The 72,089-nt window shown below is 44.4% G+C and overlaps 1 protein-coding gene across 1 annotated transcript; it reads right to left on the minus strand.

Annotated features, from left to right (window-relative positions):
* Positions 1 to 1,417: 1,417 nt before the first annotated feature.
* KBTBD8 (kelch repeat and BTB domain containing 8) lies at positions 1,418 to 12,058 on the minus strand. The gene is made up of 4 exons (XM_050904681.1): positions 12,029 to 12,058; positions 9,399 to 9,609; positions 7,623 to 8,737; positions 1,418 to 5,039 (listed from the first exon to the last, which is right to left on the minus strand). The coding sequence occupies exons 1-4, from the start codon at positions 12,042 to 12,044 to the stop codon at positions 4,576 to 4,578; spliced, it is 1,806 nt and encodes a 601-aa protein (XP_050760638.1). The 5' UTR covers positions 12,045 to 12,058; the 3' UTR covers positions 1,418 to 4,575.
* Positions 12,059 to 72,089: the final 60,031 nt, after the last annotated feature.

A 72,089-nucleotide genomic window follows, 5' to 3' on the forward strand; every position in this document is an offset into this window, starting at 1 on the left:
CCTACCTCCTCTGTGCTGGCTTCATCACTTTTTCTGCTAGGTCTTCAAAAGAACACGTCCCTGGTTTTTAACAGGGCAGTTGCAGCTCTGGACAGGAACGCAGGAAGGCAAGCGGTGCCTTTGCTCTGCTGGCTAATTTCTCTGGAGAAGTCTTCCCAGCAATGGAAGGCTGCAAACAGAAAAGATATCAAGATTGTCCAGTACATGTTGTTGTAGGTTGGAAGAAAGGAGCTCAACTATATGAGGAACAATGCTGTGATCACACAAAATAAATCAGTGATTATACAAAGAGGCTGGGACCCTTGGGCACTGTAAACGGAGAGCTGCAGGCTGCCGTTCAGTCTGACTGGAGGGAGTGTACCATTCTGAACCGGTGACCAGGAGCGGGGATCTGTTAGCACAAACTCACCCAAGGTTAGGATCGTCACGCAGCAGTCTCCAGAAAGGTGGGTACCGCACTGCACAGCTCACGAGCCGTCTGCCACGTCAGCCTGCTGCACAGACGGCCTAGGCAGCCAACCCAGTCTGCCTTACTGATCACACATGGCAGAGTTCATCTGAGGATACACAACCACCACTAGCCCGGACTCCCGAATTGCTTCTGCTGCGACCAAATTGCCAGGTGAACAGTCTTCAAATCACACCCAGACAAGTTTACAGGCTGGGGGTGAGGGGCTGAGGGGCTGGGAGGGTAGAAACAATGCCTGCGAGCGCCTTCCCAAACATGCAAGCTTCATGTTGTTTTCCTAGGCTGCAATGACTTAGCATCACCGCAAAAGTCATTAGACAGTCTCTGAAAGGGAACAAAGGTTCTTGAATAAAAAAAAGTATGATTTACAAGCAGATGTGCTAAGCGCTATCACTACATCAGAAGCCACATATAATGCTGGGGTTTCGCTTGAACAGCTAGGGGAGGGGCGGCCTCTCGTTCTCAGCTCTGCAGCAGACTCCTTTGCAACCAACATCACTGTGCTCTCTCCGTCCCTTTTACCACCTGGGAAGTAACTTCACCACTAAGAGTAAGGATGCTAGGAAATTCAATACAAAGTGTTTCAGGGTTTTCCAATATACAGTATTATGGGACTGGAAAGCCCTACTTGACATTCCTGCTGGGATGTCAGCTCCAGCCAAAGGCGGGGAAGAAGGGAAGGGGAAAGACGATGTCACCTGTAAGCAAATGAGAAGTTAGACCTGAATAGCCACAAGGAACGAGACAAAAAAAGCAGCATAAAGCACCTTCCACCTCAAGCAACAGCATAGTGCTGCCTTAAAAAAGTGACATTACATACAGCTGAGACACACAAGTGCAGAAGTAGGAGAACAAGCATCAAAGAGATATCTCATTGGGTTAATTTTCAGTAACTTACTAAAATGCATGCAAGAGATTTATCACAAAACCAGTTGAACTCCATTGTATTTCAACAATAGGTTTATTTTAAGAAACATAACATGACATTAAGTAAAAATGCAAAATTGTGCAATTATGGCAAAATGTTTAAAAATCCACACATTTGCCCTCATAGGACTACAGTACTTCTTACTAACATACCTGAGCACTGAATGTTGGATGCCATTTCTAAACAGCCTTACGAACAGGGAGCTCTTCGACTTGTCGTAGAACATACACACACTGCATGTTTGGTGCACCAAAACTGCTTTTAGTTATTCTAAATTTTAGTGATGGTATCAAGTGGAAATTATAAAACGTTTCCTTCTAAAGTAATTAATAATTTTGGAAAAGAGATTTATACTCACGTAAGTCCTTACAATGCTAGAAATTCATTTAATAAAAGGAAACAAATGAATGCAGAAAAAAATGCAAAGTGGGGAAAACATACAGATTACTGTTTAAATATTATCAGTACCTTTGGTGCATTATTTTTCTTTTGTGCTGTGCAAGTTTATTTAAGCCTGACTCTAAAGCAAAACTTTACCGGGAATCTGACTTTCAGCAAAATGTAGAAGCATTTAAGAATTGGCAAAATGTCACAGCTACGTTACTGTCTCAACAAACTCCTCATGCATAAGATTTAGTATATTCTACTCCCACGGCAAGTTCCAGGATTTAGCTTTTAAACACATTACAGACTTGGATCACACCCTCAGTTTGAATGGTTAAACAGAATGGAGATCTTCGTACTTTAGTGCAGATAAACAAAATTAACAAACCTACTGCAGAATTAACCACAGCATATTGTACTTCTATACATCACATGACCAGTCAATTGCTAACTCAATTCTATTTCATAGTTTCAAGTAATATATTGAAATTTGTTCTACTAAATAAATATAGAAGATTGTCAAAAAGCAGCAAGAAGTCTTGTAAATATTCAACCAAGCTTAAAAAAAACCAAAAAACAAGAAAAAAGTTACATAACACTTTGCAAAAAAAAATGGTTTTACACACAAATGCAACACTGTTAGGGAGGGTGCTTCAGAAAGCTTGCAGCTAGAGGCCTACAACAGCGCAAAGAGAGCTAGCCAAGGACTAAGGATAATTTGAAAAATGAAATTAGTTGTACTTTAAAAAAAAACAACTCTTATTCTTGGCTATGGATATATATAAAACAGTATCCAGAAGAAAATTAAACAAACAACACACCTCAACACTGTTGGAAAACGCAGTCTTAGCAAAAATTGTCAACTTCAAAAAAAAAATTCAGGCGCTCGCATTTGAAAGAAGCGGTTTGGTGAATCTCTGGAAGATGAGGTATGTAATGCAAAGAGGCTTTTTTTTTTTTTCCTTTTCATTTCACAGTTTTTTGTTTTTGCCTTTTAAACATTTTGTGCAAGAATTAAGAAATAGAACCAGGCGAATATTTTCGTGTGTTAGATTCCATTTGGGAACAGTAAGACCACATAGTAAACAAACATTATCCAAATCCTCAGCCATGCCAGGGGGATAAACAATGAGCTAAATATTTGGCTTACTGAAATATCAGCTGTTAAGCCAGATAATGGTAAGCACTTACAGCCAGTGATGGCCACTGCCATTTCAAGTTAACTGGTTTACTTAGGTCAATTAGAGAAAATAGGGAAGAGTAAGATAACATACTCACAGCTCTGCAAAAATTAGAGCTGTAACAAGTTAAACCTGGCAAGTTACAGCTGATATGAGTTTTAGGATTCATCTTTTCCCTTTTAAATCCAGTTTTCACTACTGAAGTAGAGGCTGAACTTTGAACTTACTTACTTCTTAAAAATAAGCTAAATGTTAAATACATAGAGAAAAGTGTTGCAATATATCGGATCCCTATTCTATATTTGCATCTAAGATTCTTTAAGCCACAGACACTTATTGTCAATTTTGCTTTAATACACCGGATAATGAAGACAGCTCAGTAGTGCAAATTTTCACATTATAGATCAGAGTGAAATAGAAGGTATTTGAGGGCTTGATTGCTGGGCGAAAAGAAAAACAACTTGTAAAGTTAAGCCACACTTTTCCAAATTATGGGAGCACATGCCAACTCTGCACATAGTACTGTACTTCAGTGGAAACAGAATGAACACTCCACACAAAAAAAAAAAATCAATATTATTAAGGCCATATCCTGTCACCATTCTGTGCAAGAATACCACTGCAGTAAAAATGTTATGTTAAAAAAGACAACATGATGACAGGACAGGGCCTGAAGACAGACACACACTCCATGAAAAATAACAGGCTGTCTTAAACAGTAGCATAAGGCCAGCCCATTTCAGGCAAACAAGTATTAAAAACGTACTAGCACCATCAACTTTTGGGTTAAAGCCCTTTATGGGATGAAAAAAAGGTTTTAAGCAGTGTTTAAAAAAATGTTTTTTACAGCACTACATCTATGTGGCAGAAAATGGGTGTTGGGATTTCCCCCCCCCCATCACTAAGCTCAATTTTAACAAAAATCCACAGACGGTAAGTGGTACAGTAATCTGAACAGGCCTCTGTCCAGGGCAAAGGTACCCCACGTTCCAATTCTGACTTGAGTTCTTCTCCCAAATTGTAGTGCACAAACATCATCACAAACATCTTAACAGACTTCAAAAACAGTACAAAAAAAAAAAAAGATCATTACGAATCAGGATCTACCATTCCTCTATGTACTTTCAATCTAAAATTAAAAAAACCCCAAAACCTAGTGATATTGCCTCAAATTTTACCCGTATTTAAAAAAAAAAAAAGAGAAAAAAAGAAAAGTCACTTCAAAACATCTTGGACATCCTTAGCTATTAATGCTAGATTTTCTTTCACTGTAGTGCATAGTTATCCTGGCTCTTCCACTTAATTTGCTCTTACCACAAAAACACCCCTCTAGTATGACATGATTAAGTGTTTACCAGAAAAAAAATGCTGATAATTGCACTTTGTAACCTCTTTCTCATTTCCCAGGAAAATATCAGTAAATATGAAACTGAACCAGTAATTCCCTCCCCAGACTGCAACCTTTAAAGAGCACCCATCCCCATATACAAAAAACTGTCTGCTTCAGCTTACAATAAATACTGACAGAATTTCTTTGTTTTCTTTTAAGACATGTTTTCTCTAGCATCAGATTACCACTGAAATCACTAAGGCCTGTTACTGAAAAAAAAAATTTAAATAACTTTCTGAAGACACTGCGGATACAATTTAGCAACAACACATTCAAAATGCCGGCCTAAATCCCAGAGCCTATCTGGAGTCTCGTATACTTTTTGCCATTGGTCAGTAACCTCATCGTACTGGTAGAGTGAATTCTTCCTGCTGGTTCTGAAAACATGTTCTTCAACAGTGACTTGAGTAGCTCTGACAAACAGATGGAGTTTATTTTTGAGGAGTACGAGTTTTATGTATGGATTAATGGACTGATCACATGGAAAGTCTTTTTTTCGAGTCCACTTATTTTGTTCAATGTCATAGGCCTCTACGGTAAACATACGTTGATGGTTTCCACAGGTTCCAGCTATGTAGTAGATGGAGTCATTGTATACAGTTGCCAAGCCTTGGATTCTAGGCACAGTCATTGGGGTCAAAAATCCCCAGTAATCCTTCTGAGGATCATAGCAGAGAAAAAATTCCCCTGAAAAGAGAGAGGAAAAATAAAACATAACTTATGCTTCATTTCTAGAACAGCAATTCTGCAGCTACTAAGCTTTCAGGTATGCTCTTCCACAGACAGAAACGGTCTACCAATTTTTAAAAGCCTGGATCCCATAACAAAAAACCTAGCACCATCGTCTGTTTTCTTCCAAGTGCATTACAAAAATATTATTAGCATGAGTAAAAACTACTTTGAGTTTCTATTCCAGCTGAAAAAGAGGGAATTTGAAGCGTATCAGAAATACAATGTTTTACATATTTCCTAGCTATCCTTTACTACTTTTAAACCATGCTTAGTAATTTGGGACAAAACCTTTCAAGATTGCAGTCTTGAAGTGTCTGAAGTATTTGTTTCGTTCTTTAACATCTTCACAACGTGTCATCTACAGACTGTGGAGTCACAGAATTCAGTGCTTGAAAGTTGTCAGATCTGAGCACATAATTGTGTCTTGTACTACACACAGATTTTGAAGCTACTTTATCAGGTGGCTGGGTTACACATTTAGGTTGATTTGCTTAAAAGGATGCCAGGTGAATACTTGCATGAAGCTACTGATTCATCGTTAGTTACAATTAGATTATAAAACACCTCTTTTGTTGACTGCACAGAGTAGCATCTACAGACTGTAGACAATGGAAGTTCAGATGACTGAAAGCTCATGCTCTGCAAACTTGATGAAACAAACATGGATAAAGACCACCTTGTCTTTTGTAAAGCCTGGGGGAAGAAAGGCCTAACATTTGCCAAATATTAGCATAATTCAAATGATATATAATTTCACATGGCTATTTTAAGAATTTTAACCAAGCTGCTGTGTAACCGAGCACCTCAAGTATAACAAAGAATACAGAAATAATACAGCGAAATGGGTGGAACATAGCTTAAGAGATTAAGTCTTACAGATAATAGATTTTTTTTTTTGGTTATTCATTTTTGTTCCACAGTGTAATCTCCTATGACTGACACTTGCGTTCCGTTGGCATTTTAACACTCTCATCAATCCTTATTGACCATTTCAAACTTATGAGCTTTCTCTAGAAAAATTATTGAAAGTTAAACTTTTTTATACTACTTCAGTGCAACTCAATCAAGGTTTTATCTACCATACTCAAATAGAAAAGTTGCCTATTTCCCATAACACGACTCTTTATAATTTGCTGGTTAGCACAGTGAAGTAGCTTGCTTATTTATGCGAACATGGAGTTGTTGTTTAAACCACTGAAGCACAGAATAAGTGCAGCTAAAGTTTGTAAACAAGATGCACTCTTATTCTATAGGTTATAATAATATCCACTTTTTAGCGGTTCTAAGAAACATTTAAAGAATGAACAAATACTCTACCAAGTTAAACATTCTTCAGCATTCCTTTTTAACCATCTAAAGCAGATGTCTGACCCAACAGAAGAGACAGATTGAGAGAACTTGCTAGTGTAACAGAATTATTTAAAGCCACAACCAACAAGAGTCAAACCCAATACAGAAACAACGAAAGAAGAAGAAAACTCTCTGCAAATCATGTGGAAACCCACCAACCTTACCGAGTGGCAGGAATGCAAAAATCAAGAAATCAGGTTGACTTCTTCTGGTAAATAACAATGACCTTATGGTATTCTCTGTCCTGTTTCTTTCCCGTGGTCCAGCTTTGTATGGAGAGTGACCCAAAGAGGGAGCTGGTATGGATCTAAGACCCCAACTTCTGCAGGTGTTTACAGAGGTGGCCCTTAGCAAAACATAACCAAGACACCCCCTCCTCCTTTCTTTCCACTTCTTGGGACCCTTACTACAGCCTCATAGACCAGTCTCAGCACTTCTAAGTGTAGACTGCTATATGGCTCATGCATACATACAAATACATATTTTATATAAGATCTCCGTAAATAAAATAAAGGGAAGAATAAATTATTTGATCCATTCGCATAATGATCCTTTTTATTCATTTAAGAATCAATATCTAATACACCAATAAGTCTGACCATTTACCAGAAGAAATGATGTAAAGGCAGTACTATAATTACTGACCAAAGAAACAGAGCTAACTAGAGAGAGATAAATCATCTTTCTTAGTTACCAGGACTACTTCAAAAAGCAGGGTATGGCAGGAAACGAAGGCATACAGTGGTTAATTGACTTCTACAAGTCACCAAGAATACAGACACCACGAATTCCCACAGGCTTAGCTAAAAAAAAAAAAATGCAAAGTGCTTTTTCATAGGACAATATCTTTTCTTCAACATCAGTGCATTTCACCCAGATAAAGATTTCACAGTAAAATTTAATACTATACTGTTGACTTAGACCACCACCAAAACTGCCATTTCTGTAATAACTCAATACTACAACTTAGTGACACATTCCCAGGGCACGAGAACTCAAGCAGCAACCTCACTCTTCCTACTAGAGCCTACTGCTCTCCCTAGCTTTCCTCCCACCCCATTGTCCCAGGGCATTCTTTAAACGTTCAGGAAACTTGGGTTTGCTAAGATGCTTAAGAGAGCGCAGACAGTCAGATTGAACAATCCCCACTTCCAATAAAACACCATATAGTCAGTCAAACCACCTTACCCTGTAAAACATAGATGTTATCCTTATATTCCACAGCACTATGAAACTCCATTGCTACCGGCATTGGACAGACAGCTGTCCAACAGTTCTCTCGGCTGTCATAACACTCCACAGACTTGAGTGAGTTTCGCCCATCTCCTTCATAAACGCGACCACCTATTGCATACAGTTTACCACAGCAATGAACCAATTTGCAGCCTATTCTGGCTCGCAACAAAGGAGCTTTCGGAATCCACCTATTGCCAGAGTGATCATACATCCAAAAATCACTCTCTGCTCTGTGGTCAATGGAGACCTCGCTGCTGCTTGGTCTGTAACCACCCGCAATATAAATATCATTATCAGGAGATACAAGAATTCCAACCTCCCTCAAGTCATTTGGTGGCTTGCATAGTTTAAACACTCTCCCTGTGACCGAATCTAAACAAGGCACTGTTTGCTTCTTTCCTGAGTGTTTGTGGGCAGCATCAAAGCATATGATCATTTCAGAAGCGGTCATTCCAAGCCGTTGTGTATAGCCATTGGCACTATGTTGTCCCTTTTGTACACAGCTTTTGGCCATAGCCTGTGCAAACATGGGAGGGATTTTCTCTAAAAATGTCTCTTCCAACAGAGGCATACGGATGCATTTGGCAAATATTTCTGGAAGGTGCACTTCTCTCTTATTTTGTTCATGCTCAAACCACCTTATAATGCTGTCATAAACATGTTCTTCTTTGTCTACATTTAAGTCATCACTGTCGAGTATACTTATCAGTTGGTCTTTTCTCAACTGAAGAAATTCTTGCTCTTTGGTGACACTCAGGAACTTTTTACGAATGTAGTCTTGTGATCTGTCTTTGAGTTCCTGATGACCATAGTGATCAGCAAAGATAAACACCCCAATGGAGTTCTGTGGGTCCAAATGACTGATCATATATTTAGCACACTGGTCTTGTATGGAAGGGATCTGGAAGATACTAGCTGCAGTGAACAAAGCTTGAACGTTGGCCTCTGTCAGCATTACTCTGGAGGTATATGCATAGTTCAATACTAAATGCATTGACTCTGCTTCAACACCAACTATACGAACTTCTTTCTGGGTACTCTCTGTAAGGCCGCTAGTGAACATAGATCTACAAAAGAAAAATATTTAGCAGTTTATTTGTAATTACCTTCTAACTACAGGTATAAGAAATTAAATTATATTGTATAGCTAATCCCAATGCGTTTGCCCTTATATCTGCACAAATACATTTATCACTGATGTTACACTGTCCTGTTTGGGTACCTAAATTTAAGATCAGTTCTAGACTTACTGAAACAAAAGTGGCAAGCTGGAATTTCTTGCTTAATTATCTCACTAACCCCACATTAAAATTCACTCAGTTTACAAGCAAAGCTCTTGGCATATCCAAGTCTTTGCACTCAACTTTCAACATGTTATTTCATTTGCATATTCTAGCATGCTAGAATATATAACTTTAAAAGGAAACAAGTAGTTTAACTATGCTATTACTGTATCCAAGATACCCTCGATACTGGAGACATTTTTGTTTGTTTTGTTTGGTTTTTTAATATAATGAGACATTTTCTCCAATGAAATTCTCCTTTGATAAACAGACACTAATAATTCATTGATGTTAAGAGAACAATGATCTTTACTTACTAGGTGTACTACATTATCAATAGCTACATGGAATATTAGCATAAGTGTGATTTTTTTTTAATTTTCATTTAATGAAAATAAGTTATAATTCTGCTTTTGATCACCACTAGAACAATGGACTATTGTACCTGAAATAAGGACTGATTGCAGCAAGAACATTCCTATGACAGGAGAATGTTTTCCCATGATCCACTTCCACTACAATATCTGTCAGTTGTCCTTCATCATACATGGTTTTAAGCTGTTGAAGAATACTACAAGCATGGAAGGGGTCCATTCCACTGCTGACTGTGTTTGAAGAAGGAATTCCGTTCAGTGTTTGTGAAAACTTACTTGGTTCTACAAAGCAAAATTGAAACTGTTTAACAAAAAACAAACAAACAAAAAACCCCCACCCCCAAAAAACCCACACACGCCAAAAAAACCCATGCATGAACAAGAATTAGCACAAATTAATATTCCATACTTCCTCACTGTCACCGTCCATCAATAGCAACTCTAACATTTTCAAGGGTGAGCAAAGATATAAAGATACCTCAATTATTTTTTTTTCCTTTTCCCAACGTACATGTAGGTAAACGTTAACCTATAAAATTATATCCATTAATATTAAGAAAAAAAAATCATATAAATAGTTCACATTTATTACATATCACTGGGGAGGGAGGAAATTAAGTCAAGAATCACAATGCTTACTGACTTATAAAATGGGAAAAACAAAGAATACGGAAGAATAAAATAAGCCCACAACCTACATCACCATTACGCAACTCTATATGTACGTACTTAACTTTACACTGAAACAGGAACTGGCTACTAACTTACACAAGCGATGGTTAATAGCATAGACTCATGAAGAAACAGCCCTACAGTAAGTATGTTGGGCAATAAATTTAAATTCACATAAATTTGTATATACGGTTACATGTTTTTCTTTACAAATAAAATACAGTTACCATTTAAAATTACTCAGGTATAAAGGAGCTCGCATATCATTGTTGAAACATATGAAGTGGAGCATATGCTTCTAAGTAACAAGTGATATGCCTAATGAAGTAAGTCCCAAAGTGAAAATTGAGCAATATCTCAAGCACAAAAATCTGTTTCGTAATAGCAACAAAAATTTTACACAATAACAACAAAGGAGAGCTCAAAAGAAAAACATTAGGTGGCAAGAGCTGCAAATCAGGTAGAGCTGCTGACTGCAACAGAGAATGCTTCCAATAAATTTTGGGCAACACAAAGGGGCAAAGAGGATAGAGAACAACAATGTTCATGATGAATAGGAGATTTAAATTCTAACTCGTGGTGATATACAGCAGTTACAATTTCTCTTACTCAGAATTCAGACACAGCTTTGAGCACAGTCACAATTAAATCAGTAGGAATCTGCTGCTGGGCACACATTTCCCATGGCAGGCTTGGGGCCAAATATTGTCAGTATCTCTTCAAAGTACTGTTAGAAAAAGTCTTCAAAAAGTCTCCCCCCCCCCCCCCCCCCCCCCCAAATACAATAGTAAATACTTAAAGGTAAGATCTACAACAGGGAAGTTTACTTTATCACAGTAACTGAGCTCCAACATTGAAAACTAACCAATCATTAGGGAAGGGGAGAATTTGTACTTTTACTTGTTTAGAAACAATGTTAATCACTAGTGAGCAAATTCCAAGTAAATAATACTTCGCTAGATCAGTTCCAAGGCTTCCTACCTAGCAAAGCTTTGACGTGCAAGAAAACTTTCATGTAGCTACTATTGCAGAAGAGTTTCATTTACTTTCTAACAGTGAAAAAGATGCAAAATAGTTCTTCTCTGACCCTGCCAGTCACGCAGGCAATGAGCACATGTGATCAAGGCAGCTTCCAGTGCTGGAATAGATACTCATTCCTGTATTCCAGTTTTTCTATTTAATACTTGACACTATCAACCTTACAGCTTTCACCCCATAAAAACCTTCCCAGTCACTTTCATCATGTTCATTTTCTCCCTCCCGCCCCAACTGTTTCCTCTATTAATATTCCTGTCACTTGCACCTCAAAATTTTAACTCTGTTCCTCTCAGACACGACCCCAAAATTCTCTCCGCATTAATTTCTCAGACACCCCTCCCTTCTCCACTCCCCACATATCCACCTTCATAGAAGCCTTTCATCACGGACAACCCCACTCCTCCCTCTCATCTCAGCTCCCCTCACACAGACCACAGTGTGGGGACGTCCCTCACAGGAAACCCTCTTTCCATCCTAACAAAGCACAGTACTACTGCACACCTCCCCTCACGCGGTACTGCCCTCTCCCTATATACAGGCCCTCACTCAAGCGTCCTCTTACCTCACACCCCGACCCCATCCCCCACAGACACCTCCCAGGCACCCTCGTCTGCTCTCACCTTCCCCACCCGGAAGCGACACCCCACACTGCAGGCCCCTCATCCAAGCACGCCTGCCCCACCGGGCCTCCTCGGGCCCACCCACCCCTCGGAGTCACCCCTCCGAGTCACCCCTCGGCCCAGGGACCCCAAGCACCCCTCCCTCAGACGGTGCTCCCCACGGACACCTCCCATGGAGCACCCTCCTAGACACCCCTCAGCAGAGAGGCCCCAACACCCCTCCTCTATGTGCTCCCCCCCCCCCCCGAGACACCCCTCAACACACAGGCCCCAACACCCCTCAGCAGCGACCTCTCCCTGAGCGCCCCACCCCACAGGCCGCTCTCCCCCTTCAGCCCGTTCCCCCGCCCCGGTGGCCCAGCCGCACCGACCTCCTAACGCTGCCATTCTCGGGGCCCCGCTCCGGCAGCGGGAGAAGGGGGCGGCCCGAAAGGAAATGTCACCGGCGCTGCTTCCCCTGCGCCGCTTCCTCTCCGCGTCCCGCTTACTCCCGCGGAAGCCAACCCCGCTCCTCGCACCGACCAACCTGGAGCGCGCGGATTGGCCGCCGCCCCCGCCGCCTGCCGGGAAATGTAGTGCTGGCCCCTGGAGGCGCACCGCCCCTGGCGCGCGGGGCATGCTGGGAGCTGTAGTTCCTCCCGGGCGGGCTGCCTGGGAGTTGTAGTTTTCAGGAGGCAGCTGGGGGGGCGGGCCCTGCCCGTCGCGCAGCAACGAGGAGGCGGGCGCCTCAGGGCGGAGCGGCCATTTTGGGGCCCTCAGGCAGAGGCGTGGGGGCAGCCGTCAGGACTTTGCCCCAGGGTGCTCTGCTCTCCAGGGGCACCCAGCAGAAATGGCCTCTCCACATAAATAAATCCTCCCCAATTCCTGCTTTATCAGGCCTTGCGCTGCCTCTCTCCCGTCCATGCTGACCTGCACCTCCTGGGGCAAACCCTCCCGAAGGGGAGAGGAGGTGTCACCCCGAAGCTGTCTGCTCAACAGGTGAGGGAGAGAAGACAACATGGCTGCTGCTGGAAAACCAGCAGAAGAGAGGAAAAGAAAATGCCTGCTGCTATCCTAATGCTGCAAGGACGTGGTCAGGGACAAGGCAGTGTCTGGGTGCAAGACCCAGAGCTGTGCAAGGCTGAATTGACCTTTAATGAAAAACATATAATCGGCTACTTAGTCTGAAAGCTCATCACACTGGGAGTCTTTTTTATTTTTCCTGTGTTTGTACCCCCCAGCACACTGGCCAGCCAGATCAGCTGTGCCAATCCTACGTAGAGAGTGGCTGAATGACTCCGGCAGACAAGCAACCATTTTGTTGCCAATGACCTTTAATATCACAAAGCACGTTTCTCTCTCCACCCCAGAGATGAAGTGGCTGATAGTCACCGCTTTTCCAGTTTTCTGCAGCAACGAGCCACTGGTTTCATTCTTGGTAACTGAGTCATTATCAGACGTTTGCTGTGAAAGAGTTGGGCTTTTTTTTCTTCTTTGTGAAACGCAATTAATGAAAGAAGAATTAACAAATAACGGAAGCATTCTGAAGTCCAGTAGATTTTTCTGGTTTTAATCAAAGCAAATTTAATACAACTTTGCAGCTTTTAGGTGGGAAGTTTTGTTAAGAAAAAAATGCAAACAAAACCAATTTAAATAATATTTTTAAAATACATTTTCCTTTAACTCTCAGAAATAGCATAGCATGGGTACATTACCAACGCTCTAAAGCAGATTAATTTAAAGGCAAGAATAGTACCGCTCAGTGTCATCTGACTGCTGCTTAGGTGGTTTTGCTTTCACTTGCAAGGCGTAGCTTTTCCCTAGTTTAGCAATTATCAGTGGTGTCCAGGCTGCTGTCGATAATAATGCTACACAACACAGGAATGATAGAGACTCTGATGAAGGAGGTGTAAAAGAAAATAGAACTTCACGTCTGCAAATCGATTCTGCAGTTTTCCAATTTCCCCATTCAGCAACGGCACGGCCTGTGAAATTGTCCCTAGAAATATAAAACGAAGGGAAGGAGAATACCTCCGCTCTTACTTTTTAGCAAATGACATTGCCTGATACAGTTCATTTCTCCTTTGGTGTGGACGGGGCTGGATCAGTGTTCGAAATGCAGAAGTGAAATGGAGAATGTTTTTAAATATAGATACTGCATTGAACCAGTACTTTGGAGCACACGCTTTTCTTGAAATAGCTTACCTTTGTAAGGTTTTTGGTGAAGCAAATAAATTGCCATACAAACAGGTTTAAATATTCTTTAAGAAGCGTTGATACCAGCACTTTCTCTTAGTCTGAAATCTTTCAAGTGTAATTTGCCATCACCCACTCCCCTCTCTGGAAACCTTCATTAGCACTCAGAAGATTTAGCACAGGGTAGCACTCCCATGGAAGTCCAGAGACCTGGCTTTTTCACCCAGCCCTGCATATTATTTGCTGGATCTCACAGGTGCACAATGAGAAGCATGTTGCCTGTGAAAGTTACTCTGAAATCTGTGGCAGTTGCCTAACATATTAAAGCTAGGTATTGTAAATAGCATTTGCATGACGCACAAATAATACAACCAGTTCTTTCAGAAATTACAAGATGCTTAGTGAGTTCTAGCTCCCTTTCCTTCTGCTGCATCCTTTTCTTTCTCTCTTCTGTCGTTGTTTTGCCTGGGAAGTGATGCAGGCCCAGTATTTGAGCGTAGAAGTCAGAAAATTGGGTTGTTGGCTTGGTGCTGACACTAATTTACTGCATGCTGTTGATCAAATAATTTGATTTCATGGATTTTGGCTTCCCAGGAGACAATGGGGAGCTGTGAATAGATATATTGATGTAAATTCCTTTATCAATATTATAATAATTTGGGGGGGGGGTTGTTGGTTGGTTTTGGGTTTTTTTTTTTTAATTCTTCTGGTCAGCAATGCACTGAAACTGATGACACCATTTTAAGATTTTGCAAGAATCCAAAATGTCCTGGTTATTGAGGGACTGGGATGCTTTCACTTATGCTTTAATTTCACACCTAATTTATCATTCCTGCAGATACAGCTTGAAAACATACAGCTGAAAACGCTCAGTGGAAAAAGTAGTTTTTTCCCCATTTGATATTCCAAAGGTTCAAAAATAAAAATGAAGTAATATTGACTGAGAAGGAACACAGAGTCTATGTCTGTCTTTTATAAGTGATTAGAAACATTGCCCCCCTTATGAACTCAGAACTGGCACTGCTTGTTCTGGGATTCTTGCCTTCAGAATAAAGAATGTCTTTGTCATGAGCCCAAGCAAGAAAAGAGGGGAAAGAAAAAGTTTCAGGAGAAAATGAACAAAATATACACTTTTTCAGATATTTGGGAACTTAGAAGATACCAGAAAAAAAAAGTTTGAACAAACAATGAAGTTACTGAAAATGTTTCCCTTCTTCATTACACTTACAGAACAAGTTGATTAGCAAACTGTGGTTCATCTACCTTCAATATAGGGACCAAGAGAGCATCATCTCTTTGGCAGATTGTTGGTTTGGGTCATCTGGTAGGGAACTGCCCGAACCACCCCCGGTGCTCCTGCTACACAACAGATGATGCACAGCTCTTGCTACACAGTATTGGGTAAGACTTTTCATGTTTTCTCCTGCCAGCAAAATGAAGATAATAAATGCAACTGGACCAAAATTTAAAGAAAAATATGAATAGAGGTTTATTCAAGCAGCTTTAAAAGGGAACAATTTTTAATCCACATGAATATTTCTATTTTCATTTTGTATATCATGTTTAGTTTAAAATTGTAGGAAGAGGTCACTGCAGCCTCTTTTCCTTTTTTTCTTGGCTCTTCTCTGTATGTTTTTTTTTCACTGAAAAGTGGAGGGCATCATGAAAGGAAGGGCCAACCTACCCCCCCCATGCCATACAGTCCAAACAAAGGAAACTAAGGTTTGCAGAAGCTTGACAAGACTTTTTAGTTTTTCACAGCAACATTTTGAATGGTCACTTTATTCATGAATCTCAAGTTTAAAAAAAAAAAAGCATTAATTTCCAGCAAAATTGTTTAACTATAAAATTTAAATACAATACTAGTAAAAAATATTAATATTACTTGCTATGTCCCAAATATGTCTCAATTACTCATATTTACAATTCTTCAGTTGTTTGTACATGTTAATTGTACTGTGGAGCTGTGAGAAGTAATACAGCTGATACAACTGCACTCTGAAAAGCCCTCGTATTTTAATTGGAAAAATCTTGATATTCACTGTGGAACAATCTAACCTTGAAAAAAACAATCTTTTACCCGTTTGTCTTTAATGCATAAAACACTGCTCATTTTCTGCAATTCTGTCACCAAGGGGCACATTAATTTAGTTGCACAATAATTTAATATATCGATACATTGATTGAAGCGGAGCGGTTTTTGTTTAGCGGTTCCAAGAAATCACGCATTTCTTGCGGAATCTTTAAAAAGACAGTTCTTGCTGCAGTTTAAGTAGAGGGAATTGCGGATCATTAGGGAAAGTTGCCCTTCAAAGCTGATCGATCCTGCCATACCGAGCACAGTGGGCATTGCATCAGAATAGAGGGAAGACTGGCAGGAGGCAATTAATGGGGCAGATATTGGAGTGCCTTTTCTGATTACCCCATACTGTACAGTGGATTTGGCCTTGCTGAGACAGACTGGTAGAAACAAGAACCCTGATGAGATATGGCTCTGCTAATGTCAAGAAGTGCCACTTCCTAGCAGCAGGAGCAACTTTATTGAAACCATCTGTTGTTTTGGAAGACACATGTGCACACATACACACACGTACTTCCTCCTCCCAAAGTGTTTAACCTTTCTCTTAAGGCTGACTGAAGCCACACAGCTAATCACTCCTTAATCTCAGAATGACAGGCTCTACTGTTTTTAGCAAGTCCCAGCAGCTACTGAAAATCTGGGTGACTGGCATTGTTTAGGTGATGTGACAGTGATGTATTCTGGAGCAGTCACTTTAGAACAAAATACCCATTCATCCACCGTCAACATAAAGTTTCGCAAGAGCAGTCTGCGATTACTAGGAGCCTGACAGAGAAGGCTTGGGTACCTGCGTAGAGATGTGAAATCTGTACTCTGGTGGATCTGCTCTACGCAGGGCACAAAGAGGAGATTCAGTGAGTTTGTTCCTAGTGAAACCTCATTTTTCAGCAGGTATAACCCAACAGCAATCTCAAAGGAAATGGCCCTGTTTGGGTTACAGCAGACTCAGAGTATGAGCCCTATTCCAATTCGTCAGGTCTCTAATCGTGGTTTTATGATGATCCCTCCTAACACGCCAGGACCCTTAAGCTTCTTGTGGCTGTGTTAGAGGTGTGCATCAGAGCCCTGGTTGCCAACAGAAAATGTGGCACTACCAGAGCGTTCACTGAGACTGCATTAACTCTAGCCTCTTTGCAGGTAAAGTATTTCTGTCGGTATTTCATGCACATCTGTGCATGTTTAATTTCTTATTCCTAAAAGCCGTGTTTAAAAGCACCACTTAAAAAATAACCAGCTTCCCAGCTATTTGGAACAAACACTGCATATCAGTGTTTTATATATAGTCTCTGAAATCCCTCTTGCCAGCAAACATGACCCATATCCCCCAGGCTTCTTGGCCACCCTGTAAAACAAGCCACACACAAAGGGGAAATACACCCCATCCAGAGCAGGAAGAGGTGTTGTTTCTGACCTTGTCTCCAGAACCAGATTTCAGCAAGTAGTTAATCTCATCTCCAAACCCTTCTGGCTACCTCCTCTTTACTTCCAGAGGGCCCCGATCAAACAGGCCCTTGCAATGGTGGAAGAGGTAACAAAGAACAGTGACTTCTTGCTGCCCCTTGTCTCCTCCACCCATTTTTGCTTCTACCTACGTGTGTGTGTGTGATTAAAACTCTGCAGCTTGCATGGAAAAACCCATACAGACCTCCAAAGAAATAGGTCACTGATGGCCTGGCCAGCTCTAACAGTTAAAAGCTGCGACTTTAATGCACTAATGTAGATGTAAACTGGTCCAGCTGCTAGTCAGAATGTGATTCAACCACAGGAAAGATGCAGACACTTCCCAAAGAGCACAGATGGCTAGAGAAAGGGGAAAGCAAAAAATAAAGTGCCTCTTCTGCCTGGAACAAGCCAAGAAGGTTAAGAGCAAACTAGTTTTCCTTCTTAACCGGGGGAGCTGGCATAGCTGCAACCACATTTGTTTCTTTGTAGGGAGAGTACAGTAAACTTGAATCACTCAACACCATCCTATATCCCTGGACCGTTCTGAAGTCATCACTCCAAGCTACTCCATTTTTCAGTTCTTTCTCTCTTCAGTAACTTTTTTTGTGTTTTAAAAAACTTGAATATGGAAAAGACAATCCCAGGAGCTGCAACAGGAGGGAAAGTATCTCTCCCCTTCATACTTTCAGCCTGAAGAACACTGGAAGCTTAATACACTGGAATTATTTTCATAACTCAGAAGGCCTGTTGCTTAAAAAAAGTCTCTCAGACATCTAACTTTTAATGGCTATTTTTGAGTCAGTACTATCTCACAACAGGATGGGACAGTGTTACAGACCTGTTCACTGAATGCAGAAAGGTAACAACCATAAACAATCTTAACAGCCTTGAAAGATTAATGGATAGTGTGAATATTTTTATAAGTGCCCCTGTATTTGCTTTGTTGTATAGAGGAAAGCCCAATGTGTCAGCTTTCATGGGGAAATAAGTTTAATACATGGTATTAGGTTAGTAATGGGCTGTGATACAGATATCTCATTACCTGCCCTTATTTACTTGACCCACTCAAATTCAATTGCATAATTTATATTCTATGGATTCAATTTGGAATATTTGACTCTCTATGAAAACTTCAGTTTATATATTTCTGGGTACTGGCAATTTTTATTTTCTGTTTGTGGCTTTACATCCTTTTCTCCCTGTCGTCAACAGCTTTATTATTGAATGGCAGGACACTGAGCTGAGGTCCAGGGAGAATGCCTACTCTGTTATTGACCATAAAAGTGTATTTAATGGTTATGTATTAAAAAGAATGAAATGTTATTTCTTCTAAAATCTCTGTTCAACAGAATAAATCAGATAACTGGAAGTCAGACAATGGGTGGATTCCTAGAAATTATTTGCAAATACTGTGTTAGAATATACAAAAAGGAAAATGACTCATTCTGGAATCTAAAGCTGTAAGATGGATAACAGAGTTTCCCCCCATTTAACCCCCATCCTCCCCCAAATAAGGTCATATAGGTTTTGCTCACTAATTCTTTTGCCAAGTAAGACTATGTCTAACTGCAGTCACTCAGCTTTAATCTGGCCCAAGGGGATACTAGCAACAGTAAAGCTGCAATGATGCCAGCTGTAACAGACCAGCCACCCAATTTAGGCTCCAAAAGCTTCAATGATTAAGCTGCTCTTGGGTCCCAGGGCTAGTCAAATTGTAGCTAGCTGGACTGTCCCTGCACATCCTGCCATTGCGCCTCTGAAGCACAGGAACTCTTCCATACCGAATTCTTTTTAGCGTCTTCGTTTCTCCTCTAAAAGTCTGTCTTGATGATATATGGGAAATAATTGCCAGTTTAAGAGGCCATTTTGAGAACTGCCTTTTTGAAAATCCTGACACATGGTACAGCTTTAAAGCCTGGAACTGTGTTCCTTATACAAGAGGCCTTGAACTCTCTCTGGGCAGACCACTTTCATATTCTTTTGGATGGAACACTTTCATATCCTCTAAGCTCATGTATTTCATGGTAATAAGCTGTGGGATTTAACTGTGCTGAGAGAACATGCCTGCTCTTTAACCTAGTAGAATAAAGAAGAGCTTTCCAAGCAAAAATAGTTAAGATAAAATGGTTCATATGATACCTGGAGGTAGCAGGGCATTCACTTTTTTGCTATTGGGTGGAAGGGGAAGGATTTCCAAGATTTCAAATCTGACCATTTAAGAATTACACTGAATATCACTATCTCAACTACTGAACTTTCCTAGGCTTGTTTGATAAATAGATAACCTATAAATAGACATATAAAAAGAAGTAGAGGTTCTTATATAGATACCTGTATTACCCTGCCATAACATCCACTCATATTTAAGCTTAATTCTTTTGGTCTGTTACACAAATTTAAGAACAACTACCGAAGGCCACATTGGAGTTGAAAACCAAGATTCTTATTTGTCAGGCTCAGGATGGGACCACGTTGTGCTGAAATGCAGAAACTGCCAGCTCTTGTGCCCCCCAGCCCCTTGTTCTGCATTCAGCACTCATTTGAGCTTCACACAACCGTTTCTGTTTCAGCCATATGAGTTTTCACACTCAGCCCTCCTTAGGAGGAAAGTAAGAAACAAATGGGAAGTCAGTCTGGTGGAAGAGATTGTGACCAGTTTCAATTACTGGGGAAGCACATGGTAAAAGACACTTGCAGAATCCATCAATTGAGTAAAGAAGGGAACTGCAAGGTCTGCCAAGAGACTGCACAGCCGGTGAACCAAGACAACTGTCTGGCATATGGGGGAATGGGAAGCTCTACTTTTGAGGCCACATCTCAAAGGACTACACATACAGATTTTTTTAAGTAGCACTTTGGTGCTAGGTCAGATGATCAGCTGAAGAAGTCTAAGCCCCTTCATTGGGACTCTGTTGCCTTTTGTTTTAGGGATAGGTGGCATTACATTAATTACTTCTTTGGCTAGCATATGCCCACCAGTGCACAGAAGCTCCATACAGTAGCCTTTCCCTGCCTCATCCCAGGACAGGGCATTCAGCACATGCACAGCAAAAAGACCTAAAGGCCTGATTCACTATTTTTTTTCCACCCTTTGCATGCACTCACCGTAAACCAAACGGCTTCATGCCGAGCCACATGCCAGGCAAGTGTAGGACATACAGTTCCCATAGGAAATCTGAGACAGCCACACTGCAGATCAGGAAAGCACTCACCCTGGAGGATCCATCACTACTACATCTGCACTTTTTGTAAAGTCTGAATGTGCCTCCAAAACTAAACTTGCTGATTAGCCAGAAAGCAAGCCTACAAATGTGGCTGCAGGTACGGCTGGGCCAGGTAGGGACCTGCATGCCCAGCAGCTCCTTGTGTAATCTTCAGGCCATCTGTAGCAACTCCTCAGCAGGCTCACCAGTCCCTCCCAAGACCTGGCTTGGGAAGTGCTCCTCCACCTGCTGGGAAGTGGCCCATCGCTCCTGCTGCCCCAAACAAACTGGAAGGCAAAGCTTGTCAGCAACACAAGGAGCATGGGAATTGAAGGGCAGGGAAAATGAGTTAGGACATTCATTCCTTTTTCAGATTCGTCATGCTTGCTTGTCATAGGCATGAAGAACACTCAGAGCTCCATTCTTTTACTAATCATAGCAATAGTATAAATGCTAAAAGGGAAAGTAATTTTAATGCCACTTTCTTCTTGCAGAGACTGTTCTCATTTCTAGCATGCACTGTGCAGGCAAGATCTCAGTGTAGTCAGTCTTATTCACCATTCTTTTTACATTTCAAATGAGGGGAAATTAAAATTTTCCTCTATTTGCCAAAGAAAATAGCAAGTGAGCTTTGGGGACCTGGTAAGACAATTAAATACCATTTTTAGCAGCTAGCATATCCACTCATTTCAGCTAAAAGATTCAAATCTTTATAAATAAGGATTTTATAATTCAGATCCAATAAAGATTCATCTTTTTATCATAAAAAAATTTGAACTCAGATCTATCAGTCAATATAAATGTCCCTTTGAGGCAAAGGGAATGCTGGGAGAAAATTCCCTATGAGCCAGCCACTTCTGCACAGAACAGTGGAGATGAAACTTGGGGGCAGAACTTAGTTCTTTCAGTGACAGAAATATCAACAGCTGGGAAAGCAAAATCATGTATTTGTTGAGGTTGGCTCCTGTCTGCTCATGGTAATAGTTTTCTATAGCTTCCTGAATTTATATGCAGACTGGCATATCTGGCATATGCCAGATCCTGGCACTACAGCTTTCCTGTCAAGAGTAATGAACCCAAACATACACACATTAAACATAATATACATAATTTAAACATATATGTAATACGCTATATATTGTATATACTTTGCCTCAAATATATAGGCCTGGCATTTAGCTAAACAGAAGTTGACCTGGAATTAGATACAACACACATGCTTAAGTGTAGGGCATCTGTTTCTTTTAATATATTTAAAAACCTTACCTTTCAGACAGAGGCCAGGCTTAGCTCCCTGTCTCATTGTTCTCCTGTATCTAAAGCTGAAACGTGGGATTAGTTCCACTCTCTGAATTCAATGCATAGCTAAGCTTACCTGATGTGACTTGAGGACAGCTACTCAGCAGGGAGGTTTGAAACCTAATAGTGGAACAGGAACAGAGAAACTCCCCAGCGACCACAGTGCACCAGTGTGTGAAAGCTGGAGCTGTCATTTCAACCGCGTGTCAATGTGGGAGCTGTGGACTGGCTCTTGGCAACCACGCACAATAGCATGAGCTGCAGTTCCAGGAGAAGAGGCTTGAACAGTATCAATAAGGGAAGGAAGAGAAGCTCAGTGCCAGCATTTTGGAAAATTCGCTTGATTGGAAAGTTTGCATTGCCAAGTTTGGGATTTAACACAGCAGTCTCTTTCAAAATCCATTTGGTTTTCCAAGAGCATCTGGGTTTTGTTTCTTAAATGTTATGGCATAGAGAGGAAAAGAAAAGAAGTGGCAATGGCAAAAAGGAGATAAGCCAACTCTAAGTGCCAGAGGAAGCTGTGAATGTCACACCACAGTGCTCCACACTCAAAGAATTGTGGCCACGTACTGACTTCTGTCACCCCATCCCCTGCCAGACCGCACCTGGTATTGCAGAGGAAGATTCAGAGGGAAAGAAAGAGCATGGAAAATAAAGGGAAAACACGGAACAGTGGAGAGCAGAGACAGGGAATTTGTTTCCTACAGCAGTGATCTCACTCCAACCTCTCCTTCACCAAATATGTCCATAGAGCGCTCTGCACACATCAACATTTCTCTGTTAAATCTGTCAGCATGACAACCCAAACATCCTCCCCTTCAGTGATATGCTCTTGCCAACAGGACTTGGCTGCTGTTGCATGCCAGTGATTTTAGTTTACTCAGACACAAAGGACTGGTGTGGATCCACAGACAGCCAAAGGAGCTGTGTCACTGATTTAGTGACCTCTTGGTCAGAAGGAGCTCCCAGCCAAGGTGCCAGGCTTGTTTCAGTAAGCTGCCTCCTATTGTCATCCCATCAGCTAGTGGTGTTGCAAACCCCTTGTCTTACCTCTGTATACCTCCAGGAAAGAGGACAACAGGATGGATGCTTAATGGGATTGCTAATTCAACTTTTCACTTTTAATTTAAACAAAAAAACCCAAACACTACTGTGTATGACCCCAAGATAGAAGCAAAGAAAATACACCCCCAGCCCTGCATTTGTCAGGGTTGGCATTCCTTTCTCTCTTTGAGCCAGACCTTTGGCTTTTACCTCTATCCTGTTGATTTTGAGGCTAAGTATTTCTGAACTGCAGCTGTGCAACTCAGCATCACTTCAGAACCCTAACAGAGCTTTGCTGTTTTACACCAGTGGAGCATCCTTACTTGAAGACAAAGCTCAGGAGAACTCCAGCATGTAATGAATGCAGTCCAATTTCCAACCAACAATATTCATTTCAAGGCTAGGAGCTTTTGAACTCCCTGTGCTGCCACACATTACCTGCCAAACCTTCCCACACTTGTGGACTGGAACAATACCAGAAGAGTTGATTAGAGTTAGTCAGCAAATAACATAGGATGAAAACAAATTAGGTAGTAAAAGGACCCTTGAGAAATTAGGAAAAAAGCTCTATAGGCTTTCATTTTATTCATGATTTACTAGAAAGTTGTATAATATAGCAGGCCTAAAAGCTAGCTAAAATGCTTCTAAGGCCAAAATATCCAAATTTGAATAGTTAAGTTGCATACTGAAAGCCTGGGGAAGTGTTTAAAGTAAGCTAAAAAGAAAACTGACACTCTCCCTTCCTCCAGCCCAAACCTTTGATTAAAAAAGCAACAAAAATGCTAATCTTCTGTGGTTAAGCAGAAAGGCTTAAAAAGTGGCTGACAAACAACATGAATTATTCAGGGACAAGGTTACTGCTATTCTACACACCTTGCTCCGGAATGTGAGTGCAAAGCCACACAAGCACAATAATTTCTACGAGGGTTACAGTGATAAAATAGTTTCAAATAACATCCATTAATTGCATCAACATAATATAGCCTTTCTGGAGCTTTAAGGCTCCATAACATACTCTCTAAAAATGGAGGGCCTGATCCCAATCTAAATTGAACAGGTTTTATATATTATGCGACTCCAGTGGGACAAGTATTACTTTATGTTGAATAGGTATGGTCAGAAGCAGCCCCATTGCGTGCCCAGCAATCTGATATTGGGCAAGCACCCAGGAGGGTTGAAGACCAATAATCAGATGAACCATTTAGAGTTTCCATGCTCATAATCATCACCATGTTCCCTAAATCCAGAAGAAACCTTATCTCCTTGCAGGCTGAAGTCATGTATATATGTGCATTGACACATTTCTTTAGCAAGAAAAGGGAAGGAGGAACAAGCAGGCCTGTTTTAGAGCTGAGTCACCAGAGCAATTGCCCAGATCTCAGACCACAGAAGGGAACCTGTGCATTAAACTCACTATGTGTATTTGGGAGGAGAGAAGGCATCAGCAGCCTCCACAAGCCTACCCTTGACCCAGCACCAACCTATATAGCTTGGGGCCTTGCTGAGAAGCATTGGGATGCCTTCGCCTCCACTGTATCTTACTTTGCCACTCACCTGCAGGTCCCTGCTGCTGTTCCATAAACCCTTTGGCTTGCTGGGCAGTTTGCTGCCCTGCAGAGCTCATTGAGGAAACAAGCTGTGGCCTGCTTGGGGGAATCAGGATAAGGGACTCACTAATAAGATTTTCTAAGGTGGCTGCACATGACCCAGCATCTCTGAAGCACAAGGTAGAGAGCAGAGCAGCAAGTCCCTAAAAGTATCTCTGACCAAACACCTACAGAACTGAAAGTATCTCTGACCAAACACCTACAGAACCAGGGGCCACACAGAGCCATATCAGCCTGGCTCTGTGCTGCTGAAAGTCAGCACCCTCAGAAACAACCACAGAGATTTTAGTGCATATTAGTAGCTCTGCAGGGGACTGGCTTTTACCCCTCCACACATAAGACAGTCCTAGGGCTTACCTTAACTTTGTGATCCCCAGAGTGCTGCAATACTTGCAGTCCTGTTAAGGATCCCCTAGGGCCAGAAAGCCCCTTTATTGCCACTGATATCTACGCAGCTGTGATTATAATCTCAAGGAAGACAACCTGGTGCTGGTCTCACAAGGAAAATCACCTGATGCTGCAAGACATCAGGTTGATGAAGAAGCCAATGTGGTAGCAAACAGCAATGCTGTTAACTGCAAAGCTGTATGCGATGATTTGTTTTCTGTCAGTGGGTTTTGGGAGGGGATGGAAAGTAGAAAAACAGTCACAGAGAAGCTCAGTTACAAAAAACCAAAGGTAAAGCTTCCAATTAAACACATAGCAGTCAAGTTAAAATTATAGGTGACAATTACTGTAACTTGATTAGGCACAATAGCAAATTCACTTCCCTAAATCACTTTCACAACTCTCCTAGGAGGTCTGAAAGATGTAGTATATGAGGTTCATTTAATTTCTAATGTAGTAATTATCACTACTGAATAAAAAAAAAAATAGCGGTGACAGACCCAGGAAATAAATTTAGCACTTGAGGTTTTAATAAAATTTTTATGTGCAACCCCGTTGGTTAGAAATTGTTTAATCAATCTTATCTGGTTCACAGACTTTCTGCTGAGCTTTTGCTTCATGTTATTACAAGGCAATATGCTGCAGCACCTTCTTAGCATCCCAAGATGCAAAGCTTAAACACCATCCAAAGCTAGCGCAAGCTCCTCTTTCGGTTGTGAACACCCACAATTTTGTTCACGTGCTGCCAGTTGTTTTCAGGTTTTGCAGCCAGTTGTAAGTGCTGGTCACTCAAGAGCAGGGTCCAGCCCACTCCGCCTGGCTGCCCTAATGGGGTCTCCGCTCTAGAAGGCAGCTTATTTCTATGGCAAAGGTATCTAGTGAGCTTAATCAGGTTTTCAAGATATTAGTGTGTAGGAGATACTGCCAGTCTTTTCTGAAGGGGCTTCATGTTCCAGGCTTTAGTATAACACTTCCAGAGGTATCCATCTCAGCCTCTTCCAGCCCCTCCAGGCTTATCCCAGCTGCAGTTGGCACACCCGGAGGCCAGTCCAGTGGTTTGCACAGGAGTAGTGGAGGCAGATGAAGAAATTAAGTCCAGGATCCACAACTACTGGCATTTCTGAGATTTTCCAGACTCCAGAGGTTTTGCTTAAAATTTGAATTTTCCCAAGCTCCTGGGCACAGGTAGGGAGAAAGCTGAAGCCAGATCTCCTGTCCTGCTACTTGCAGGGTCACTACCCTGCATAAATTAAGCTGAAATGGTTTATTTCTGTTTGCAAACCAGGTCAATGTGAGTAGCAGAGAGGTTAAAATGCAGTTATTAGTATATAAGAGGAAAAAGACAACATATTAGCAGGATTCCTGGACTGTTTCAGTATTTCTCTTACTTAACCTAAAAAGTCCATCTCCACTGTTGAACAAAATTACTCTCACTGCCAGGCTGCTTAAAATGCTCACTGTTTTAAAGTGTGCCAGTATGAATTACTTAGTGCCATTTCAATTGGGCTTTGGTACCATTCAGAAATCCAAAGAACGAGCACGGCCAGGCAGCCTGTCCAGCGCAGACAGGACTGCCGGCAGCACTCGCTTGGCTTTCTCCATTTTTGTCCATCAGAAACAGGTCCTCCCCCCGCCAACGGGATTTAGCTCTGCTCTTTCTCTTTTCTGGCACTCTCTGCCCAAACACACAGAACAATCAATCATCCAAGTTGGATTTTTTTTTTCTTTTTCTGTTTGCAGTTAGTACACTAATAATTCCTGGAGTGACCCAGTGGCTAACAGGTAAATTGATAGCCCCCAAATCAATTAAAAAAAATCAATAAATATTTGGGCGTCATCATAAACAAAACTCATTCAGGAGATTAAAGCACTACAACATGGTAATTTGAAGAGAGAGAGTAAACTGCTGCCCAGAGAATTAACGTAACTTTCTTCAATTGATTTATTTCAAGAAAAAATGTGGAGTAAGCAATATTTTGCCCTGCTGTATGTTGGTATGGTTCATAACATGTCCTGAAAGTCTTCTGAGATGCAGCCAGCCAAATCAAGCCATCTTCGTCTGACCTGTGAGGATCTCTCCTCCACTTCGCTGCTTTGTAGTTGGCTTCTCCTGTAGCACGCACACCCTGCACCCCGTCTCCCACCTGGCCTGCAGTGGCTGAGGCGATTTCTGCCTGGGGAGCACTGCGCAGGGGCCCATATTCCCCACCTGCGAAGGAGGTTTGCTAGGTGAATGCATCTCCAAAACCCCACTTCTTGACACAGCCTGTGGCCTCCTGGTCCAGGATTTGGTCTCTGCCATGGTTTTAATGCTAATCCCGCTGAGGACTTTGCAGGCAGGAGGGATAGTGGCAGGACTCGCACCGTGGCACGGCGGGCAGGAGGCTCTGTGACGATGCAGCCAGCACCGTCCAATGTCTTCCAAAGCCTCTTGAGACCGAGGGTCAAAAACGCAGGATGCCACAAGTCCTGAGTGATCAACTGGGAGCCCCTCAGAAAAGTGATCATCAGAGTTAGCAATCACTTCAACCAGGCACCCAAAAATACCCGTGACCTTCAAAAATCCTAGTCTTTGCTTTCACCTGTCAATGCAGCACCAAAGCCATCAAAGCCATGACAAAATGATTAATTAAAGCACAACTGAAGATATGAATGTCTTTCTTGACTTTTTAAGTTGGGAGTCTGTGTATCATTTTGACACACTAAACAACCACAGCGTATAGATACTCAGTGCAATTGTATTTTGACAGGCCATATGGATGCTGATTGAGCCCCAGCACAGGAGAGCACAGAGGGAAGCTGTCCTCGAAATATCCGTGATGCAGAGAAACCCTCGCCCGCATCTTTGCTGAGAGCTGACGGCGCTGCTAGGATCCGAAGGCCACTGCTGCCATCTGGTGTCACTGTCACCCGATGGAGGAGAGCTGGGACGTTGCAGGCAGAAGAAGCTGTGTTCACTCAAGCTGGATAAATGAGAGGTGACTTGGTCCCAGACATTGAGGAAGGACAAAGTCTTCCCTGGCAAAGGACGGCTCTGCACATCCAAGCCGCCTCGTGTCCATCTCCATCTAAAAGGAACCAGCTTGTGTGCTTGAAGATAACAGAAGGAGACATAAGAAAGGAGAAGAGAAATTGCTTAAAAGGCTTTTTGCTGAGAGGAGACGCAATCTAGCAGTGTGAGTTATGGATGAGCAGCTGCGGTCATCCTGCTCCAGCAGAGCCACAGGGAAACGCTTGTGGAAGGGGGAGGCTTGCAAAGCTACAGAGCGGAGGGGGAATTTCAGGGTGCTGGGAGCTCAAACTGGAGCCATGTGGGGAGGAGGAGGCAGCCACTCAGTTGTGATTAGGTCTTCCAAGCCTTGGTCTTAAGTAGTTTTACGTATGAAGGCAACATTCCCTTAAGGCTAAAATGCATCCTCACTGAGGAAGGGGGACCATTTAGAAGAAAGGATGGTTCTTCCACAGCCATTTGTTGTTGTTCAGCATTTTCCTGATCTATCTCATGTCTATCCACACAGGTTTGCCAACCCCCAGAAGCCCTATGCCTTAGCCCTGTAACCACGGCATCTCCTTCACTAAAAGACAGCATTCATACAACCATCTCTCGCACTTTTACAGCCCTAGGGGCCAGCTCTGCTCCCTCCTTCGTCCCAGCACGCTGACCACTGTAGCAGAACATGGTCTCTATGGTGACAAGTTCAAGTTTCAAACCCACTTTCCTCCCTTTCCCAGTGCGATGCTGACTCCAGGCTGCCGGAGCGGCATTTGCCATATGGGGCTGCAGAAACCTGGATTCGAGATAGCATTTGGGGCTGAGCAGGGTGCTTGGCTCCTGGGGATGGTGGGCACAGAGGGCCACCCCAGCTGTGGGAGCCCGGACACAGCACTGGGTGCCACCATGCTGCCCTGGCTCCCTGCAAGCACACACACAACTGTCCGCAGCACTGGGTCATTTCGGAGTCAGCCAGGGGACATTAGTGGCATTAATCAGGTGACCATCTCCAGATGTCTCATGCAATTTCTCATGACCGTGATGCGTCACTGTGCGTTTTTTCATCAACTTAACTCTCAGGAAAACAAAATAAATAGCGGTGATCTAGGAAAAGGCTCCTTTGCATTTGCCATGAGCGTGGGAGCTTGCAGGGCTGCATCCTGGAGCCGCACGTGCGTTTCTCCATGGGAGTTATCCCTTGTGCACCAGCATGGGCCTGGGGGAAGGGTCAGGCCCCAGTGAGCACCAGGGACCCCCTTCCATGGCCCCGGGGCCAGTTGGCTGATGGGTTCATTAAGCCTTGGGTGCTCCTGAGAGCTAAACCCTGGCAAGAGCCAGGCTAGCAGGGGTGATGTGTTTCTGATTTATAAGAATTGTTTCTGGTACATGAAGGAGTGATTTATTTCAAAGAGATCAGTGACAAAGGAGGTGTTTGTGCCTCTTGTCACCGCGAAGGACAATCTCTCTTGGCGTGGGCTAGTTGTTGAACAGACACTGTTCCTGGATGCTGCAAGACCCCGGTGACATCCTGAGAGAGGGGGTCTGTGGCCTCCTATTCCCTCAGGAGACAATTATACTCAGTAGGGAATCAAGCCAACAAGCCTAGGTATCAATTTTTTAAGTGACGGCAATAGAAGGACTCACTCACCATGGTCCCTTTTGCTATCTACAGGTTGGAACGCCACAGCTTCTCGCTGAACGGCGTAGCACTAAAAGCAGCTGAATTGATTCACCAGCAATTACAGATCCAGGGCACAGATTTGCAGCAGGAGAGATGCTTCAGGATCTCTCCTGAGGGGTAGTGATAAAGCTAAGTTTACGGCTATTTCCTAAACGTTTTTCTCCTGAATGCCCACTTTTCCTGCCCACTCCCAGGCTTCACAGTCTGCTCAGCAGCGATGCACACCTGCGTTACAGCCTTTGCGTGGCCCAGCAGTTGGTCCGGGCAGCTTCACAGCTGAAAGTCCCAGGGCAGTCCTTGGGGCTATTGTCCATCTCAGCCCCTGCAGCAGAGATCTGCTTTACGGCCACTTTTCCCAGAGACACAGTGATACCCAGTTATGCCACCCTACTCATTAGATATGGTTATGGCTCAAGTTCTTTTTTTAAGTAGCAGTCATGGTGCATGTTAGCAAAAACCCCAAAGGGGCTGGGTTTCAGACCTCATCAACAGTCAGGGACCCCCAAAGTGGCTCTAGGTTTGGACAGCTGTACAGTAACAATAATCTGGGTTTTGGTCCTCAAATCTTACTTGTCCCCAGGGTTTTGTCAGCCCTATAGCCACACTGACACAACTGTGCACTTGCATAGGCCTAAATGAAGGGATACAGTAGCAGTGGTTTAGTCCTACAAGGACTTAGACATGGGCTTGACTTTACACACTGTAAAGAGCTCCAAAAAAATTGCAGGAGGATGATAAATGGGGATTAGGATGTTGGCCAGGGGTGTGGGAAGAGCTGTGTTTAATTCCCTGCTTTGGCAAAAACCTCCTTTGCTGTTTTGAGCAAATGACGTAGGTCCGGCACCTCGAAGCCTCATGGGAGTCACTTTTACATCCCCGCAGACTTAACCCGAGGACCACAGCTGTAAAATGAAATTTCCCTGCCTCCCAAAGGTGTCCTGATGTTAAATCTCATCGTGGGACTCAGGTGCAAAGCTAATGGGGCAAGAGGGACTGTAAGTCAAGAGGCAGATGGGCTTGGGGGGGATCGGAAAGGCAAACAGCCTGGACAACCTGGTGTAGACTAGTTAAACCATGAAACTGCTTCTAGAAAAGAAGAAAATATCTCCTGGGAGAGTCAGTGTGGATAGAAATGAGGCTTTGCATTCATTCCCTAGCTACTTTCTGCATCATCCCAAATCTCAGCGTGGCCAGTTCCCTGCAGCATCCCCCGCTCAGGGACCCGAGACCCTGATGCCGGGGCAGGATGGGACCGGTAGTGCCCACCCCTCCGCTGACCCCGCTGTGCTTGCCGAGGTCCGAGTGGGCTCTGGTGCCACAGCCGCGGGGGTCCCCATGTCTCTTGGATCCAGCAGAGCCAAGGAACCCCAAGAAGTAAATACAAAAATTTTCCAAAACCTTCCATTTGCTGCAATTCCTGTTCTTCAAGCACTGCCCCATAAAAAAAGATCCACAAGTTAAGCATGAAATAAAGCCAGCAGTAAGGGAATAATAATTATTTGATCAGCTCCCAAGGTATCAAATAGCAGTAAATTGAGCTTCAGTTTAAAAAGCAGACAATTTTCAGTGTCATACTGCTACATTTTCAAAGCTAATTTAACTATTCCATTAAAAAATGAAAACATATTCAAATTAAGACACCCATAAGATATGAAAGGGGGGAAAAAAGCCTCATTGGAGAGAGAACATGAAATGCATCACTAATTTCCCATCAGGCTACAGTTCCCTTAACTGACCATGACAGTCAAAGATGAAATAGAAATTTCTGTATCAAACAGGAACACAAAAGAGATCTGACCTTTGATCAAATGTCTGTTTGTAGTTTTGACAAGGAAATTTGCATTAAAAGAATTTATGCTGGACACTTACAGGAGAAGTTAACTCCCAGCATGTAAAGGAAGAGAGAGGTCAAACCATCCTTAAAGAGCCTGTCAGATGAAAGCCACGCTCTCTTCGCTGCAGAGCTATGTGAAATTTCGAGCTGTTCAGGCTCTCTTTCTAAAATCCCAATGCTGCGGGTTTTGTGATGCAATTTTTCAAAGTGGTGTTTATGCCGGGCTGGGGAAAAAACTGTTTCAGGCAAACAAAGGCTTTCGCACACAAAGAAAACCCACTTTTAGCATAGCAGCAGAAGGCATATAAAAAAATCAAAAAGCACCAATTAATTATAATATTTAAGCTATAAGCTTAGCTGATCCTCCTTGTTTTCCAGCGGGAAAAAATAAAAAAAAGGAAAACAGGCCGAGAATGGAGGTCTGGGTCTGTTTGGCCCCAGAGCACGGGTCTGCAAGGGAGCTGCAGAGGGGCGAGTGCTACCCTGGGGCTGCTGGAGAGCTGCCCGAGAGGCACCGCTTCATCATCGGCCTCTTCCCGAAAGCAAGCGTGAGCTCGCAGCAATGGTACTCTGCCTGTAAGGTGGCAGGTGTTGAAACGTTCAGCCGAGAAATCTCAGTTGAATGAGGTATTTTGAGGTGGTTACATAAATAAGAAGAATTTGTGGAAATCCATAAGAAGAGGGAGATTTTGGTTTTATCTTGTCAGGAAAATTACTGCTGCTTATTTGAACTCTTACTACAGCTGCGTGATAACAGTCATTTTCATACAGGTTTTTATAAAAGGTCCCACACTGTGCAGCTAAGAGATTTACCAGATTCCTTCAGCAGACGATGCCCTCCCCAATACATGTGATAACCTCTTGGATTGTCTCCTTTCTTCCTTGTACTTATTTCTTTGATATTTTCAAGGTTGCCCAGTTTCCTCACAGGCATGGTTTTGCAGCCCTCAGTTTTACTCCTAATTTTTCCCCAGTAAGGACTGCAGGATTGGGATGGATTTTTGGATGCTTGCAGGTCTCCCTTGTCCGGGGTCCTGTACTGTGGTTTATTACTGCAATAATAACCAGTTGCATGCCGTGGTCTACTCTCAGTCACAGACACATTTAGTTTGTTGATTAAAGATATTACTGAAGATCTCCTGCATTTCCCCAAAGAGCTGCCTTGCCTCTTTTTTTGCCTTTTAACTGGAAGTTAAGCCCTGTTGCTGCTTACCCAGCGGGAACGCTTCCCCAGGCAGGTGTTCAGGGATGCCGGGTTTCCAGCCGGCTGTGAGATGGCTGGTGCAGCCCAGCCAAGTATCCTGGATCTGGCCAGGAGAGGTCAGTGAACACACACACAGAGCCCACAATCTCCAAATCTGGCAATAAAACTATTGTATTTAATGAAAATAAGCATTTGGCAGTTTCAAGCTCCAGAAATGGGAGGCATCGTCGCCTGGTACCAGAGGCTGGTACCAGAGTCAGTGCAAGATGCCCTTTGGGGGATGCACCAAGGCATCAGCATGGCCTGATCCAGGGGGAGCTGGCAGCCGATAAGAGCCTAGCAAGCCTTCCAGATGTGCTCCCTGGACCAGCAGCTGCTTCAGCCTTTCCCATCCGCCCAACTGGTTATCCTCCAAGATAAAAATTTCTCCTGGAAACATGCAGGGACCAGGCTGTAAAATTTAAGTGCGCAGTCCTGGTAGGGCTGCCAGCGGTGGAGGTGAAAATCTCACCCAGGGTCTCCAGGTACCAAGTGCCCTTGGAGAGAAAAGCACTAAACACTTTGGGAATGCTTTGGTTGCAGGTGAGGCATCTCAAACTGACACGGTTTCCATTGGACAATCTTTCTGCTTCCCTCTCTACCTCCCAGTTAATTGCCTTGCAAGAGCCCCAACACCTGATGCTCGGTAACAGTAACAGTGGCCTCCATGCTGCAGGGGAGACACGGTGACACCAGGAGATTGCCCTCCAGAGAGGGGTGGGGATGGGAAGAGAAACTGAGCTGGAGTTTTATAGCCACAGCTAAGTAGCCAAGAGTTCTCTGCTGCATCTGTTCCTTGGAGTCACTAGTGTCATTCCTGGTTCAATTAATTTTATGGATTTTGAGAACTCTCCATGAGCCCAAAACATCTATTTCCTGAACCTATTATGGTGTGCTGCTTATTTCAAATATTCACAATCTTGGTGTTTCCTCTCACTGTGGCTTGAGCTTTAGTTATAGATTTCTTCTAATGCTTAGTATGGGTCTAGTCCTAAATCCTTCAAAATTATAGGAGTCTTTTAATAACAATCAAACATCTAATTTGGTCCTCAGCAACACTATCAACACAGGCCCTTCCTTCCAGCATGGGGCCCTTTATAGGACAGAGTTACAAATATCATGTTGAACCTTTAACATATTTAAGTAATAGATAGTAGATACATGCTGATGACAGGAACACACACACACTTATCCTGGGGACTGCCAGAATATTAAATTATTGGTTAGGAAGTGGAGTGAAATGCTTCTGCTGGGAACAGGTGCACAGCTCAAATACTATCATGGCATTTAGGTTAGGAAAGGAAATCTTCTGGTAAAAAGCTTACAGGCGTATCGTTTCCAGCACCCAGAAAGAGTGAGGTTGTGACTTGTGACTGAATTAAAGCTGAATTATATCTCAGAGGGGAGGATCTGGGCTGTGATCCCCAAGAGCAGCACAAGCAGACTCGCCTTCACCATCCTCTTTCTGCTGCTTTCTTAGTGCTCAAAAAGGAAAACTTCAGCCGAGCAGCTTCAGCTGCTTTTCCTGCTGCTTGGAAACTAGTAGCATCTTATTTCAAGCAGATATTATCTGAGTTCATTTGAGCTATACCATTTCATGCCAGCAATGAATCTTGTTCTCAAACTCCAGCTATCAGAGCTGCCATACAAGAAAGAAACACATGCCCTAGTCCACCTGCTTCTTTACCCCAGGACAGGGGTTTTCATCCTGTGACCTCTGTACAGGGACCCGAGGGACAGTGTAAATGGTGCCTGGAATAAAAGCCCATATTCAGCCAAGTAAGAGCCTTCCAGAAACCCCAGGACTGAACTGGTGATCCCTGGAAATCACCTTTTATGAGTGTGGAAGAGTCTCCACCTGCTCCCTGAGGCCTGAGCGTGCACAAGGGTGAAGAAGCCACGTCCTGAGCGCCCTAAACTGCTGCAGCTGATTCCCTACCATAAGCAAAGAGAGAAACTTAGGGGTGAGAAGTTACCACAGTGCTTGGAAGGCAAAGTCCAAGTTTAATGGCTAAAACTTGTCCATAATAAATGCATTTCCATGCTGGTTCCTGACTGTGAGCTAGAAGAAGCCAAAAAAGGCTTATGGATTATTACTTGCTGGCCTCTGTGACCAAAGATCGTGCTGTTGCTGGAAAGCAAAACCATCTGGAGCAGAAGGCTGGGAAGGGTGAGGCTACCCAAGGCTAGGGCAGCTTTCTGAAACAAACCATATAAAGCCACAGAAAAAGAAAAAAGTTGTTCTGCTTAAAAAAACCAAACAAACAAAACCAAAAAAAACCCCCCAAAACCCAGGAAAAGCAGCACTGCATTGAAGAAGCAATTGACCAAGCGATGTTTAGGACATGGAGCAAGGTGTTTCTTCTTAGTAGGTAGGTGGAGTTGGAAGCAGGTTTTGCCTGCAGTGCTTTGGGGACACCGAGTAATGTCACAAGCAAGAGCAGGTGGTGGCCGTTGTGGCCAGTAGTCGCCCTCGTTGGAGGTTCCTGCACAGGCTATATTACATAGCCGTTAATTAGAGAGCAGGATGCCAAGTCATAAAAAGCCAGATGTTCAAATAATACACATACACATAGCCTCAGCCACTAACATTTTACAAACCAAGGAGCACAGCAAAAGCAAAGCACTTCTGTCAAGAACAGCTGATCTGAAATCAAAGAGCAAATTGCTCAGACAACTTGTACTCAAGTTAAAAAGTGAAGTCGCTCAAACGCCGGATTACAGCTGAAGAATGGACGTCGTTGCTGCAAATGCAGTGGAAGGAGCTGATGGGGAAGCAAAGAAAAAGGTGAATACCATTTCCCCAGAGTGAGAAATATCCAGAGGAGGATTTATAACTTTGAATTTGTCAAAAGTGTCTTAATCTGACAATAAGACTCACTTATTTGGGGACTGGAGGAAATGAAATCTGCTGTTCTTGTGCTGGTGAATGAGAAGGAACCATGAGGGAGGGTGTCAGAGCCCCTTCACCTCTCGTACCACTTCCATTGGAGGAGTGAAAAGAGCAAGCAGGAGAATTTGAGCACTCAGAGGTTAACGTGAAGAAGTCCGTCAGGGACGCCCAGGTCTGGGAAGGACAGTGGTCGCCGTCACGTAGAGGCTGTGGCTGTCCAGGCAGGAGCCCACCCCACTGCACCAGCGTCTCCAGGAGCTGGGCTGGCCCCGCAGTTACCTCCTGTGAGCGCTTCCTAATCCACCCACTCTAATCCACTCCGAACGAGCCACGGGAGATGAACTCGCAGGCCCACGCTGCCTCTCTTGCTCTCCCAGGAGAGCAGCAGTGCGTTCAGTGTGCTGGGACCCTGGGGGGGGCAGGACAGCCAGAGACCCCCACACCTCACCTTTTAGCATCTCTCCACAGGTCTGGGTGGAAGGAGGAAGCTCCAGCTCCCTCCAGTTAACCAAACCCCCAGAGCTACCCCAAGGTCCCTCATGCACACCACGAGCAGGTACCGTGGGCTGAGCGCAGACGGCCCATCTCTGTTAGCAGCAGCTCTGCAGCTGGTGGCAGCAAGCTCAGAGCAGTTTATTTTTGGGGGTGAGCTGACCTAGCTCTCAATATCCAAATATTTCACTCTAGGGAGGTGCTATCTGCTCTTCACCCATGCCCTGTATACTCTCTGTGGTTTGGTTTGCAATCCAAAGCCATAGAAGCTCTGAGTGAGGACAGAGGGATCTGTCCATCTTATTTCAAGCGCAGGCTTCTGCCCCCGTAAAGGCACATCATAAATCCCTCCAGCACTGGGAAGAAGCAAATTAAGTTCACAGGAGGTGGAAGGAAGCGGGTGGCCTTCTGGCCCAGCCATCCCTCCCCGCTCCACCACCATGACAGGGACAGCAAAGCCAAGGCAGTGTCAGAGCTGCTTTCATGTCCTGCCAGCACAGTCCCCATGGCCCCAGCTCCCTCTGGAAAAGGGGTGGTGGGTCAAGGGGCCCTTCCCGCTCCAGCACCATTCCTGGAGGCAGGACTGGGGCTCAGCACCCCTTGGCAGGGCTGTGAACCTACTGGTGTGACTTGTCCCCACTCCATCCCCTCTTGCAACCACTGAAAGCATTTTATTTTCCTCCCGTGGATGGTCCTTGGCTGTATCAGCTCTTTTCCTTGCACAATTAGGAAGGTGGCCAGAGACTATCATCACATAGAAGAGATTCCAAATAACCTCAAGAATAGATTTCGAGCACCCACACCCATAAGCACTGGTTGGGAAGAGCTTCATTATTCCAGAAAACATTCAAGGACACACTTGAGCCCTACTGAAGCCTGTGCTCTCCTGCAGAGAGGCCACACTCCCAAAGCAAAAGGTGGAAAAATATCACCTGGTCCATGGATGGTATTTCCAGCCTTGGTTTTTTTGGGTTCCATTTCACCATTATCTCATTGCTACTGAATCAAGCTGAGCTCAAACAACTCTCAGTCTCTCATCCTGCTGGTGCACATTGCAAACATCCTATTCAGAGCGCAGTGGGCAGTGGCAGGCATTGTACAGGTCAGCTGCAAAGGAGAGAAAGCATCAGAGAACCAAAACAAATGCATTTTGTAAGGAAAGATGGCACGTTCCTTGTGCTTTGCGAGAAGCGGGTTCACCTGGAGGAGCACAGAAAGCTGAATCCCTGCCAGAGGAATAATCTCGTAAACTTCCCAATGAATATTTCTGCAACACAAAAGTCTCTTTGTGGATTTAAATTAATCTAAAACACGTTCATTAATTCATAGCTAAGAATTGAATTATATTTTGTTGCTGACCTCCATGTTGTTTGTCTGTAACTAGATTTCCCCTAAAAGGCAGCAGCGCTATTTAATCATAATGCCAACCTTTGGATCTACTTCAGCAGCAATTACCCTGAGCTTTGACTTTGATATAATTTATATTTCGGAATACATCATAAATAACTCTTTCTTCTCCTTTCAGTGTGGCTGTTTGAATGTGTATGAACCCATGGAAATGTGAATCGCTGCCTATTTATCCCATTCAGGCTGCGTGAGTGAATGCTGCTGCCCTGGCCACATGTCCCCGGCTACCCCAGTCTGCCCCATGGGGACACTTTCATGTTCTTGTGGTGTGAGATGAGTGCTGTGTGTGCTCGTCATCAAGCTCCATCAGCAATACCACCAGGCAGAGTGGTCCTGGAGGTGCCATAAGATGGACCACAACCGGCCTATAGACCACAGCTGCGAACCCCCTGATCCAGGTCATGTTACTTCACTTTCCTGGGATGCCAAAATATATGGTAAAAAGGAAGAGACTTTAAGGAATATTTACTATCCTAACTACTTGTGTAATAACCATCCTTACCCCTTAGACTTACTAGGGCGCAGCTCATCATCCCATGTTCAGTTAACGGTGGCAAGTCTGCTTGTCCCTTTTCTGTTCCTTTCAATAAAGCACCATTTTTTTAAATGGAGACTGGTTCAGCCCCTTGCTTAGATGCAGAAGAAAGACGAGTTCAGTGCAGGTTTCAGTTAGGAAGAGCCCAAGGACAAAGTCTGAAAGCCAGCAGTATGAGGTTCCCAACCACCCTAATAAATTTAACCCCAAATCATCAAAAATCCCATGAGATTTCTGCTAGTTTGGATGCAAGAAAATCCCGTTAAGCAGTGCTGCTGTTTAGATGCGTAGTAAGTAGTACTTTGGGTTCTGGACAGGACTTTTAATGCTCCTATCCATTTTGAAATTCAGGAAAAAAATCCATTCTGGGTTCCAGTTTTGGCCACTCTGGATTTTCAACCAGATACGAGCGTGTCAGCAAAGACCTGCTCACACGGGAATGAGCTCAGCTCCTTCACAAATAACAGGTATTTCCCGTGCCACCGGGCAAACACAACCCAAATCCTGCAAACAGCATAAATGCTTCATGTCTCAGCTGCTGGCAGCCGTGCTGAGAAACAGCACTGGTAGCTACAGAGATGCAATTAGCAGGAGAGGTAACTCGTACTAGAGCAAACCTGGTGGCAGTGGGCACATTTAGATACTGGGTATTTGCACCAGCAAGGGAGTGTGAATCGTAATCGTGCTGAGAAACACTCCATGCGTGGTGGAAACACTCTCTGAATTCACAGGAGGGTTTGCAGGCCTGTGTTCACGAGGGAAAATAATAGTAAAGGTGCAGCACGAGCTCAATCACGCTGTGCTCTTCCAGCTGCTGAAACTAGGAGTCATTTGCTCTCAGTGAAGTGCAAGGATTTTAAATGTATCTGTCAAGACTGGCAGGAAGGGGGGAAAAGGCTGCAGAAATCTTAAATGTGCAACGAGCAGAGTTGGGTCTTCATAGAAGTAGTGGTTTTTTACTGTTCTTTAGTTTGTAATGGATGAGTTTGACCAAAAAGGATGGCAGATTGAAGAAATCATTATGCATTGATTTTTTTTTTTTTATTATTTTGTTGTAATGTCAAAATGAGACTAAAAAGCGCTTCTGCAGGAGTCTGACATAGCGTTGCAATTAAATTCAAGTTGCTTTCATGAAGAATGACAGCCCAGCAGTGGGAAAAAAAGCTGCAAAAACAATGCTCAAGACTGTCAAAGCAATCAAATAACGCCCGTTAACTTCTGCTCAGCAGCAAAACTTCAGGCCTCTCCCAAAACCTCCTTAAATAATCAGCTTTTGCCATGCCGTGCAGACGGAGGGTAGCAGGAGGATGGCTGATTTGGGCACAAGCCAGGTTCAGGTGGTGCCCATCAGGTGCTTTGCTGTAGTTTTTGCAGGCTCGTGTAGGCTCCTTGGCGTGCCCGAAAGGGCAGAATTTGGGTATCTGCATTCAAATGTGAAAACAGACTCAGTTGTCCATGTCCCCCATCCCTGGATGCTCCTGTGCATGGGATGTCCCTGAGGTGCTCTGCGTTGTGCTGGGGCAAGTGGAGAACCACCGTGACCTTGTACACTGGCGTGGCTCAGCGGCACCGCCGGCACGGCTGAAGCACCCTCCCTCTCCTCCACCAAAGACCCCTCAAACCCTGCTGAGCAACCAGCTCCAGAAGTGCCTTTTGCTCTCTATTGTCAACAGCGGATTTGCGCCACAAGCTCATCCTGTCAACGTCCACATGTAAATGAGTTTATTTTTTTTTATTTTCGCTGCACTGAATTGTTCACAGACTCCCTGTTTTAGCGACCGACTCTCAGTGCATCGGACCACAAGAGAGCTCCAGGCTCCAGCGGTGAGGGGTGATGGAGGGAACCCAAAGGTGCATAAGAGTCAGTATTTGTCAACCACATTTATATCATCTTTATCCAAATAGGAAGGCTTAACCTTAACAGGCACACAATAAACCTGCATGGCGAAGGCACGGCTTTCACGAATCTAGTACAAAAACGATGGCTTCACCAAACCCCGAAGTGTTGTTTCACAGAAATGTTTGTCACTTACCAGTAAAATCCAGTGGTTGGGTACAAACCCTGCCTTTTGGCTACCCTGGGGTCGGTGGGTCCCAGATGAGGCAGCCCCAGCCCAAAGCCAGGCCTGAAACCCTAAACACCTAAGCCCTAAATTTGGGTCTTTGAAAGGATGGAAGGTTCCCATGAGCCCTTCATGTTGCTCAGCCTGCACAAGGGAGGACCTGAAATATGGGGCCTTGGTAACATTGAGATGACCCTTGTCTTTACGGTTCAGCAATTTTTCATGGCAGCTGCTGTCCATCATCTGTTTTGCACATTGGCCAGGCGGGCCCAGAAATGAACTCCCTGTTACTAGCTGTGATTATAACCAGCTTGCGTTGCAGAAGGGCTCCTGCGATCACCCTCTGGCTTCTCCCATCACTGGGAGAACGTGACCAGTGACTTCTGCATCAAGCTTAACATTGTGCAGTTGGGCTGGTGGATCAGGAACCGACCCTGAAGGCTCCAAGTGGGAGAGAAGTTACTAATGCTCATCGCTTCAAATTAAAATTCCTGTTCAAGCCAAGCTCCTGCTTCTCAGTTTGAACATGGCTCCATCACCCCATTGGGACATCAGTCCTGCCAGACGTGCCTTTGCTGGCCGCCTCAGGCGAGCTGCCCGATGGCTGATACCGCTGCGTCACGCTGTGTGTAGGCTGGCACAGTCCTCAGGAACTTTTCACTCTGTCTCTCAATAAAAAGCCTTTGAGTTAACAACCTGCATTTTTTCCATCTGATTATTCTTCACTGGGACCCTTATACGTGAAGTACCATCCAGAGACAGTGGCCATGGCCCATAAATTTAATTACTAACCTTTAATTCATAGGTGGCAGAAACAGTTCTTCAAGCATCTGAGTTAATCAGGCTTTGCTGACAGTGGCAATCAATTGTTCAGTGGTCTACTTTTTGCTTAATTATTGTTGGACTACATTGCATTTTCAAAATGTCAAGCATCCTCTTTTAGAAATGCAATAAATCATTTCTCCAGAGAGTGCAAGGCTAGGGTAGGAGACTATTATTCTCTCACACCTGACCTTGGCTACAAGGAACAGAAATTGATCATTTTCTGTAGCAGTGAAATATCATTTAAGGAAAAAGGAGTCTTAACTAAGAACTTCAGCTCACTAAAAGGAAGGAGAGTTACTTTCTGGCCGTGCAAGGAAGATGCTGGCATGGGGATGTGGCTCTCTTAAAACTCTTCTGTTAATGAAGCACCATCTACACTGGGGATCAAGTATCAGAGTATCAACTGCAGCAGGAATCCGCAAAGCACTTGTGCCCAGATTTTCACTGTGTGCCGGGGAGAGATACCCTGATTCTTGTTCTTCCGATATCAGGCCAGGATATTTATGTGTCAACCAAAGAGTCGTCTAGTCCTCTTGGTTTCAAAAAGGATGTCTCAGTGGAGGCAATTTAGTCAGTTGGAACTTGGAGAAGACAAAAAACTTGACTATTGAGATTGCATTAATTCAGAAGAATTAAGGCACTTCTCAGAACATGACTTTTCCAAGAAGAACATCTCTGGGGCCCAGCAGCCCCACCTGTGACATCTCACTGCTGGCACCGAAGTTGGCTGCATGAACCTGTGTGGGTATGGGTGGAGGGGCCATTTGCTGGAGCTGTGGCCTTCACGGTGCCCATAGCTGAGACGGGCAGAGAAGAAGCAGTTTCTTCACGGCACAGCTCTGCTGCTAGCACCTCATCTGGCCCCGATTCTGCCCTAAGGGACTGCTGCCGAGGGTAGTTCCATTCTCATTTGCGTCCACCTGTAAGAAGTAGTGGGCAATTTTTTAATTGTGTGTATTTACAGCGACTAACAAAAGCAACCTGCTGTCTGCTCAGTCCCCAGAGACTAATGGGGTAGAAGTAATAAATGACATCTTCCTTGCTGAGAAATGGGAGGCATTTTCAGCAACAAGATTGTGCTCAAGTATGTTGAGAGCGGTACATGGATTGTGGCTAGTGTCAGCCAAGATGATATGAAAATAAAAGACATCCTCTGAGGATGCTGCCAGAAATAAGAAGGAAGAGGCTGTGCGGTGAATCATATGGATCAAATTTCCTCTCTCATTGTGTTTTAATAGAAAAGCTTTTCGCCTGCTCCCGAGGGTACCGATGAAAATTTCCTTCAAAACAGAGGTAGGATGGGTTTTTTTGGCTTTTTTTTTCATTAAACATACATGCATCCAGAAAAAAGCATTTTTCCCTTCTGGAAAGCAGAGCTGATTCGAGCCGGGAGCCAACAGCAAACAAAGTGTGATCAAGAAATGAAAATGAAGCAATAAAATGTTTAGTACGCACAAGACAATAAAAAACATTTCTTAGAGGAAAAAAGAAAAGGAAGAAAGATACAAAAGAAGTCCGTAATCTAAATTAACATTGCTGTTTTCTTAATTCAAAACGGATTTAACTTTTCTCCCCATTTATGCCAATGGCATTTGTTTCACCAGGAGTTCAACTGCGTGTATTGGGCATCACCTGTTGGTTGAAATGTGCTGGTTTAGTGGCAGCAGAGTGTGATGGGTTGTACGGGAGCTTCCCAACATGAATATGCCACAAGCTTGCAGGGTTCCTGGCCACCACATTGAGGACGAGGCACCATCGGGAGAGGACATCCCTGCAGAGCCACCACCGATCATCTGCATGTCCCAGTTCTTCCTGTGACTCCAGAGGGGCACCCCAGTGTTGAATGGGTTTTCCTCTGTGTCTCCCCTCTCCACGGTGGCCCCAGTTTCTCCTCACCGCTGGGCACCATGGCCACCGCCGATGCAGCTCCTCCAGGGAGAAGAGCAACCACGGCCACCCCGTGCCCAGGGTGCTGGCAGGCACAGCAGCTCAGGGATTTATGTCCGTCTGTCTGTGCCACCAAGCCAGCTGGGACTGGGGCTTTGTTCTGGCAGTTTTTCTCTTTAATATTTCCAGCGATGTCCAAAGGCAGCAGCACTAGAGGGCACTGCCTGCATGCTGTGAGAAAAGGGGGACGCATCTCCAGCGGGTCTGCCAGGACGCCCAGTTTTGGCCATTCGCTGGCACCTTCCCTTTTCACCTGTGCCCTTTCTGTAGGGAAAGAAACGGTGCCAGCCAGGGCCATTAATTTTGTTGGCTGCAAATGAGGTTGGCAGTACAAGATGATGTACAAGATCACTCCCAAGAAACGGTTTCGGTAAAGCCAGTGTGAGGCGTTATCAGGCGTGTTTGTTACAGGCACAAAGCAAGCAGTAAAACAACTGCACGTGTTTTTAGGCCAAAAGATGAAATCATGCTGGGGGGTGTCCAGCAGCGCAGGGGAGGCAGAGCCCTGCCAGAGCCTTCCCCTGGGGTGCCTGCAGGAGCTGTGCCCGGCTGCGGTGGGGGGACCTCACTGCTACGTATCTGCTCCAAACCCCTCCTGTGGACAGAAATCCCCTTCTGGATCCAGCCATGCCAGTGAAAACGGCTCCTCCAGCCTCGCTCGTCCTCCTGTTGCAGCAGAAAAGCCCATGGACTCGTGTCTAGAGAAAGCAGCTGAATTAATTCAGATTAACCCAAACTGCGTGAGCTAAAGCCTTCAAGCAGAGTAGACCTCCATGGGGCTGGCCTGGGTTACAGGGAGTTCGTATCAGCCTGGGCTACAGGTGACGGGGAAACTGATCCCCTTCCTTTGCCAAAAGCATCGCATGCAGGCCGGGAGGAGCCAGGCTCCTGCTGCCTGGCTTGGCCAGCACGTGTCACGAGTTAAAAGTCCTCAGCAGCACGGCTGGCACTTTAGTGTCTCTCCGTGTCAAGTCCAGTTGCATCAGCCTCACCTTGCACCACAGATGTTCACAGGCTCCCTGGATATCACCCTCCACACCAAAAAGCCATCAGGCCCGGACGGTCTGCCGTGTTAGATAAAGTCCAGACAGAGCCAAACTCCTTTGAGCTTTCCTCTGGGGCCCTGTGCAGCTGAATTGACACTCGCGTGACTGATTTCTTCCAGCCTGAAGTATTTCCCTTGATGATCTGCCCTAATGGAAAAACAGCTTTTCCACCTTTCAAATGCAAACAAGATAAAAAATGCCTTCCTGGTTCGAAAAACACGTGGAACCGCTGCCAAAGAATATGCATGTTAATAACATATCCTTTGTATGAGAAGACGGCGCTGAAATTTCAAGTGATCCCCCCAGAATACAAACAATACCCAGAGTATGGCAAGGAGATTAAAATAATCCTTGGGATGCCTTTCAATTTTCATGCCTTTTGTAAAATAAATAAATAAGTACAAATTAGCAGTGTATTACAATCTTCCGAAAGCTTGTGTTTTCACCCCCTAGGATTCCTGCTCCGCAGTTAATAAAAAACAGTTGCATAGATAACAGGTCCCTGAGGCTGAGGTGTTATTTCTAAAATAAATTGCTTATTTGAAAAAATTGCAGGGAAGTCATTGTGTTTGGGAAGTTTGAAGCCTTTTCTAATCAGTCCAGGAGCACGAGGGAAAGGCACAGATCCCTCTTCGCAACCAGGTTTCTCGAAGTGCTTGCACGCCGCGGGGCTGCTGCCAGGGCGTGAAACTGAGCCTGCAGTCCGGAGGCTGATTTGTTTCAGAGGAGAAGGACTCGGTGATGGTGTTAAGCTACATTTTCACCAACCGGCTAATCAACCGGCTAGTTGTTTTGCTGGAATTGGGATCAGGGATGCAGCACAGCAGCCGCCTCCAAAAAAAAAGGTGCTTCTGTATAGAGACAGCCGAACCTGCCTTTTCTGGGGAGGTGCAAGCACTCTGCCGCAGCGGGGCACGTTTCCTTTTCTCTCGCGGGGAAACCATGCTGCCTTGACACCCCACCAGTGTTTCCATGGGTGGCTGCATGGCTCTCGCTGCAGGGTGAGAGCGGCTTCAGAAATCTGCACATGCTTCACGCTGATCTTTTCTTTCTTTCGGTCAAAAAAAAAGAAACGCTGGCATTCCCGAGACGGGGAGGTGGCGTCCTCGCTCAGCAAAGTCACCTACTGTGCTTTGTGAGAGTCCTTGCGACATCCCGGCGCTCCCCTATAAAGCTCCCCTGTGGGGTCTGCAGCTCTGTGCCCAGCTCAGCCCTATATAAGGTCCCCAAGGCTATGGCACTTCTATAGGGCACTGCACCACACAGCCAGATGAAAACCGGGCCCCTCCCCTATAGGGAAGGGAGTCCTGCAGCCCCTGTGAGACAGGGCTGTTCCTTAAGGCACTGAGCCACAATGCAAAGGCCCAGGACGTCCTTTTGGCTTTGATTCATTGAAAAGAGAACATTCTGAGTTAATTAAAAATAAAAGCAATAGTCTGTGGTGGAACTGCCATGAGATATTCCCTGCGATGCTCTTGCTGCAGGAGGAAGCAATGGGCAGATTTGGGGATCAGAAAAGTCCACACAGGAAGATAACATCCTCCTTTGGCCTGGAAATGGCCAGATTCTGATGAGCGACCAAACATCCAGCCCCTTGTCTGCGGGGCTGAGGCTGCCTCAGGGATTTTGGCCTCGGGGAGATGAGCTTACTGGGCCACATGGCTTTCAAGGAGCAAACACAACCACGAAGCGCGAGATACGTAGGCTGCACCTGGAGATCGTGTGTCTTCCCACACAGCTCCTGTAGGTACAGGTCCTCCTCGGCAGGACCCACCTCTCGGGTCCCTCCACCACCTCCTGCTACCTGTGAACTCGGCCCGCTGGAAAATAAGATAAAAGTGAAGTGGGAACACTAGAACATTTCTGTAAAATGGAGCAATTTCAGGATACTGAGATGTGGAAATTACTGTGAACTCAACTGCATTTATTTTTCAAAAAACAAAATCAGGTTTCCCATTTTTAAACTGATCTAATGAAAAAATAAACATGGGGCCTTGCTTTGCAAATGTATATTTATAGAGACCACCCTCTCACCCTTCATCTTTGCCAGACTAAACAAGCTGGTTTAGCTTCTTTTCTGACAGACTCCCCATTGCCTCGCCATCATGCAGCCTTCCTATGCATCCGTTTCAGCTACAAGTCTTTGAACGTGGGTGACCAAAATCGTACGCACTGCTCTAGATGGTGCCTCACCCACAGCTTCTACAAGCTCGATAAATACAGCCCTGATCCTCCTGGAAACACTTGAGCTGCGTCGTTCTTGGAGCATATTTTGTGCATCATAGACTCTCTGCAAGAACTTTTTCTCTAAGGCCCTTCTAACACATTTGCAACTGAAAAGGACATTAAGGGCCTTGGTTTCCATCTTTCCCATCCACTTGATGTCCTTCTGGTGCCCAGTCTCCTTTCATGCTAGTGCCAGCTACGGGGCACAGCTCATCACAGGCATGGGTGCAACAGTAGGGTGCACTTGAGTGTGTTCATCTCCCAGCTCCTGAAATTTCTACCCAGCTCATGGAGACAGGCAGAAAGAGCCCATGTTGGTCTGCCATGAATATATATCATGGGAGAGGTGCAGATGGACAGATGATGTTCTCAGACTTGTCTTTATTAGGTGGCAATCACACTGGTTTGCCAATTCCTGTCCTATCCCAGACACCAGGTCTCGTCGTCCCTTTCCTGGCTGGCTGGACCCAGCCACGGGCAGAACCAAGTACTTAAACCGCCAGCCTTTACCCATCCTGATTACACTGGCTGTACTGGGATTTCTCAAAATGTTTTAAAATAAGTGTACATAAGAAACAGAGAGAGAAGACAACGTATGTGCAGCAGGAAGAAAGCCCATGGCCTCCTTTGTTTAATGGCCCTTGCAGTGGGCAGCACAGTATATTTTTACTCATTAAATCAAAGTGGCTGCTCCTTGCCCTTCAAGTCCCCGGAGAGCAACTATTCTTGATAACAGCCAGTCCCCACAGACTCATTAAGCTTTCTTGAAGCTGTTTGCAGAGGCAGGGTGCTAATCTATGAAGATAAGAAGTCAAACCTTTCACTACGAGGACATTTTTTACTACTTGCCTCGTGCTCTCCCTTGTAATTTCATCAAAGGCCAAAACTAAAAACCTATCTAATCTGTCAGAAGGGCCAATCTAATCTATCATTATTAAACACTTTTATGGAGAAAAATGGGTTGCAACACTAGAGAGCTTGTGATTTAGCACATGAAAGAGATGGAAAAATGTCTCTGAAATGACAAACAATACAAAATCTGCTTTCCCAACAGAACAGATTAGCTGGTGGCACAAATAAATAAGTAAATATAGTTAAAACTGCTTAGATTTATAGCAAGAGGTGTAGAAAATGCGTGGGACTTGCCAGTGATAACCTTTTATGGCAAAAGTAGATTTTAGTGGACATATATTGAAATGAACCTTCACCTACTCTGCAAGCTTTCAAAGCCGAGGGCCATGAGAGCAAACGTTGCAAGGTCTGTCACGGGGCCTTGAAAAGACATTGCAAGGTGGTGGGTGCAGAGGGGGTTGGTGTTTAATGTAGGAGGCATGATGGTGAGAAGATTAGTGCTCATACAGTCAGTAGAGAAAAACAGGCTTTTCCAGAAGATAATCAAAGGCAGGAACAAAATCTAGCTTAAATGTCCTTGTGAAGCAACTCTCAACCCTTCTCTGTCCCTGCAAAGACCTGCGAGAGGTCGGTCTTCTCACTGCAGACACAGAAGAATAAGAATAAGAATTTTTGCTCCATCATTTCCACCTGAACAGGGAAAGAAGTGGCCTGGCTGCAGGAGTTTCGGATGCTCTGCGGGTGGGGATTTCAAAGACTGAGCACTCCTTGCACCCACGATTGAGATGCTCAGTGAAGTGCAGAGCTGCCCACGGCCAGCAGAAGGGCTCTAGGACTCTGGGTGCCGTGCTGAGCACAGGGCTTTCTACTAGAAAAAAGAGTCTGATTTCAACATGGGGAAACTTGCTGTCATCCCAGACAGATTAATTAGACTTGGCAGATTTCTCAGTAATTGGAAATGAGATCAGTTGCCATGAAAATGTGGGGAAAAAAAGAGGTACTAGATGATTTGTATAGGGGATATATTTGTATTGCATGCCTTGCAGCCTGGGTGCAGGTTGGGAGGACTCTGAAAGTCAGTCCAAAGTTCAGTCTTTGTATGGTCAAGGCTGAAGATGGCACTAGGATGTAGCAGCAGACCCAATCCTTTCTTCCCTTGGCTCCAGCGGGGTGCCAGGAGCAGGGCCGGGGCTGGGAGTGAGTTAGGTGGGCAGCCATCCTTCGCACTGCTCCACCGTGTGCTCATCGGGAGATTAACTCAAGCTCTACTGCATGTCGGCTATCAGGCCACCAAACTGCAGCAAGAGTCACGGCATCACCTCTCTGCAGAGCAAATGCCCTCACAACAGGGAAGGGATGCAGAGCCTGGCTGTGCCTGGAAAGGACCAAGAACACGGACATCCCACCTGCAAAGCAGGATACGTGCCCCGACCCCTCCACTGACATTTAGGCTAGAAAGCTGCTCTTTAGCTATGCTGAACACTTCCAGATTTCCAGCATTTCAAGGGAGATTTGGCAGGGCTTGCTTGTGCTTGATTTTATTTCAGATGCCATAACATTTGGGCCTTTTTATGCAGCTTTTGGCTGGTGTTGAAGCAATTTCTGTCTGCTTCTTCTTTCTCTTCCCCCTCCCCTTTGCCATCCATGGTGGGAGGCTGACAAAAGTCAGTGACTCAGCCCTAGAAGAGAATGGAAAACTCCAACAGGGCTTTGAATTGAAATGCAGGCAAGGAAGGAGAGACGCAAGGGGAGGCTGGAGAAAGGGAAGGAAAGGGACTGTAATGAGAAAAACGCCAAGGGAGCAAATAAGCACTCTATATTGAATAAGTGAGCAAGAATAAGTTCTTACAGGAAAGTCACTTATACTCCACAGGCTGGGGAAAGGTAGATTTACACACAAGCAAATCCCAAACTATTTGGACAAACAAGGAATTTCAGGAGCTGCAGAACTATAGCCTGATTAAGCACAAATTTGTGTCTCCTGTCCCCTATACCCTCACCAGTCTCAGCACCTCCTTTCTCTGTGGCTCTTACCAAACAAGAAAGAGACTGTTTTAGGGATAAAAAGGTGAGCAGAGGGACAAGCAGGCAAGAAAAGGAGTGCCACAAAACTTCATGGTGTGCGGGAGACATCGTATTAAAATCCAGCGGTGGGCTTTAATGCCAGCCCAAGATGCAAGCGCAGTTCTCCAGCAAAGCTGTGCACCCGAGCGCATCCCAACCTTTCCCCAGTCTGCCTATGCTCTTCAGCAGCAGCAGGGGCAAAGAGCACCCCCTTGCCTAGCGAGCCGGGAAGGTGTCTGCCAGCACCCACAGACACGGGTTTGTCCTGAGGACAGCAAAGGAGCTCTATCCCCACGCACAGGGTAGTGCATCTGGTCTCCCTGCAGCCACATGGATATACAGCTCCCCTCCAAAGCTGGATCTGGACCTATAGCAGTAACAGGGAACTGCTCCAAAGCCAAAGGTTCTCCTTTTATCAGATCTGCACATATCACACAGGCACCCCCCAGGTTTTTCAGTCTTTCTGAATAGCCAACATGCTACCCCACGGACTTGTAAGCACACAGTGTGATGGATGCAAAGATACCCATGTTCTCCCAGGCTATCCAAGCACCAAATTACTCAGCTGTTTGCTGTTCTGGGTCCTTGACACTTCTGTGCAACACACCGAGGAAGCATTTCAAAGGAAAAATCTGCCATTTTGGGGTTGTGTTTCCTCAATGCCTCATTGTGCCGAGGAAGGGCGACAACCAACGCATTGTGCCGGCAAGTATTTCTCATCGCACTGGGTCCCTGGGTAAGCTGGGCCCACTCTAAAGAGCTGTTGTCTTTTGCCTGCCACCACACCACCGTAACATATCTCACACGTCCATGGCAGCCTACTCGTTTCCCATTCACAAATTCCTCCACTGAATAACACCAAAGAGTTAAAGCTCTGTCAAAAGGTTGCGTTATGGGAAGGGAAACTGGAGAAAAAATGGCTTTCAATGCAATGCGAGCATAGACAATACTGTTTTGTAACTGCGCCGTTTGATGTGCAATGACAGGAATTAATCATTTTACTTAACAGAATTACTCTTTGTTATGTAAACTTTGTAAAGTCAGTCTCATGTGACCTCTTTCAATTAGGAACAAATTGTTTAAAACTGTCGTCTTTCTGAAGGCGCAGTATTCGTAAGAGCGACCTCGGGGATGGATTGTCATTTCACCCTGGAGTACTCACAGCTGTGCAGTTTGACACCAAATGGAGACCAAAATGTGCAGAATTGATCTTTTTTTTTCCAACAGAGCGAGCGATCCCTCTGCGCTTATTCTAATCTGGGGCGAACATTTGTTTCCCATTTCATTTTCTTCAGTTCTGAGAGAGCTGGATTTGTTTTTATAGGTTTCTCATCACCTCGGTCTGCGAGCACCTCAGTGGTGAGAACAGACATGCTTCCCGAGAGCCCCTTAGAGAAAAGGAAGCATTTTCCAAGAGACAACCCAGACCAGAAAAGATGAAGGGCCCCATCTTCAGTGAACGAAAATCATTGCTTCAGCAAAAAAAAAGTAGAGCTAATGTCACACAGAAAGTCTGCCGCAGAGCCAAGAAGAGCCTCCAGAGGTCCACAATTTCACCCCAACTTCTCAGCCTTCTCTCCTGGTTCCTGTAACCTTGAGAGCTGCTGGAGCTCCCTTTGCTGCCAAACTGTTTCGCACAAATTATTTGACCTGTGAAGGGCTGCAAGCATTCTCTATTGTGTATGGAGGTGCTCAGAGTTCGCTGTATTGGCTGTACTAAGGCACAGAGTGAGACCCTTGCCAGGCTTGTGTGAGCACCACGTATTTGCTTCTGAAGCTGCTTGCAGAAACGAGGCAGCAGCAGCCTTAGGCTGTGCATGCCCTGACGGTGCTGGGGGTAACTGAGCTGCGCCGACCGGCTGCGCGTCCCAGTCCTCTTTGGAGATCCCATTTCACCTCTGCTGCCCATGGAGGAGGCTGCCCGTATTCCTGCTCCAGTCCTGCCCCTCCAAGAGGAAAACTCATTACACCTCATAACCTCTCTCAACTGCATCAACAGGCCCAATTTTTGTTCTCTTAATGCTGCGTTAAGCTAATAGCCAGCCCTGATCGCTCTCGCTGATAAAAGCATTTGCTTTCTGTGTTTCCCATGCATAATGCAACGTTTACGCTCAGGTCCGTGCACTTTCAAAGAGTGGCTGTGTGGCTTTTATTTAAAAGCCCAATCAGAAGATATGCCACTTGGCTTTGAAAGGCATTGCGTGAACTTTGATCTTATTTCCCTGGCTGCCCTGCCCAGCAACATTGGCCACATTAAGAAAAACGAACCTACCTGGTCCAAACAAGGCGGCTAATGATCTCGCACCCAGGGGCTTTCAAGTCGAGCTGAGCCATTACGTACATCCCCCCTGAAATCAAACGGGGTCAAAGATTGCAGAAGGACCGTCGCCCGGTGGTGCCTGCCAGCTGAGCTTGTCCCTCCTATGGCGCTGCTCGCCCATACGGGCTTCCCCAACCTGCAAGTCGCCGACGTGACTCCAGTGTGGCCATAGGACTCATTACTCACCACAATATAAAGTGAGGAAGCTATGGGGTCTGCAAAGGCTGGATTAACAGCTGGGGCCACAGCCCTGTTAAACAGCAGCCCAGGGTTGCCCGAAGAATTAAACCATTGCAGTAGGTTTTTCTCAACGTCTTCCCATGGGGGTAGCTGAACATAACCCCCAGGCTCTATACTGCCAGGTGAAAGATGCAGAAAGATGAAGCCAAAGGAGATTAAGCGGGCACATGAAGGTGTCTGGGGAGCCTGCAGTATGGCTCACGTCGCAGCTGACATCCCCGGACTCCAGCCTGGGCTTTGCAGGATGGCGTCACGGGATGGAAACCATGTGGGCCTCATGCTCTGCAATAAACCACGCTGGAAACCAAGCCCCATGAGCAGGAGTTTATTGAACAAGGCAGGCTGCAAGTATCTGCAGGAGCTAATAATAGTGTCTTCCTCTAACAAGCTCATTAGCTTCTGGAGCAGTGAAATCATCTCTGGCATATTCCTCCTGATTGCTGTGGCTGTATCTAGTGTTTCTATCAAGGCATTTCTAATAGCTAATATTCATTGTGGTATTTCAATATGGGATTTACTCCCACTCTCTGCAAAATAGCCCTGGTTCAGCCCCAGGAAATAAAAACAACAGCGGCTATCAGCACTGTTAAGTAGGAGAGAATTCTTCTTGTCTGGTTGTGCCAGTCTTTTACATAATTTCATCAGTTCTTTGTAAAAAGGAGTCCTGCCTTGTTCCCTAGGACAGAAGCTGTGTGTGCTGGGGACAGCCTCTCCATCCCAGGGGAGCAGCCGTTCACCCTGGGCTCGGCGCAGTGCCCCGGCATCGTGTGATGGGAAACCGCCTTGACTGCACTATTGGTGGAAACAGGCTTTTAGCTTGACGCTACTGTGGATATATCCCTGCAAGCAACAGCCAGTGCTTTTGACACCCTTGAGCCATGGAAATGAACCACACAGCAGGGAACCAAACAGCGATCTCATGAAAGAACGAGGCTTCAACCCACGAGACCAAACTACCTCGCAACTGAAAGGTCAGACAAGAGGATGCCCACTCTGCAAAACCACTCCTGGGCCTTTAGCATCTTGTCTCAATCCTCTTCTGGTCTATTTATCTGTTATTGTGTTTACATACCCAACTACAGTTTTCATGTCAATACCAGCAAGACCTGACGTTTTCCTGGGAAGTGAAGATGTCTAAGGCAATTCAGTGCCTCTTCTGCAGTTTCTGCTTTGTACCCCTTGAAAATCACTCTGTTTAATGACAGTTTTCTTAAGCACGTAAAACCCAATAGAAGTATTTCTAGCAGTAACTTCTGCTTAGCACCAATGTCCTACCACCATCAACAGGTGACAACAGCAGCAATCCAATGCAGTCTTCATTAGAAACAGATAAAGAAGATAATGACACACATACCTTGTATGTTTAAAAGAAGGGTAATTTCTGCAAACAGTATTATTTTTTCCTGGAATTCCACCTGATTCTGTTGCATCCTCAACAGCAATAAAGCTTGAAGAAAGGACATCAGTCCCTGTTACCAGAGCTTGCAGCCACTGAAATCTAGAGGACAGAGCAAGCCAGGAAAAATATTGAAGAGAAGTGCATTCCCTGGGTAGAGTACATTTTCTCCTCCCTGTGTTCTCCCTCAAAGCCCAGGAATTTCGGCACCCGAAGGCAGTGCCTCAAGGCTGGTTCTGTCAGGAAAAGCAACAGCATGAGGGTGTTTAACAGCAGCGATGCTCCTAAGGGCTGGGCCAGGCTTTAGGAGCAACCTGACCAAAAAGTGACCCCGATGATGCCCTGAGAAGATGTGCCCCACAGCTTGTCTTGGCTGTGAAACAAACTTGAGCTCCATCTGCAGATAAAAATGCTTGACTGGAAGGGAATCGAAGGCAAAACTCCAGTTCACCCAGTTCAGGGTACTACTACAGACCACGGGCCATGCATGCTGCTCGATGGAAGCTGCCAGCGTTGCTCACAAGTTACAACAAGACCAGGTACATTGCAACATGATAGTATTGCAATTTCCTTCACCTGCGGCATGTTTCGGTGGCATTAACAGAAACTGCGGACGCTGCCCTGCCCCAAAACTGATCCTGTGGATGGAGCCAACGGTTATTGGTGGAGCCTGCCATCGTCCCGGCCTCCTGCCCTGTTTTCAGTAACGAGCTTCATTCCTCCAGGGTTTTATTTTCACTAAGAATTTTTCATAACTTGTATTTATTTGCTCAGTGTCAGTTAGATGTCTGCCTTTCCGCCTGAACTATCTTTAGCTTCCAAAATATTTTGCATTTCAGGGAAGTATTTGAGCAACTTTTCTGAGAAGAAATAACGCAGAGCGTCGGAGCGCAGACGCCACAGTCATGTGCAGAGACACGCTCGGCGGCTCGGGGATCGCGCGTTCACCTTGGAAACGGTCCTGTTTGCTTTTTTTTCCCGTCTATATGGGGGGATCCACGACCTGTCCTGAAATGGCTGCGCGAGGCTGGTACCCGAGGCAAGATTAGTGGGACTCATGGAAATATGCTGCACAAGCACACAGCAGGATGCACAGCACAGCACATGGCGCAAGTACGCAGCCCAGCACAGCCCAGCGCAGCCCAGCTCAGCACCTGCTGCACTGGGGGACTGGGAGCAGTTTTTAATTAAAGAAGGATTTCCATCTAATGCCCAGGGAAGGAATGTGAATAAAATTGAACTCCCAGAAAACCTGCAGGATTAGTTTTCTGGTTTTGTTGTCACTGAGAGCACTGTTTGCCTGTAATACCTGCTGCATGGTTTGGGTCCTGGCTTTCCTTCTCAAGCATTTTCCTGTAAGAATCAGTGCCTGCACCGTTTGCAGGTAATCATTAGGATGTTAGTATTCCTTTTGCACATGTAAATCGGAGCTGTTTGCCTTCCAGATTTTAATTTTAGCACATAAAAATAAAAGAAAATAATAGGAAAACACTATGGGACATTTTGGAAAGTGTTCTGCACACAGAGATGCAGGCATGTCATCTAGCATTAATGGTAGAAAGTCCCCTTTGCGATAAGTGAGCTGGAGAGGTTTGACAGTGTCGGTGTAGGGTTGGGACAGTCCCCAATCACCCTTCCTTCCCGTGCAGGCTGTCACATTGCAGAGCAGCTTTGGTGAATGTAAAGTGGGGTCCCTTCGGAGGAAAGCTGACCATAAGCATCCCCCAGGATGGGGGTTAACCAGTGCCCAGTCCTTCAGAGACCTCTACCAGTTATGGGAACATTGGGTCTAGGGGACTGGACCAAATTGAGTCCTAAAACAACCGTCACACCACACACAGGTTGACCTGGATCCCTGTGGGATTGCGCTGATGCCCAGCTCCATCCATGGTGCATCTCCCTGCAATACCAGCATAGCTAGCAGGATCATTATCTTTGCAGTGAGCTGTTAATCAAAGCCCCTGCTTGCTGTGCGGGGATATGTAGTGGGAGGCAGAGCGGGCCAGTGGAGCTTGTCATCGTTAATGAGATTATGCTCCCCTAATCTTACAGCAAATCGGATTTTCATGCTGTGCGCATTTATCGCAGGCCGAGAGCAAGAAGGAAGGCAAGAGGCAGCGCAGACCCGGCCTCCTCGGTTCAGTTAAACACGCAGGGGCTCTGCAGCAGAGGGGATCCATTTCATGTCTTTTAAGCATTTATTTGTAGATGAGTTCTGAAACCAGAGAGGAGGGGGCTAGCAGATTTGCCCGGGATCCCCAGGACAGGGAGCGAGTGTCACTGTGCAGGAGGGGGAAAGGAAACCTAACTGCAGGCGTGTACCTCTGGCAGGGGAGGAGGACGCGGCTCTTGGCATGCCTGTCTGGCGTGAACAGCTGTGCTGTTTTCTACAGGGTGATGCAACTGTTTTGTTCCCAAATAATCTAACCAGTGTTATGTTTAAATTCATCCCAAATCTTGTTTATCTTGCTTCAGTTTCACAGAGAAATCATGTGTGAAATTTTACCGGGGTCTGACGGTCGCTGCCCACAGCTGCGGCACTCGCTGCCTCCCGCGCACCCTTCGAGGTGGGTCGGGGGCTCTCCCAGCCCTCCATTCCCACGCTGGGGAGCAGGTTTGCTCCTGTTTGGGGACACGGCCTTTCGGGTGAGCACAGCTTGTGCTGTCCCAATAAAGGCTGCAATCCCACAGCAGCTTCCCCATGACAAAACCCTGTTGCCTGACCTACGCCGACGCGGAGCAAGGAGATAAGATGAGGTCTGGGGGGAAGGACCCCTCCAACAAGACCTAGCAGGAAGACCCAGTGCCCAAGCTACAGAGCATCACTCAACCTAGAGGAGATCTTTAGTCTCCTGGTAAGCCCCAAAGCAACAAATATTTCTACCTCTGGCTGATCTGACAAAGCAGCTGCGTTTCTTTTGATACACTCATCAGAAATATGGTAAAATGCCAAGGTCCAGCTTTGGGTGAAGAAAAGAGGTTCATATAACCTCTCTGTGTTCGTGCTGCAGCCAAAACGACAGTCCTGTTAAATGCAAGTACAAATCCAGTGTCTGCAGCATCACTGGCGGGCGCGAGCAGCATCCCTGCCTGTGCTGGGCGGTAACTGCATGGACAAGTCACATGTTTTTGCAACTGCGTTTTAAGAGTCTGAGCCCAACTGTTCAGCTACATATTTAGGACAAAGTTGCAATAACCAGAGAGGCTTTTGAACTTGGGAACAATAGGAGCTATTTTCAATGGGTGAATAATGTTGAAAATCTGTCCCTTAACGTCAGCTCGCAGAATCATCATTTTTCCCAGTAAATAATATAAAAGTTTAATTTTTTCTCAATGGATTTCAATGCAACATTTACTCTAAGACCGTTTATTCCTCGTCCAAGAATAGCAGGGACACAGGCTGAAAAAGAACAAGATGATTTTTATCATTTCAAATAGAGCAATTCCAGTATTTCTTTTAACCGTCTCGCTGTAGTTCTGCGTGTTTATATGCATCCCATAAAAACAATTTTAGGAAATCACTTATTTTCATGTTTTACATCACATTCCTTTGATGAAGAGAAATAAAACTGAAACTCATATAGATATTGCTACTGTTGGTGTAAAATAAAAAAAGAAATAATTTTCTATGCAAAAATGAAGCATATCCAAAGTAATGCACTTCAGGAGGGTGTATTGATGTTTGAAGGAAAAGAAACATTATTCACTTGAATTCTTTTTCATGGTAATAATTTCTAAATGTTCATCGATGGCTTAAATATTGTAGGAGATACATATTTTGAATTGCATAATATTTTGACACTACTAAAAAAACTTTCTGAATAGACATGTTTTAGAAATCCAACTTGGAATGAAAACTAATTTTGAAATATTGGAATCTCTCTGATTTCAAAGGAGGTCTCTTCATTACTCAGTGGAAGTATCTCTTCCTAATTAAAAGAATACATAGAAGCATTTGTCATAGCCTGGCAGCAGTGTGCTGGGCAAATAATTAATCTTCTATTGTCTTTTTGGCAGCATAGCACTTTCCTGCAACACTACTTGTGCAGTAGTTTATCCCTGTATGAACTAGGAGCAGGCTATGCTAAAATAAGGTTCTGATTCAGATATATTACAAGGACTGAGATTTTATAGCCATGAAAGCAGCTGTGCACAACAATTAAAAAATAGCAGTTTATTTAATCCTGTGTTTCATGAACGTGGGTCTTTTCTTATTACAATTCAGAGATACCCTCCTTTACATGTCAGACTTTGAGCTTGCAGTATTTGCTTTTTTGCTTCTTGTTGTACACATTTAAACATCTGTTTTCCATTACTGACCCTCTGAAACATGACTTGCCACTGTAGCGCAGGCAAAAGCATTGAGGATGGCCATGAAAACCTTGCTTTTGTTTAGAGCGGAGTTGCCAGATAAGATTATTTAAGCTGATAAAAAAACAAAACAATCTCAAGGTCACCGATGTTGGCGTTCTGGCCCACTTCTCTTTATTAGATAGTTTTGGCCAAGGGGCTTCGACTAATCTTGTCACTGTTGCTTGTAACGTCCTGCCCAGTGATGATTTCATCTTCCTCTCGACACCATTCTTCCATGATTAGAAATGATTCTCTGACAACATGTCTGAAACAGAGAGGTGAACGGGGTTTACAGATGCAATTAAAATGGGCAGTCAACACACAATGTGCTGTGACATCTATTTCTGTGCCGGCATCCTCTGACACCAACGTGGTAGGTACAACAGGAGTGTCTTCATGCCACGGTGTGCCACTGTGCATCACCTTCACCTTACTGGTGAAAAGAGGTTATTGCCAATATAAGAGCTAGTAAGAGGAGGTGGCAGCAAGGAAACCAGCAACGTCCTTTGGTGATCTGCTGTGCGTTGAAGAGGCTGGAAATCCTGTTAAGTTAAAGGAAAAGGCGAGGATGGTGATGTCGGCTCCACTGCAAAGTTCATCCCTTTAGGCGATACACAAAGCGGAGCTGGTGTAAACTGCATTTTCCCCGCAGCGATGATGGCAGCTGCTTCCCAAAGCTCAGCTTCTGGATGACTGCTGTCCTTGAAAACCACCTGCTCTCCTGGACTGGGGCTCACATCCACGCATGAAGCAATTTCCTGCCAGATTTCCACTGCCATAAGAGGAGGTTATAAATGATGCCCAAATAGCTGCTCCTCTGCACTAATTAACACTGTAACTCTATGTAGAGTCGAGTCCTATTTTGGGCCGGTGGTTTCCCATGCTTTATAGTCCAAATGATCCCGCCGCCTGTTCCGGCACTCGCTTCCCCTCTGACGGGACACGGGCAGAGTCCAGCAAGCAGTTTCCACCTCCCCTCTCAAGGCACTGACACACTGGCAAGCAGAGATAAGGTCCCTCGAGTTTAAACTTGAACAAAACTGAGTGAATGTGGCTGATTTTTACCACGAGTTCAAGAACATGGAAATTTTTAATGCATGTTTTGATATGTCCTGGGATAATCTATGACCTTTTGAGTCCTTTTTTGTCCAAAGCAAACTTCAGAACATAATCCTGGCAGATTTCTTGGAATCGTGACGCTGAGTGATTCTACAGATATCCCAAGCGATGCTCTGAGAGGAATGAAAATATCTTCAAATTACCTCCCATTTACCAAGGGGTGAAAGTGAACAGTAAATGCGGAGTGCTTGTTGCATGGGAAGCTGTCAGAGCAATCAGTTTGTATGTCTATATTGTGTGTCCTAGTCGCAAAGAAATTCCTTGCATATCTCTGTAATATTTAAATAATGCCTGCTCCTTGGAAAACAAAATGTTTCACAGTCTTTCATAGGCTTTTCACAGCATTTTGGGGGGTAAGAAGTTCAGCGCTTTCTCAGAGTTGCACAGTTTATCTGAATTTGCCCGTTTTACCAGCGTTCAGAGTGCGCACCCAGGGCATCCCGAGGCACAGCTGACTCGGCACATCACAGCCACCTGCCCCTGCACAACTTTGTTCCCATGGCCAGAGCCACCGGGGCAAGCACCGTCCAAATTGTGCCCTTCACCGGGAGCAAAGCAAGCTGCCTCACAGATGAGATGGGACTTGTGTTGGAGACAGCCATGGCTGAGAAGGTTTTACTCAAGGACACCAGGACAACAAATTATACTTTAAAAGTTGAGTTGCTCACTGTGCGTGAAGACCGCAATGAACTTCTCATTACTGTCTCATTGTAAAAGTCAAGAATTATTTTCCCTCCCAAGCTATGACCTGTCTAAACTCCCTGAGGAATTCCTCCTGCAACATTTACCATGGAGCAGAGCGGACTTGGGAAAGAGCCTCCAAATAAGACATTTTTAACATGGGCAGTCCTTGCTCCCCTGCACCAGGAACAGAGTTTCTTTCACCCCTAAATGGGTAAGCATTATGTTGTGGCTGCATCTAACCCTACCGACGGCCAAGATAAAATTGTTCAGGATTCCTGTAATGCCAAGTACCCATTTAAGATGTGCCATTTTAAATACATCCTCTTCAAAAGCTCTGCAAACACCAGCCAAACAGATCACAGCTGAAAACTCCCTGTTTCACAGAGTTCAGACAGAAATGCACATCTGTATGTTGGCATGGCTCAGCACCTTTCTCATTGATCATGGTTTCTGGAGTGTTTAAAGGATTAAGATGAACCTATCCTAGATACCTGCTAGCTAATAGTTTGGGTCAGATGAAACTTTGTTTAGCTGCTCCCTTCATCATTACTAAGGGAAATTCATAGGTATTTTGATACAAAGAAAAGGAGGAGAGGACAACGATTTAAAAAAAAGACATAATTAAGACATATAAATGCAGTAACATCTGTCAGAAGATGTCGTCTTAGGAAAAGGCAATGTTTGTGTGTGTTTCCTTCAAAATCACTTTGTTTAGCTGCCAAGAGGACATCGTTCGAGGAATTTCCTTTCCAAGCATCGTGTATATGCCATCAGCCCTCACTCTTTCCTACTCCAGGCAAGCTTTTTGCATATGATTTCCAAACAGAACGACTGGTTGGACCTCTCTGTCTAACTAGTTCTCTTTCCCATAGTAAAAACCACGTGGTCTTGATTCTGGAGAGGACAGCAGCATGTGTGAAAGTCCAGCCTTGTTCATCAAAGCACTTAAGCTCATGCTTAAAGCTAAGAAAACACTTAAGTGCTTCGATAAAAAGGGAAGATCTGCCGAATTGGGACCAAAGAGATGCTACAGTTAATTGATTTCCTTTGATAACAGCCTGTATTTTCCCCAAAGGGCTAATACTGTAGTTCTTCTATTCAACTCAAAAGTTGTTCCAAAGCTGCAGCAAGTTTGATAGGGTTGGCATTTCTTAGAAGCTACTTATTCACCCATGACCAAAGTATTAAGACTCGCTCTCTGCAGTAGATATGCACAAGTGGACACACACTGGGAAATTCTTTGTCTTGTCCCCTGTTCTGCTGCTGAAGGAAGACACATGGTTTCAATGATGTCTTTGTTATCTGATCAAGCATCCAGCCCAATTTGCAATTTTAATGAAAATCAGACACCTGCACTGCAACTGATCTCCACTCCCAGGATTAACAACAACAAGGAAAAGAAGCATTCCCCCTTATCGGAAGAACTGAAGCCACCAGTATCCTGTTACCAAAGCCCAGACTGTGATTTCAGATGTTACCCAGAAGAAAGGAACCCTTTATCCCTCTTTGGGCAGTGATCTCCTCAGATGGAGAACCAAACCGAAATGACTAGCTAGTGGTAACATTAGCTGGAATGCAGAAGCACAAGCTGGGGAGCTCTGGCCGCACCACATCTCTGCAAGCCTCAGAGGCAGGCGGTGCTGTCTGACTCTGAGGCAGCACAAGTATTACACTGACCAGACAGCCAGCTCTCTTATACACACCATTTACCAAGGATACTACCAGGACATGCATTTTTTGGTGTTGATTCAAGTTTTTTTCCTCTTTTATAATCTGTACAGGGTCATTTTTAATCTGGTCTGTCTTGGACACAGCCTGAAGATGTCACACCCTGTAGCACTGAGCAAAACCCCGAAAAGAAATCAGAAGTGGATTTGGAAATGGGACAAGTACCCTGGTTGCAATGCCACTCAGGAGAGGTCCCCCAGCACATCCCCGTGCCACAGCTGAGGCTGTGTGATGCCTGGGAGGGAGCGTGGCCAGGTGCCGCACATGGGGCATGCAAACATCAGGGGCAAAAGACCAGTTCAACACATGCCTGGCACCTGTTTGCAAAGCCACAGCTCCAGTTAAAATGGGAGAAAGATATGGCGCGTGCAAAAAAGGGAAATCATTTAATAGAGTGTATCAGAGAGACTTCCTCCACTTGAAGATGCAAAGAAACCCACTTCCTCAGTGTTTTAGCCAATGTTTACTGAAGTACTTTCCAAAATGTTTCCTGATTTCTCCTCTTGCCTGAAGCCCATTACTTTCCGTCAGCTGGGTTGGTGTTTGTTGGTGTTTTTCGTGTAGGGGGAGAAGGATAAGAGAAGGAAAGGAGGAAACAAAAATACTAGTGAGCATCTTCAATGAGTTGATAAGCTTCAAAGACTGCCCCAAATCAAGAACTTCTAGTAAAATTGGCAATTTTTCACACAGCCTTTGGTTGTTGAAAGAAATTTGTTTCAATGGAAACCCCCCTCAGCTGTGGAGATGCTCAGGTAGCTCTAACCACACCAGGGAAGTTTCAGGTACCAGAGCTCTTGGGATCTTCCTTGTCCTGAGAAGAAAGTCTTATCTATTGTATAGTTTGTCTTCTTGTTGTAGCATGAGCTCCCTCTTTTGCCCTTCGGAAGGTAAATCAGGCAGCTCCAAAGAAAGGGCTTGTCAAATAGTTTCAAGCCGTCCCTCTCTTCCTGTCCTACAGCAAGGCAAACAATTTGGAGACCCCAGGTCAGCGAAGCATTGCATGTATTGCTGAATTGAGCTCTTTATGTGCATGGGCTTACGTTCCAGAGAGAGGCAATGATGCTTTTTATAGCAAGACTATTTTCTATTCAACTCTGAGTTGGGCTCTGCTTTCCTAATAAGGATTTTTCACCCCATTTTGCAAAGGAAATTGTATTATTTTGAAACTACATTTAGCCACCCCAGCCTCACAAAATGTTCTTGAAAACACTGTGCGCTTGAACCTACCACCCATGAAATAACAGAGGGAGCTTTCTCCCCAGGCTGTTTCTTTTTCTGTGTGGTTTAGGGACAGCCTCTTCACCATATGGCCAGTGGATCATGTCCTGTTGTAACGCCCCCAAGCCCGGTGTGCTGGTGCTGCTGCTGAGGACGTGCACACTCGTTTCTAATGTGATTCAAGGCTCACATAAGTTCATGGAAAAAATCTCCTGTTGATTCCAGGGGAGCTGGACACTCTCGTAACGTCCCTGCATGGTATTTGGAAATACCCTTGCAAGTGCTGCAGCAGTTGTAACGTGAAGCAGTTCCTTAAGGGCCTGTTTGATTATGTCCGCCTGTTCATCCAAATCACATCCACAACACTTATCTCTCCCATCATTTATCTTCCTGCCTCCTATAAACACCAAGTCTGAAAAAGCTGTAAAACAAGCACAACAAATGTTTAAACGCCACATTCAGGTCCACGTTCATTCTCAGATCTCTTCTCCAAGTCCCACCGTCCCTGTGCATTTTGGTCAAGGAGCATTTGGGGAAGGATAGTCACGAACACGAGACATTACCAGGCAACTGAGACGGTGTTTGCGAAAGAACCTGCAGGTGGGGTTACGTGACTCAATGCTGAAAACTGGATATTTGAGTTGTGTGTTAAAGCTCAGTGCTGTGATTACCCCAAGGGGCATGTCTGCACTGCACAACAGTCCTAAGAGGGGTCCTGGAAGCAGTGCAGCTGCGTTAGCTATTTATTCCGTGAGGAGCCATTCTGGTGCAGTTACACGTCCTAATCCTGTAGCTTGATTTTTGAGAGCTTCCAGGAGAATTTGTGCCCATGCTGTGGTGCAGAGGTACCTATTTCAGTCACCTGTGCCTAACTGATTTCAATGCCCAAAGTTCAGACGGTAATAAAGGAGTTTTAGGAAAAATATATGCAAAAACATTTATCAGCTAGCGTGGAGGGGATGTCACAGGGCTGAACACAGCTCCTGTGAATGTCCTTCTGCTCTGGGAAGGGCCAAAGCAGAAGCGAGCCCATCCAAGCGCTGTGCATGTGTCCTGGGCGCCATCCTTGCTCCTTGCTCGCTTGTCACTGGATGTGCTCGGCATGTCCCTGCAGACACGGCAGGGCCATCTGGGCATCTTCTCTCCACCAGAGCCTTTAGGGACCATCACGGTCCAAAACCCATTCAGCAACAACAGCTCTACCTCCGTCCAAGGGTTTTAGCAGTTGTGGTATAACAATCGGGGGGGGGGGGCAGGAATTTAAAGCTTTGTTTTTATCTTCCTCTCTCTTCCCTTCTTTTTTCTTTCCTTTTGTTTTTTAAGCAGGCAAACATCTGCAGAGCACTTTAAGATAACCATAGCAATGACATGAGGACAATTGGCAGGCACGCTCTGTGCTCCTCAGCTGCGCGCTGTGATTCACTGGTCCAGCGCTCGGGGCTGCATCCAAGCGGCCCGACAAGGAGGGACCTCTTCGCATCGAGACCTTGCCCCGGGGTCAGAGATAGAGCACATGAGAACTTTTATTGGAGCAGAATGGGGAGAATGTAGATATCAGGGGATTTTCAATGGAAATCACAGGTGTTTCTTCCCTGCCTCCTCCCTGTGAGAGGCCCCTCTATGTTCTGTTACGATTTGTTTTTCTGGCAACCAGCGTGCTCTATTTTTCTTGCCTGTGTTTTTATGAGTTATGTTTGGTTTCTGCTAAAACAACAGAAAACAGCACAGGGCTGGGTTTTTTTGAGTGGGTTGTTGTTTTTTTTCTTTTCCTTTTAGGAACTATGCAAAGGGTCATTTGGAAGCCCTGATTCCAGTAAAACTTTTCAGAAGGATTGATGGAGGTTTCGGATCAGCTGAAGGTCACAGGTCAAATGGTTTAGCCCCCCAGGCGGGCGAGTAGATGAGATTAGCAGCCATGCAGCCACAGCTAAGCCGTGAAAGCGGACGCAGGGCTCCACAGGACACGCGCGGCGGCGGGAGGAAGACGAGCTTTTAGCAGTGGGCTTGCAAACCACTGTTTAAAAATGTCTCACTGAAGAGCCACTTTTCCACCCCATTTCAGCAGAGAAAGTGAACTGCAGCTGGCCAGAAGTGAGGACATGGAAAGAAGCAGACACGTGTTTGCACAAGAGCAGGAGAACAAGTATCTCGGTTTTTAAGAGGAAGAGATTTTTTCATTTTGGTGGAGGACTAAGTTTTTTAAAAATATCTGATATTGTGTTTAAAAGCAGAATCAATTGCTATTCAGTGCAGGCCTGAGCCAAAGATCAAGCAGGGAGTAAGAGCAGGTGTTTAATAAATCTCTAGAGGAGTTGCTTTAAAAGGTATCTATGTTTTGCTCTAGACACGAAGTATCGGTATTGGTAAAATGCGTTATCCACACACCTCCATCTAACCAATGAAAGATTTTGGCTGTGTTTCAGAGAAAAAAATCGGTGGCATATGGTCTGCATAAAGTGTAAGCATGACTTGTTCTTTCAGCTGGTCTTGGCACAGGGGAGGTCATGAAATCATCTTTCAGAAACCTCAGCCAGACCAAGGCAGAGCCTCCTCCTGTTTTCATACTCCTGCCTACCAAGAACCTTATTCGTAACCACTACTGTCATCATCATGCCATGCATCTTCCCAGGACCAAAAATTTGCTGTTCTGAATACAGAAGCATCTTGCTTTTTCCCACTGAAGACAGGGATGGAGATTAAAAAAAACCCAACGGGTATTATTCCCTAAGAAATGCATGTAAAAGACCTCTGCATCTTCTAACATTTCAGATTGTTCCCTCCATCCATCGCCGTCGGGAGGAGAGGACTCCAGGCTCTCCAGGGGGGCTCAGGATCCAGCTCATGTTGCAGGTGTTCAATATTCACGGGAGCAATTGCTACCAACCATGCATCACCAGCCTGTGAGTCCTGCAAAGATGGGAGGTAACGGAGCACCCCTAACTTTCATGAGTAACCCTACCTGCAAGACAGCTTTCAGGGGGAGGAGGACAGTGGGAAGTGTGGAAACAGAATATGGAAAGGAAAAATTCAAGGCCTCCATGTTACATGAGATCGTTAAGGCGAACTGCATACCTCTGTAAGCAAAACCAACAGTGCTTATTGGCATGAACAAGCATCCTTTCTCTGCCTTTACAAAGAGTTTGCACAGGATTAATAGACTGTCTACTTCAAATCATGCAGAATGGACAAACCCTATTCCTGCAGTCCCTGAGACGGAAGAAAATATGTTAGCCACCTGCCCAACTGAGAAATGTGTTTGCATGATGACCACAGCATTTACATAGCTGGGAGGTATTGCATAGGGTTGGTTCCTCAAAGGAAGAAAAAGAGTCTAGGCTGCTTTTTTTATCTACACAAAACGTGATTTATTTAAAGCCAAAAGGCGTGAAGCATTATCTTTTGAACTTGCCAAACTGGCTGCGGACATCCTGAAGAGCAGATTTTATTATTATTATTTTGCATTATATTATTTTTAAAAGAATGAAAGAAGCTTTGGAAGCAGAGAGATGAAAACTGGCTTTCCCTTGACATATTTATTCCTCAGATTAAGTGTGTGTAACTGTATGCTATATACACGTCACTGTAGATAACAGAGGTGTTAGCTGTAGGACATTGCAACATCCGGGATGTAATTTATATCTCTCCCCGTGTCTTCACTCTCAAACATATGTGGTTCATCATATTCTTTGCCATTGCTGGACTTTGGCAGGCCTCCAGCATTTCAGAGGTCACTGGGTTCTTGAGTGGCTGACTTGTCAATAGCTACTTTTGCCGTGTTTACCCAGGTATTATTCAGCTTTGTACCACTAAGACAAGCTGGTACATGTATTGTTTATTCTCTGGTGTTTTCACCTTAGAGTTCATCTATGAAACGTGTCCAGCCAGCACTTCTAGAAGCTGCTGTGAGGCTGTAGAGATGAGGACAGGGATAGGGTAGGATAGGATAGGATAGGATAGGATAGGATAGGATAGGATAGGATAGGAGTTGGTGTTGGTGTTGGGGAACACCAGTTAGAGCAAGGTGAATTTGACATTTCTATTAAACTTGATGTTTGCAAATTTAATACACAGCAGAGGCGTCAATCCTCTGTCTCTAAAACTTATAGCATGAAGGTCAATCACAGCTTTGGCATACCTGTTTTGAATCCTACTGAACATAATATTGGGATACCTCAGGAAGGTATTTCTTTTTTCCTTATTTTACATTTAAAGATCACAAATTTTATCCCAAGGGGAAAATCTGTCATTTTCTTGTGCCAGCCAAGTACAAGTTCGAGGAAAACTAAAGCAGCGCAACACAGCAGGTAACAGTTGAAGCCCAACCCCGGTGCCTTCATGGCAGCATGACTCTGAAAGACCATCTTAGGATGCCAGTGATGCTCCACCAAGCCCCATCTACAACTGTGAAAATATCTACTCCACGAAGACCTCCAAGGACTGAGTCCAGTCGCTTGCTGACAGACGTTTTACAAGCCCAATTTTCAGAGGACGGCTGTTCAAAGCTTTCTGAAAACCAAGACCTTTAGAAGTTTCTTTAGCTGGACACCCAATAGCTAAGGCATCTCAAATCCCTGGCTATTTCTGAACATCTTGGCACACAGTGCTGAGCATAGGAAATGGGTGAGATTAACGACTTCAGCTCACACATCGAGCAGGATATGAAGGGCTACATGTGCTATGTGCATAATATGTCCCTTTTGCCAGTGTCAATCAAATTTTAAAGCACAAAAAAGACATTGTACCCACTTGGAGAGCAAGCATTTCACTTCTCCAGATCAAAACTTAACGGAAATATCCTCTTTCTTCCTGTCCTCCTGTCGTCATATGAGCTGGAGAATACAATTATCTAATATGAAAAATAAAATTAAATAAGCCAGCAAGTTTACAAGCTAAAAATTCAGAGGGAACTGTTTCCTCTCATTGAACTTCTTATGTTTTTGTTGCCTGAGAGAAGATCGAGGTTTTCCAAAGGTGTATTCAAGGGTCTCGCACAAACACGCTCTGCTGCACTAGACATTTCTTATCAGCCTCAGACTGCGAAAGCTGTGATAGGAAATGTGCCATTCATTCACAGGGCTGCTGCTGGGGATCTGAGGCATATCTTGAGCGTGTTATCACACGCTTTGTATTGTCTACTCCATCCTGAGAAAGAAACACTCTAATCAGCCCAGCATTTTCTCCTTCTGGAAATCACCAGCTCATTTCTCTGCCTTTTGCCTTGCGTTGATTAAACACCTTCCTGTTGAAACAGTAACTAGACAACCACAATAGTAGCAAAAAAAGACTTTGAAACTCGGTATCAGCTTCCCAGATTCCTGTTCTCTTTCACATGAGAACAGAGTTATTTTGAATGCATGGGCAGGGAGTAGGTGGGGAAGGATTGGAAGAAGAAATTTTGCTGCTTGGTTTAATAACGGTCACCTCCTAGTGCTACCCTGTACCTATGTACGAGTGGCTTGGATTTGATTCCTTTGGGTTTGGATAGTGCTCCCATGCACGACCACCCCTCTGCAGGAAAGGATCCCCTCTGCAGAAGATCTGCTGCTGCTGAACTCGGGGAGGCTTCTTCTGTGAGCAAAAAGTCATACATACTTGAGATACCGAGGCCAAAAAATTGAAATCTGATACCACCCAGAAATTCCAGGAAATTTACAGTTCACTAATTGAAAACAAGATATGTGTCTGAATTTTTTTCCAGCAGAAACTTTTTCCAGTTTTCTATGGAAAAAGGGTTTTGCTCACACCAGCCACACTATCCATTTAGATCTGCTTCTGATAAATTCCAACTTTCCAAATACTTTTAACTGTATTTCCCAAGCATAGGAGACTTTTGCTGTGTCCTTTTACATTAGCTGAAGTGTAAAAGGATATTTTCTAATAGGAAGGAGAACTCAATCATTAAAAATGTACACACACAAGCCACTAAGGCGGTATACATATAAGAGTAACATTTATCTAATCATACCGATACCAGCTTAGTGTGACATTGCCTCCCAGAAAGGGAAAAAAATTACACTAATGTTAACATTGCAATAAGATAAAGGGGTTTTTAAAATGTAATTGTATCCATTCAATTAGCTTCTAGCACTTATGCTTCTAGGCTGCCCTCTTCTATAATTGTCCTTTCCTTAAAGGCAGTTTTAACTTTTCACCTCACTAAAATCCAGTGGAGAAAAACCAAAACTGCTCATCTTTTCATCTAAACTGGTAAGCATCTAGATCTCAGGCTGCTTCTGTGAATATCCAAGAAGAAAGAATGCTGTTCTTAACATCCTGGGATGTTAATAATTAATACGGGAAATTAAACGTTCTGTGGATACCAAAATATTCCCTGTATTACAATGCTTATCAGCAGAAAGAAAAGAAATAATGCAGCCCGGAAGTTATTTTAATTTCAGAAAACCCATAGAAAAATTCTAACTGCACAGGGAGAATCCTTAAACTTCTCTTGCTTATGTCTGTATTGATAACCAAGTTGAGCACTTTCTCTCCTTCCCAGGCAAATACTGCATTAAGCTTAAGGATGCTGCATTAGTCTTCTCTCAGCTGCAACTCTCTGACAAGGGGCCCTTAGTTTAGTGGGTTGCATGGACCTTACAAGCTTGCAAGGCAGTGATATGCAGAAAAAAGTCTGGGTACAGAAAACCTCCTGTGAAAAAGAAAGGACAATTCCAGCAGTCTTGCCCAGACATCGTTCAACTCAATGAGGACATTCAAGCGTCCTGGTAAGGACTGATCCCAAAACCAGGTCCTCCCAGACTTCATCTCAGCTGTGCTTTGGATCTCTTCTTTGTTCAGTGCTCATGTTTCTTAAAGCCTTATTCTTGCCAGTTTAAGGTTTTCACCATGGCTATAATAACACTACCCCTGGTATTCTTTAAACGACAATTTGGGATGAGCATATTTAGCTTGGGCATCACCATATATGGAATATATTAAAATGAAGAGTCAAAATGGCCCATTACTCCACTCAGTGCTTCACACATTGTTGAAAAATAGCAAATAACAAAGTGAAATTTCTTGGTTAAAAACTTATTAGCAGACACTTTAAATCCTTACAAAATTCACCTTATACAATACCTCAGCTGGAACTACTCATCAAATTCCACTCAAATTTGCTGAAAATAGTTCACTAAGCTTTGCCTAGAAGGATGCTCAGGCGGATGCTGAGCAGGAAGACAGAACTGATTGATACACGCATACGTACACGCAGACATCCAGAGAAGATTTAAGAGCCATCTTCTGCTGCAGCTGTTTTCATAATTTAGACCCAATGTTCTTACACATTGCACGTAGTCGTATCAGTCAGACTAAAAGGCATGAGGAAGACCTAAAGATTGGTTCAAACCTAAGCCCTCCTCATCCATCTTAGTCATTTTACAGGCTTATAGCAGGAGTTTGTCCTTAGAAGCATACATACAAGCCTTTCCTCAGTCAAACCAGAGCTTTAATTTATTGCAATTCAGCCACTTTGGACAAGGTGACAATGTGATGACAGCAAGCCTGTACCATCAGTCTTTCTGAAAGCACCATGAAGATAACTTCTTTGATGTTTCACGAAATTCAAAGCTTCTAAAGAGCACACTGGAGTAGCATTAAAAAAGGGGATGAAAATTTAGTCTAGTAAGAATGACACAACCCACCGAACTCATGGGGCCTTGTTATCTGCATAGTTCCTGCTGTAATCTGCCTGTCTTCAGGCCTCCAATAGTAGCATATTGCATAGCATATTTCGCCTGTAGTGTCAGCAAACCTGCTCTCGAAAAAACAAACTTGTAATGGCATACTCTTATCTTTACTGTTACTAAGTTTTTCTAAAATTCCCATCAAAGCCTGTGAGATATTCAAGACAGTTCTCTTCATAGCAAAAATAAAGGGTAAAAATTAAGCATGTCCTGTGACCATTCCTAAGCAGATTTTGTATCAGTTCTTGCATTCTTAAGCAAAATAGACACCCACTTTATAGTGAATCACTTACAAAATTATCTAGTGTTTCTGAACTTTTTACCCCACATGGGTGATGAATTCCCTCTCAGAGGAGAGGCTGTAGGTTGGGGGTAACTGCTGTGCAGAAGTTTAAGCTCACTAGCAAGAAATCTCACAGTAAAATGATTCCTTTGATCCAATGCTCAAGATCAATCCCTAATATTACTGATAAGCTTAGATATAGTTTTGAGAGGGACAAAACAAACAATACCACAACAAGAGATGGAGAACCACATAGAAGAAGAAAGCCTTCGGGGTAAGAGTGCAACTATCTTTGGTCTGATCCATTTCCATTTAAAATTGCTGGGTTTTTCTGGGAAATCCTGACCCTTGAGACATCAATGTAAAAATGAATTCCTTCTTTCATTTCTATACACAGCTCTCTCCTCTTGATCCTTCTTCATAAACCATGACATCTTCTTCTTTTACAGTAGCTTCCAAATGCAATCTTTAGTGGGGTTTTTTTGGTGGTTTTTTTTCCTATTTGTCCACATTAGAAACAGTTTTAATATGTCCACAGACCTTTGCAAATACATTGAGTATAATTCAGGTTTAATCGCCAGTGATTAGGGATGAGTCATTGCTACAGAGTTTGCTTTGGTGTAGCTACCCAATTGTCTCTGTCGAAGACTATACGAGGTGGCTGTAGCTGAGTACATACATTGTAAATCTAGCCCTGACTCAGACAGGAGAAGCCGGTGTACGAGGCTGGGTCCCATTGCTTTTTTAGATCACATATAACAAAAGGTTGCATTATTGCTGCATATTCCAATTACTTCTGCAGTTGTTCTAGGTACTGTTGGCCCATAAGTCAGTATGTCCAAGATACGCGCAGGATATATCGATTCACTGCAGCATCTCCTCTTCCTTCTGTAAGAGGAGGTATTGTTCAAATGCCAAAGTTACAAGGCTGGATTTCCAAAAGCACTTACTATTTCGATAACTTTGTTCCTACTGATACCCCAATGAACTGTTGAAACACCAACATGCAGGTCTAGCAAACTGAACAGGAGGTGATTTCTCAGGAAAGATCTTGCTTTTAATGTGGCAGAATTCACAGATTCTGTGAAATGCAGGAGAGGTCCAGTGCTTGGACTCTGAAGGCAGCTCCTCCATCCCCATCCCCATCACAGATCCAGCTCTCCTCCCTTTTTCATTGACTGCAGAGGGAGTGGAGGGGACTGAATCCCTAATTTAACATACTAGCATTAGCTGACCATGTCTTCAGAGGGAATGGGGCATGTCATGGTCTTGCAAGACATGTATACCATGCTGCCAAGAAAAATCCTCATCAAGGACAGTATCACATCCTGCTGTTTTTACAGCTGTCAATTTTTTTCTTCCTAAAATGGAAGCAAACCTTTGCAGACAAACTCATCCCTGGTGTAAGTACACTGAAGCCAAGTTCAGTATCAATAAATCAGTGCCTTCGTCAGGAAAGCAATTGCATGGTTGTTTTTATCTGCTATTATCTGTAAGTTTAATTGGAGTACAAAAAGTAAGTAAATTTTTAATGACAGCTGCATTCCCCATCCCAGCCTGTTGTATGACCTTCAGATATTGAAAACAAATGAATAATTGAAAACAAAGCTTCGATCATGCAACTTTTAGGTGTTTTTGAAGCTTGCCTAAGAGACCTCAAAAGACTCCTTGCTCCTACCAGAAAGCAAATACCTCAATCAATTCTGATTTTAACCATTTCTCCTTTAAAAATAATTAAAACCTATTTCTGTACTTCTCTAATATGGCAAAAAAAAAAATCTAGAGAGAAGCTAAATTCTGCTGGTTTTCATGTGGCTTAAGTCAAATAAATTACTGCAGATTTACACTGCACTAAGAATCCACTATCTTTATGCTGGGGGACTTCAGCTTTGGTACTCATAAAATCAGTCCAAATTTCATGTAGAAACACTTGATTTTTTTGCAGAAAGAGGAGAAATTTATTTTTCCATAAATAAATTATACAGACAGGGTCAGAGGTTCAGAACCAACCCCTGGCCTGTTTTAGCTGATACTCTGTGTTTCTCCCAGGGCGGCTCAGGCTGCCCCA

The sequence above is a fragment of the Gymnogyps californianus genome, chromosome 13 (genome assembly GCF_018139145.2).
Source record: "Gymnogyps californianus isolate 813 chromosome 13, ASM1813914v2, whole genome shotgun sequence".
In the NCBI taxonomy this organism is placed as follows: Eukaryota; Metazoa; Chordata; class Aves; order Accipitriformes; family Cathartidae; genus Gymnogyps; species Gymnogyps californianus.

Bases quoted from the DNA above. Each gene is read 5' to 3' on its own strand.
- KBTBD8 (XM_050904681.1), bottom strand. The intron at 8,738-9,398 runs GTACAATAGTCC...TTTCTTTTGTAG, and splicing joins GCAATCAGTCCTTATTTCAG to ATCTATGTTCACTAGCGGCC. The intron at 5,040-7,622 runs GTAAGGTGGTTT...CTCTCTTTTCAG, and splicing joins TAACATCTATGTTTTACAGG to GGGAATTTTTTCTCTGCTAT.